We start from the raw sequence: 58659 nt of genomic DNA on the forward strand, positions 1-58659 counted from the left end.
TCATCCCTAAAACTACGTCATAAGATAATGGGATTAATGATAATGAAGGGGATTGAGTCTAAAAAGTGTGACAATATGTGACAAGGGTGTGGAAGGAGTCCTAAATGTCGTGACATCGCATCTCAATATCCTAAACATCTGATTGTGTACTAAAAATTAAAAATTGACCGAAACCGAAATAGTTCTTTATGGAATAAATGAAAAATGGGACGGAGTCGAAAAATTTGATAGATGAAACAAGAGGGCGTTGTCGCTTATTATGACTCTTTATGTATGTATGCCATATGCTCAAAGACTCAAATTATAAATAACCATAGTTATTTTGCCACTTATAAGTAAAGTATTTACAGATTAAAAAAGAGGTACATATAAAAGTGGCATTTATGTTAAGAACTGCAGCCGTAAATTAGTTATCATTCATTCTTCTTTCATTTAGTAATATTCCTTTTATTTTTATGTTTTACAGGTGACTGGGATGCGGTTACTTCATTACATTAAGTATACAATTATAAACTCATGTAGATAATTTACTTTTTCTCTGCGAATAAATTATTTAAAAAATATGATTCATTGCATTTTATTACAAATTCACTTATAAAGTCGCGTTCGAAGATATTCCATGGAAAGCTACCATTTAAATTAATTTTACGAACGCATTGGTAGTTTTCGAACCAAGAAATTAAAAAAAATATCAGTCGAGGATTTCTAAGAAATCATATATTGATAATTTCTGATTTGTAATTTATCAATTTTCAAAATGATCGCCCCATTAGCTCGGATTTCCAATAAATTAGGCAGGAATGCAATGACAAATTTCGTGAGATGTCATTCTCATGGCGGAGTACCCGGAGAGGTGAGTTCCATTTTCAAATTATAAGTACGCATTATGTAATCTCATTTGTTTGAGAATATAATAATTATCTAATTAATAATGAATACACCGTCTATTTTAAAGTCGTTGGTACCCATGTATAATGTTTACTTTCATGTCTTTTATATTCTCATTAATTAAATATTTTCTTAAAAAGATAGGAGTATTTTTTATGCACGTGCATAAAAATTGTATTTACTTTTTTTTATACATATATAATTGCAAGGGAGTAGGTAACATTATTATACTGTCGTAATAAATTTACTGCCATAATTTACAGAATCTCCCATTCGACATCGCCAATAGATACAAGCTGACTGCACTCTTTACTGTATACATTGGATCTGGACTTGCTGCGCCCTACCTGATTTGCCGCCATCAACTTCTTAAAAAGTAAAATTTAAATCTGTAAGTCTATATTTTATTTTTATTAGTTTATAATCAAAGAACATTTACATCCATCTACAGACAAAATATTTTGTACTTTATTATTCACAGACAAACAAAATCTTACATATTATGTTCCATGAAAATACAATTCACATTTTTCTAAAATATTTTTCAAGTTGTTTCCCTGTTTTAAAAGAAAAATAGATAATGTTTAATTTGTTATAATTTTGACTCCTTTTCATACAAATGGAAAAGATTAAATAAAAACCTACTTTAATTATAATTTTTTTTTATGTGCTATAATCTTCATTTGAAATAAAAAGACAAAAACTAATTTATATGTTTTTGGAGGTTTTATGAATAAGGTGTGACTTTATACTTACATTTTCCTGTTCGGAGAGTAGTATGTTTATAATTGTATTGTAATTTACAATGTTAAAAACACACAATATGAATATGCTCAGTATAACCGTGGCAGATTGCCGTCTTCAGTGCCGTGATCACACAGACAATATTGTTGTATTAGTTTGTAAATATTATATTATATGTATGTTAGTCTATAAGATATTTATAATATGGGCCTAGTTGCCTGAAATAAATGAATAAATAAAAATAAATAACTCTGCACTATCTCACTATAACATTTTGCCCTCTATGTAGAAGGCAATGTTAGTAATGGAAATCAATACAATAGGGCACTTTGCTAATAATACAGTGTCTATTAATGGTAAAATACCCTATCAGATTAACCATCACATGATCCTCCTCAAAACTATCTACCTGGGCTCTCCTGGGAACCATCATAGTTAATTACTAAGGAATTTTCCACAATGTGCTAACTGTCTATTCTTTATACATGTCTTATAATCCCTTACTGGTTACACAGGTACCATATCCATCATTATTATATTTAAAAGATAGTGATTAGATGAGGGTGATCTTAAAATTTATGTTATGTTATACCATTATCAATAGTTTTTTAAGTATATGTGTTATAAAAAAATATAAATATAGATGATATACATAAACATTTTTGTGATATATTACTCACCCGCAACATGATACAAGATTGTAATGCAAAATTGGTATAAAATTATTAATTGTTATATTTTCTTGTTCACAGGTAGAATGTTTAATTTATCTTCATGGAGAAGTTATCAACTTTATTAAGTTAAGTTAGTGATGTGCATAAGTTGGAAATAAATGATGATATAAATAAATAAGAAATTATTAGTATTTTATTAAACTAACTTGTAAAACCTGTTGCATACTACCTTACACCTATCCTTTTACTCCCATTTTTGTAGGAACTTTTTAAATCCTTAATTAAGGGTTAGAATTGTCTATGCTATAATAGATGGATAGTTGTGTATAATTTATAAATAAAATAGAACTAAGATTCCTTAGCAATTAGTGTAGAACATCATAAATAAATTCAACCAATTTTAATGTTTTGTTCCTAATGTAGAGTCATATCAGTTATCAATATAAAATAAACAAAAAATACTGCAACAGCTTAGACTACGAATTTTACAAAAATATTACTATATAAAAAAACAATATGTAATGCCTAAGACAAACAAAATAGTATAGATTTGTTTGTTGAATGCCACTCCGTATTTTAAACTGTTAATATTTACTCGGCCTTTCAGTTTTCTAAATTTGTTTTTGGCGAATACACTTTAAGATTTAAATTTTCACATGTTAGCCCCGTTCATATCATAAAAATATTCAAACATCTAAATTTAAAAAATACAGAAGACCTTTGGGGCATGTCTGTAAAAGTAGTTAGTTCTTTCATAGATATTGTTGCTCCATATCTAGCTACTATTTTTAATAAATGTATTGATAATGGGACTTTTCCACAATTAATGAAATTTAGCAAATTAATCCCACTATTTAAATCAGGAGATAAATTTGAGCCAGGGAACTATAGACCTATATCTATTTTGCCAGTTCTAAGTAAGGTGTTTGAAAAGATAATGTTAAATCAAATGTTACAACACTTCAGGGATAACCGACTGCTTCACAGTCAACAATATGGTTTCACCGCCGGCAAGTCTACCACTGACGCAGGTGTAGCGCTGATAACACATATTTTCCAATCATGGGAGAAGTCACAGGATGCACTCGGAGTTTTTTGTGACCTATCAAAGGCATTTGATTGCGTGGATCATAAAACACTTTTGTACAAGCTCGAACATTATGGTATAAAAGATAATGATCTAAAATTAATGAGAACTTATTTAGAGGATAGGGTCCAAACTGTAGATATTGACGGTATAAAATCTAAGGGAGCTAATATTGGGATGGGCGTTCCACAAGGGTCAATCTTAGGCCCCTTTCTCTTTTTAATTTACATAAATGACCTTCCCTTTATGGTAGAGAAAATTGCAGATATAGTGCTGTTTGCGGATGATACTTCGTTAGTGTTTAAAATTGGACGTCAAACTAATCAATTAGACGATGTAAATTGTGCTATGTCTGCTATATTAAATTGGTTTACATGTAATAACCTATTATTAAATTCCAGCAAAACAAAGTGTATAAAATTTACACTTCCTAATGTAAGACCAATAAATACACAGTTATTGCTTAATGACGAAATAGTAAATTTTGTTAATGATACAGTTTTTTTAGGTATAACAGTGGACTCGAAATTACAATGGGGGCCCCATATTTCAAAATTGGCCAATAGACTCAGTTCAGCTGCATATGCAATTAGAAGAATTAGGCAATCGGCAACAACAGACGTGGCGACGGCTAAACTTGTATACTTTAGTTATTTCCATAGCATTATGTCATATGGTATACTACTGTGGGGTAAAGCAGCCGATATAAATACTATATTTATTTTACAAAAGAGAGCCATACGTTCTATTTATGGTATGGGTTCAAGAGAGTCATTACGTCAGTGTTTTAAAGACTCAAATATCCTCACTGTTACTTCACAATACATTTATGAGAATATCATGTATACGCGGAAGAATTTAGACAGTTTTAGAAAACTTAAAGACTGTACAAATAGAAACTTACGCAATAAAAATAAGCTAATTTTACCTAAATGCCGCCTGCACAAAGTCAGTAATTCATTCTATGGTAATTGCGTAAGATTTTATAATAAACTGCCAGAATCTGCACTAAATCTGACAGAGAGGCAATTCAAATCTTATATTAAACAATTTTTATGTAAGAAAGCCTATTACAGGATAGACGAATTCATAGAAGACAACATATCAAGTAAATAATTAGTTTATTAGCATACAACGTTATAATTTGTTTATCTCATTGCTTTCTTGATTCAATTATTTTAGAAATATGAAAGCGTAGCGGGTTTTGTATTAATTGCCGCATGCATTCTTATGTGAAATGTGAATACTATAAACATCAGATGGCAATTGTGAGTAGCTATGACGTGGTCTGGTGTTTTGAGTAGTCATGCTCACTAAAATGTCCAGACTTGTGGCGGCGTGGTGGGCCGGGTCATTGGGCTCCCTAAAATATGGTCGAGCGCAGTGATGGCTGGCTCATCCGTCATACTCGTGAACGGGTGCTGCTTGTAGGGACTGGTCTGCTCTAATCACTATGACTGATTTCCTCTTATTAATTGTTTAACCAGTTGGTTATGTATTCAATATTTTTTTCTTTTTGAGTATTTAATTGAATTAGTGCTAATCGGTGGTTTGTATTCACACACTTAAACTTAAATTGTAAGTAAGAATAAATTATTTAAAAGAGCAACACACAAGTTTCTTGCTTGTTCTTCTTGTGATGAGACAGCATTCCGAATGAGCGGTAGATTAAAAAAAAAAAAAATGTTATGACTATTCAAAAGTGCTTCAATGTAAGTTTATTTGAATAAATGATTTTCTATTCTATTCTATTCTATTCTATTCTATGCCAAGCCACAATAATAAAAATATAGATTGACACATGACTGACTGAGACTCGACTGAACTGAAAAGTAGACTAGGCTGTACGGTCTAAGGATCTTTGCCTGTTCCATCACTGAAAAGGAGATGGACGAATATGGGAAAAAAAAAAATCGACTGAACTGAAAAGTTCAACAAAATATTTTTGTCTACTTTCTAAAATTCTCCCATATTTTTTGAATATTCAATATATTTAAATGGGTTTTATTGAGTACGTGTTTTCTTATACACGTTCACCATTGTGACACAACATTCGCAAAGTCATTTGAAATATCGAGCATATTATCGAGTTATAACTTTCGTAATATATATGAAGCCGGTAACCTCAAACATTAAAGATGAGTGAATCTTCCTGCTACATCCTCGACAATGGAGCTTATACCGCCAAAGTGGGTCTTTCTACATCAGACCCGAAAATAGTACCGAACTGCATTATGAAAGCTAAATCAGAAAGACGCCGGCCGTTCGTTGGCTCCCAAATAGACGAATGCCGTGATGCATCCGGTCTTTTCTACATACTACCTTTTCAGAAAGGTTTCCTAATTAATTGGGACACGCAAAAAACCGTCTGGGACTATATATTCAGTAAGGAATGTTGTCCAGTCAATTTTAATGAGACCCCTTTGATAATTACTGAACCTTTATACAATTTTGCGTCTATTCAAGAGGCAATGACGGAAATATTCTTCGAAGAGTACGAATGTCAGACTTTATTGCGAATTAATGCTACAGATTTAGCCGAGTATCATTATAGGAAGAAGCAGAAGAATCAGTGTACAGTTGTAGTAGATTCAGGTTACAGCTACACATATATTGTTCCATACATTAAGGGTAAGAAGTATAGAGAAGGAATAAGAAGAATAGATGTTGGCGGGAAAGTGATGACAAATCATTTAAAGGAGATACTGTCTTACAGACAGTTGAATGTTATGGATGAAACATATGTAATTAACCAAGTTAAGGAGGACTCATGTTTTGTTTCACAGAATTTTATGGGTGATATGGAAGTTGCTAAGAAGAAGGGTAATAATGAAGCCATTTTATTGTTATTTCTATGTTGAAAAATTCTTTGTTTAAAATTCTTGCCAACAATATAAATTTATACACAAATGCTAATGAAATGCACAGATAGAGTCTTTTGGTATAGTTAACCTATGATTTTACTTGATTTTATATCGGTTCTGTTCTTTATTCAGACATTCAGGCATCATTCTGAATTTTGGCGATAATCTCAAAAAGTACTGAATGGATTTTCATGCGGTTTTCATTGATGAAGAGTGATTTTGACAAAAGTTTAGGTGTATAATATATATATATATATAATTCCTCATAAGGTTTTGTGTAAATGAATTCTGAATCTGGGCCTGATCTAATATAATCACATAAAATATTAAACCTAATTGTTCCAGGATCAGTAAATACAATTGTCAAAGATTACGTCTTACCTGACTACACAACAATCCGTCGTGGTTACCTCCGTGATATTGTTAAACCTGATGAAGACTTAGAACAGCAGACTTTACGTTTAAGCAATGAAAGATTCTCAATACCCGAACTGCTGTTCCATCCATCAGACGTTGGTATCCCACAGATGGGCATTCCTGAAGCTATTATACATTGTATAGACGCATGTCCGGAAGAAAATAAGGAGAACCTTCTAGAAAACATTCTTCTCTATGGCGGGAATGCATTGTTTCCTGGTTTCCGAGAAAGGGTCTACAATGAGGTGCGTTCTTTGGCATTAGACCATTTTGATGTGAATGTTACACTTGCAGACAATCCTATAACCTACCCTTGGGAAGGTGGTAAATTAATATTCCGAGATCCTGAGTTCTATTCCTTCTGTATGACGAAAGAAGAATACGAAGAAGAAGGCAAGACATTAGCATTTGAACGATTTGATATATAACGACGAAAACGAGCGAGAAGGTCTTCAGAGTAAATACTTTTGGAGACCCTCGCTCGTTAAATGCAGATGGTGTGATTTTTGGACGTTGGAACTGAGTTCGGAGTGGTAATTTTGAAATTGGGAATTTATTAGGCCTCTCATATACAGTTGGTTAGTCCTCAGGTTGCATGGTTGCCTAACAATTTCGGTAAAGAGAGGAAGGGACAGCATCCTTCCTATCACTATGACTCATGAGCGTGGTTGTGCCATGCCCTTGTGTTTTGGATGAGTAATAACTCGACAGTACCCATCCATTTCTCTCTATATCTCACCTTTGGCTGGCGGTATTCTTGATGATGTGATGGCAGGTGCGGTGGTGAGAGTAAACACACAGTAGGGTGTAACTTGTATATTAACTGTTACATCTTGAATTACTCTAGCTTAGACTAATTACATAAACTACTGTGTGTATCGTTAGATAAAACGTACACTGGCACAATCTTGTATTTTTTTTTTTTTTTGGGTTGATAATGGAATGGTGCACCCGCCTGCGCTAACGGTTTACGCTGGCGGGGCACCAGTGGAGGATGATAAGATGAGCGTGGGGTCAGGTCAGTTAGCCCATCGTGCAAATTCATCAGGAATTTAACACGATGGTTTCCAGGGGGAACCGCGTGGAGGTCGACCTGACATGGTACATTGCTAGCAATGAGGTTATCAATCCACATTACTAACAATCCCCTTCCCCCCGACATAACAATCTTGTATTGAACGTGTTGATTTCCACGTACTATATCACAATGATGTTTCAACTCGATGCAATAAATGGACGCATTTCTTTGAGGACGGGGCAAGCAATCAATTTCGAAAATCGGATTTCATCGAAACCTTAGTAGCTTTCGTGCAACATGACAACTGACTATATGAGTAGCCTTTACAGATTGACTGAGCAGTGAGACATTTGGAGACAGAATTGTCGGAACATTATGGACTATATGTAATAATAGACTATAACTATATAATAAATAACCTTATAATTTGATATTAGGGGTTGTGATAATACAAGTCTGCCCATAGTTATTTATTGATAGTCTAAGTTCTAAAAGCAAGCACGATAGATCTTCGTAGGTCACAGTGCTACATGTTTAAAAATCTAGAAATAGCCCAAACTTCTTAAACAAATAGTATAAGAACCTATAGTACCTACAATGTAGATATTACTGTTCTGTATAAGTATTAAGCTTCCTTTATTTGTAGTTTAATTATTTTTTTAATAAACTCTACAAGAAATTGACTGGCATAAAATAAAAAAAAATGTATTCCATTTTCAATAAATCAATACGTCAAATATCAAATGAAATTGAGATATGTCGAAATCGTATAATTTTAACAGAAGTTAGCTATAAACAAAGATGTTACTATCTCGTACTACAGCGCTTTTTCTTTCCCGCGGTATAACAACAACGAAGGAGAGAAGTTTAGTGAAGTTTAAAAAAATCCAAGCAGATTTCCAATGTGAAGATGGTAGACCTGTTTGGTTGAAAGGCGGGTTTTGTGATAGAATTCTGTATAGCATTACAGTTATTGGTTGCTATATCGGGGTTTATATGGTATTCGCTAATATGTATGACTTGGCTAAACCACCGTCGTGGAAGACTCGTGTTTGCTAATGTTGTAGAAATTGCGCCTAATATATAATTTTATGCAACTCGATACTTTTAAATTGTTAAAGTGGAACTTGAGAGAGTAAAATATATCAACAATATTTTGGCATATTATTTTACGGTAAGATAACTGGTTTTTGTTGTGGTGAACGTTCAGTATATACTAGCTGTGCCCGCGGTTTCACGGGCGGAAATTTATACTCTCAATTTTAGACTCAATTTACCTAATATATTTTAAATCATAGCCTACGTGTTATTTGGATGTATAATAGTAAAGTTTAGATCAACAGCACCACCATCATGTGATGTTTATACCCCTCATGTGTTGCCATTCCTGGGGATATCATTGTGAGGGAAGTTACCTCCAAACTTCTCAATTTAACAGAGTAATTATGTGGTGTAAAAGTAAATAACGTAGAATAATAGATAAACAAAAATATATTTCTGATTTACATAATATAAAAACACGTTTAATACAATAATATATATATATATAGATTACACGGATACATTAATACGAAGCCAGACAAGGTGACAGTACTCCCTTTTCAAATATTAAAACATTCTGCATCTACTACACTAGTCATCGATTGCAAACCTCGTTCTAACAGTCATGTCTCCATACTTACATTTCATTGCCATATATTGACCTTTAAATCGGAAGACAGCTTAAAAATCAAGTTGAAGAAAGCAGTGTATGTTCTGTAGAAATACAGTCTACATCCGTAAAATCTTACCTGCTTTATTTTATATTTTTTTCAAACGGTTCTAATACTGTTGGGCGCAGCTGGTCTTTACAGCTTCACCGAAGTGGCATTCAAGATGAAATGAGTGAAAAAATCCGAGGAATAATAGAATAGAAATAATCTTTATTCAAATTCCAATAAACTTAATATAAGCTCTTTTGAATAGTCACATTTTTTTTATTCTACCGCTCAATCGTAATGCAGTCTCATCATAAAAAGAATGGGCAAGAAACTTGTGTTACTCTTTTAAATGTTGTTTTGATTGGATTTACATTAACAAGGATTAGGCATGCGACGATCAACATAGAAACCGCTACGCACTTAATCTCTGTTCAATCAGATATCATTGTCTAATTGTAAGATAAGAATGAATTATGACATAGATATTTTCTACAAAAACATTATCATTTATACTGGCTGAAGGGCAACTGAGAGGGCACCGCTGGGGGGTTCGAACCTCAGCTCAGGCCATCGAAGGTTCTAATTTCGATCGCCGTTCAAATTGGAGCCCGTCCAATCCATAGAACCTCTACTTCTTGTTACGTCACTGAGTTATAATTCATCACAACAAGTTAACATATTCACAAAAACGTTAGGATTCAATAAAACAACCCAATAAATTAGCTCATTAATTTATTAGTGCAATAAGGCATACATCACGTACACAACTGTACCACTTGCTCAAATGCAACATAATAATGCCCTGCCGATTTTTAACAATAAGTAAGAATCAAATTACAATTATAGTTTTAGAGAAACGTATGGTTAAGACAAAAATTAATACTTTCTGTGCAAATCTTCATTCATATTGGACAATTTCATAATAATAATAATATAATCCAGGCCAATTCACACAGCGGGACCAACACAGAGATTAGATGAATCCCATACTAAGCACGGCTTGTACTATGGGTGTTAAACAAGTAATAGAAATACTTAAAATTTCTACATACATATTCTAACTGTTAGTGTTTTTAGTATAGTAGTAGTGTTTTTATACAATAATATATATAAACGTACAATTTGTTTGAACAATGCTCATATAAAACCACTGTGTTCCATTCTGTATGAATTGGACAGAATTAAAAAATGCAGTGTTATATAATAATGATTAACGAAATTCTAAATATGAGGATCTGTTTATTCGACGCCATTTTGTTTTTGCTTATACCAACAAAATGGCTGATTATGAGAATATATCCAGATACAGACTAAATCTTATGGTAGTGACTTATAATAGACACATCCCAGTCTCTTAATTAAAACAAAATATTCGTAAAGTAAATTATATTCCTTTAATTCTAGAAAGATCAAATGATTCATTCATTCGAAAATTGTCTCTAAACTGTATGAATTTAGAGATTATAATTCAGTATCTACAGAATATGTATAGTGTAACTTTATTCAAGGAAATATAACTAATAAATCTGCTTTGAAAAACTGAATAAACATACCTAACTAGGTTTAGTAGTTGAATGTCTCATTAATAAATTACATTCACTTTGTTCTCAAAGTAGAAGTTTTCTTTAGAGAAACCATTTTCTTATATATGAAACAAGACTATATTTACTACACATTTACAGTGAAAAATAGAATTTAATATTATTTTAAAACTGCGTTTACTAATTATTAACACGTTATTAATATAGATTTATTATGTACCGTATGCTTACGATACATTTTACTAAACACAATCCTAGGTAAAACACTTTTGACGATTTTCTATTTCCCAATATAAATGTATAGTTAATACGTTTATAGCTATAATTATATATATAACTACCCATAGATTCAGTTCTAGTCGATGGAGTCGGCCGGCGAGCGTACATCATCGATTTTGAGTATCATCTTGACGAGTTGCGTCGCTAGCGCTATCTGTTGTTTCTTGGAGTGTAGCGACTCGATTACGTTTGTTGCTTTCATATCGTTTGAGCCTGCAAATGAAATTTAAGAATTAAAGAATTTACTCAAACCAAAAACAAATTTTTAACAGTTACATTTTAAACGTAAAGAATTACATTTGTTTATAAAAACTGTGTTGCAGTTATTTGAGGCCATCTCCAGAGCAATGTAAATAATTTAAATAAATACAAATGACAATAAATGACAATTACTACTTATGAATATTTCGAGAAAGACAATGTATATAAAATAAAAGAGCATGTCTATGTGTATGTGTAATTAAAATCTTTTGTATTGAGGTATACTTTCTATAAGTACATATGTGTATGGTACCTCAGTCTCAGCTATTTTAGCAAGCAAGTAGCTTGCTTTGTAAGCTGTTTAGAGGTCAGGGGTCGTCCATTAATCACGTGATTAATTAAGCTAAAAAGCTTTTATTTATCGAGAATATATAAAAAAATATTATTCACCAAATTTTACATTTCATACAAATGTAGCATTAAAATCACAAATAAGGGAAAATAGCAATCATGGAACGTACGGTGCGTACGGTCCTTACTAATATTATAAATGTGAAAGTTGGCATATTTGTTACACTTTCACGCAAAAACTACTGAACCGATAATCATAAAATTTTGTACACGTTCTTGGAGGTATGAAAATGAACGTAGGATAGTTTTCATTAAAAAAAAAAAACAAATATTTTTGATTCAATGCCGCGGGTTAAAGCTAGTATGTAATAAAAAGATTACCTTTGCCCATACAATCGATACCCAGGTAAGGATTGTTCTCAGCAACTTGTCGCGCCTTCACCTCCGACAGCGTGTCAATTGGCGACAGACCACTGCCGAATACATTTTATATTTTTCAAATTCAAATTCAAAATATCTTTATTCATGTAGGTCTATTACAGACTCTATATCTTAATAATATTATAAACGCGAAGTTTCTATGAGTATGGATGTTCCTCTTTGGCGCAAATACTACTAAACGGACTTTGATGACACTTTACAGTAACATAGCTTATGCATCAGAATAACACAGGCTATTTTTTACTGAAATATAACACAGATGAAACCGCAGGCACAGTTAGTATATAATAAACACATTACTGAATACAGTAATAACTAGGTTTTGTTACGGGCGTGTGTATACACCAGGTCACATGTTTTTTTAAAGTATGATATTGGAATGATGCGCCCGCCTACGCTAATGGTTTACGCTGGCGGGGCACCAGTGGAGGATGATAAGATGAGCATGAGGTCAGGTCAGTTAGTCCATCGTGACAAATTCACCAAGAGTTTATCAAAATTTTTTTGTTTTGCTAGTTTACATATATACGTTATGTACTTGTACACGACAAGAGGGTCGCTGTTAAATTATGACAAGTGAAGGTTCTATCACTTACCTGTTCTCGGCTAGAGCCAGTGGTACAGATTCGAGAGCGTCAGCAAATCCTCTGAACGAATACTGTTCGAGGGATGACAGTTTGTCGGCCGCTTGGGCCACGGACAACGAGCATGAGATCTCGGCGGCGCCTCCGCCGTACACCACACGGGAATCCTGCGTTTAAATAACCAATTAGTATTATTTAGAACAAATTAAATCGTGGTGCTCGCATTACATCAGCAGCCTCCGATGATACATATACATAGTATGTATGATAGAAATGTAAAGCGGAAGTATAAGGCGGAAGTTGCCTTCAGCCGCTCCATAAGTCCTTCCGTGTGTTTGGAGTGCCATCTGCATCACCTCCTATCATCTCTGCTGGCTGTAAAAGCCAGCTGCGGCCAACACTATTAGAGTAGTCCGAAATTATAATGGCGCATTATTATTTCGGACTACTGTAATAGTGTTAGTAAGTATGCAGATGTATTGCGCGACGGATATGCAATGCTACAACTATAAAGAAAAAATGGTTGAGAGTCGCTAGCTAACCTGCACGAGACTGCGTACGATGCAGAGCGCGTCGTGCACGGAGCGCTTGGCCTCGTCGACGATCATGCGGTTCCCGCCACGCATCAGCAGCGTCACCGCGCGGGAGTTGCAGCACTCCTCGATCACCAGCATCTCCTCCTTACTGGTACCGAACGCTGCACACACCATCGTTATCAACATTAAAATATCTCCAGTAGCTTTCCTACTATTGGGAAGTCTTAGAATGCAGTGGTACTTTATTTTTATTTCTCACTCCACATGAATTCCGTTACTGTATAGAAAGAAAGCATTCTTCATAGCATATATATACCCTATTTGTAATAATATGTGTTACAAATCAGTTAAATGATTACTCAAATTGACATATTGAAGCAAATTATGTATACAGATTAGACTACCCTAGTAGTAGGGTAGGAGTATCAATGGGAGTGATAATGTTAAATAGTGAGGATAAAGAAATCAATTTATGTGAATTTTTCGATATTGAGGCCGCTTTTGATCCACATCCTCCAGGGAGGAGGAGTCTCAACACTCCCATTGACTCCCAAAAGCCTTTTCTTTTCAACCTTATCAGTTCACTTTAATTCGGTTCGGACGCGCAAAACGGAATGAATTCTACTGTAATTCCTATTTTAAATATATATTTGAAGTTTAATTAATTTAGTTTCTTTACATACGGGTAAAAGCCTTGGCAATTTCTCCATGATCTTCCTTTGTAGCTACACTCTTAATTTTCCCCTGATATTTCTTTCATGTCATAGTTCTGTTACTGATTGCAAATAAAAATTGAACACAAAAAAACACTCACTCAGTTCCCTGACCAGTCCACAAGAGCCCAGCTTGTCTGTGGTGAGTTCCTCGAACCTGGGCACTATTCTTCCACCAGTGGCAATGGCGATCAGCTCCATCTCAGGACCTCCCACCCAGCGGACGGCGGGCAGGTCTTCTGCTAGCAGGAGATGGTTGGCCTCGTCGTCGAAGCCCCATTGGCAGATGGCCAGAGTAGCACCAGCATCCTAGTGCCGAAGAGTTTTAATGTAAGTATTTTAGTCATTTCCTACACTGGTGCCCCGCCAGCGTAAACCGTTAGCGCAGGCGGGTGCACCATTCCATTATCATCCATAAAAAAAATTATAGCTCTCGGGGAAGGGGAGTGTTACTAACAGAATACTAGTACGACGGCCTCGGTGATCTAGCGGTTTAATACACCGCTTTACTTCCGATGTTCGCGGGTACGATTTTAGAGCAAGGTGTAAACATTTGTATTCATCAATCTGAATGTTGTCGATCGATATTACCTATATATTTACAAAACAAATGTACTGAACTATTTCTATCAGTTGTCTAGTACCCATAATACAAGCTAAGCTAAGCTTGTGCTATGGGTATTAGACAACTTGATTACACAGTATCGAACCTGGGACCATCAGAACTAAAGCTATGTGCTACACCACAGTCTGTCAAAATTACTACAAGCAGTATAAAATATTACCTTAACCCTCCGGACCATCTCGAGGAACTTCTCGTGTTCGTACTGCCTCAGTTCGCGGTATTCATCCGCGGAGCCCACCTGCAACTTATGCTTGGTCTTCGGCTTGGGCGGCTCGAACGGACAAGTCAGGATGGCCAATTTTACATCCTGGGAAACCAAATAATTAATATTGGGATAGCTCACTGTACCGTGGGAAACTGATATACCTAAAGACGTATGTCGTATGTATGCAGTTCTATGGCTATTCTAGTTACAGTGACCATAGATACCATAGAATTTTTCCAGTTATTTAAAAAGCAAACGAGCATACGTGGCAATAGTTGTTCATGCCCAGTATTACAGCTGGCAACGGCAGTGAAATAGGGTAATATAAATTAAATTACTTACCAAAATTATAGATGTATTAGTGGTAGCGTATATGACACAATGTAGCAAAACAATATAATAAAAAATATATGTCAAAAATCGTATATAAAAAATATATGGTTTAAAAATAGAAATATCTATAAAAAGAGGTCTGTCGCCAACACCCAGGATTTTCATTATATACTTATGTATGTTAAAGATGTTTGCTAGTTATTTTCTTCTTAATTGAATTTCTATACTGAACTGGACGGTAGCGAAAAAAATATAATACAATAAACGGCTAAAATGCACTGCATGATCAAATTATTTTTTATTTTGATTTGTTTTTTGAAACTATTAAACAAATTATAATGAAATTTACTATGGTACTCATCTGCAAGCACATTCTTTGAAATAAAGCTTTTAAATTTGGTTATACTTTATTTGGGTATTGTGCCTGCACTTGTAATATTTCTGTCAATACTCAGGACCCTTCCATTTGTTTCGGTCCTCACATAACATAGATTTATGTTCACCTAACTTAGATGTAAAGTCAGTCCATATTATGACTCTACGTTAAATGTACGCGCTACTAATAAACAATGTACCACACTATCAAATAATCTTATTAATGTAGTACAATTATTACAACTGTGTACTCACTACCTACATACTATGATAAACAATAAATTATGTAGTCATAAGGAAATAAAGTAGCCACAACTCAGATGAGTTGATAACAATTCCATCACATTATCAAACTCTAAAAAAATCAGTTTAAGGAACTTCTCATATTTTAAAGTATGTTAATAGACAAAGTGTATGTACCTTGAGAACTTTGGGCATCTGCGGGTGGCTCATGGTCTTGTCTATGACGACCCCACGTACCAGCATGGAGTCCTCCATCCGGCCACCCACCTTACCCTCAACCTTGATCAGCTCGAAGTTCACGTCGCGCTTCTCCAGATCAGCTACGGACAGCACCGCCTGTGGATAAATTATGTGTTTTAATCATGACTAATTGTACCTGGAACTTGTTTACACAAGTGTGTGTGTGTGTGTATACTCTAGTGACCTGGCCTGGCTTCGTATGGGTACCATAAAAGTATAAAAATGGCTATCAGTGGTAGATAAAAAACAAATTGTTATGACTATTCAAAAGTGCTTAAATTAAGTTTATTTGAATAAATGATTTTCTATTCTATTCTATTCTATTCAGGAGGCTAAACTCTTCCATAGCCTAGATAAGTGTTATAATTCTAGAAATAGTAATAATCTTTCTTTAAATAAACTTAATATAAGCAATTTTGATAAGTCATATTTTTTTATTCTACCACTCATTCTGACTCATCACAAGAAGAATGAGCAAGAAACTTGTGTGTTGTTCCTTTAAATAAATAAATTGTGTAATAGCATATACTGGTAGACAGACAATTTCACTTACATCAACAGCAATCTCCGCCATCAGCCTATGGCATTTGACCACCACCTTGCTGCCCAGGGTGGTCATGGCCACTTTAATCAGGTTCTCCCTCGTGTTCTTGTTCACGGGGAACGCTTCGCTGATGCTGTCCAGATGCTGTAGAGCGGTCACAGCAGCCATTTCGAAACCGTCAGCAATGCGGATGGGATGGATACCTTTATCCAGAAGAATGGACGCTTGCTCCAGAAGTGCACCTGATTGAGTGTAATTTTTGAAATATATTATTAATTTCAAAATCTCAGGACAGTTCACACAGCGCCCTCTAGACCCAAGTTAAGCTAACAAGCTTGTGTTATGGGTACTAGATATTTTTTCGTAAGTACATATATTTTATGCTTAGAAAACACCCAGACTGATACAAACAACCATACTCATGGATACGAATATTTGTGCCGTACGCGGAATCGAAACCCGCAACCATCGGAAGTAAAGCCGCGTGCTAAACCACTAGTTAGTGCTAGACCACGACGCCGTTATATACCTACACATACTGTTCAAAGGGATCATCCAAAAACGGATAACATTTAAAATGGTACAATGAAATAAAACCAATAATATTTGCAGTAAACTGAACACCTCAGACACAGCCAAGGTAGATATCATTATATATCAAACCAACATGTGAGTATTTTTTAAGTCATCACTGATGTTCAGTTTCCTTTTAGATCAGAAATTTTATACTTAGATTAACTTTTACATATTTACTACAATATAATAATAATTATATCCCTGGTCAATTGACACAGCACCATCTAGTCATAAGCTAAGCAGAGCTTGTGATATGGGCACTACACAACTAATATAAATACTTATATAAATTATTTATGTACCAAATAAACTATTTTCTTTCTTTCTTTCATTTATAGGAATCAAACCATTGAAACCATTGAAAATAAGAAGCAGACTAAATTGAATGGTGGTGGTTGGTGAAAGAAATTACAATTTATTTATATTTTAATGTGTTTATCTTTTAAACACTAATGTCAATTAGTAGTATTTATTATTTTTTCAATATAAAATTCCATTATTTATACATATAATTAGTAAAAATAACGGGACCTTACAATTTAAATTGTATCATACATCCATTAAAAAACCTTCAAGAAACTAAAATATGGATAACAAATAACTTATTATAATCAGCCAATACTCACCAGCTAAGACAACTACACCAGTGGTCCCATCTCCGATCTCATCATCCTGGCTCTGAGCCAACTGCACCATCAGTTTCCCAATCTGATGCTCCACATCCATCAACTTGAGGATTGTTGCTCCATCGTTGGTGACGGTCACTTCACCGTCAGACGAGACCATCATCTTGTCAAGGCCCCTCGGGCCAAGGGATGTACGTAGGATGCCAGCTATCTGACGAGCAGCTTGGATGTGAGACTGTAAAGTTGTTAGATTGTTATAAGTAGTGTAAGTATCAATGGTAAACAAAAGAAATATTAATACTGGAAGTTTGTCCAAAAATTCTTCTATAATTTGGGTTTTGAAGAGTAGCACTAAAAAAGTCTGCATTAGCAGTCTTCATATATACATATAATTATTTATTTTAGTATATTCTATACTTTTCGAAACATTAAAAGAAGTTTTTTTTAATCAAGCAGTATAATGTATGCAATTTTTAATTTGCAGAACTTCTTTCGGGTTTTATCTATAGGCACATAATAATATAAACATTATTTACTAAGTAGGTATGTTATTTGGAAAGTATTTTAATGCATAAAAAATACGATCTTTTGTTTTTCAAATATCTATATACTACTCGCAACAAAATATTGGCATTCTAGACCAGTTATAACCTAACATAATATAAGTTTGGGGACAGTAGGTACTTGACAAGAGCAATATCATAATTATATGATGTCATGTGACTCAGACAAACACCTGTAAACATTATTGCTAATTTTTGCATATATACGACATGAAACTTTCCAAATTTGGTGTTATACGAGTTTTTAAACAATTAAATAAGCCGTAGAAACAAACTTTAATTGATAAAATTGTATTTTAATATAATTTTAATTGAATTTTCTCGAACGATTTTATCTACAGGTTATAATTATATCAACTTAAATTTTTATAAATGTATATATTTTATTATCGCACATTAACTATTATGTATGAAAATAAGATTTATGATATTGTAAAGTAATAAATAAGTAATAGTTCTTACCTTCAGTGCATCAATACCGGTAAGCCTTTTCTGTCTATCCTGGTCTCTTAAAATTATAAATGGACGCCCATATTCATCGAAGGCTACTGTTCCTGGGAACATAGCCATTTTTAAGACAAATATCACCGGTTATACTCAGGATGGAAAGAGATTTATAAAATATATAAATTCAGTAAAGAACAAAACAATGAAATGATAGAGAATTAGGAATTTGATGGATGGATTGAATTTGATTGACATATAATAGGTATATTCTGTCATTCATTTATTTTGACATATGTATGTCACTTATTTTTAACATTAGGGCTGTATGAGCAGAGTTCCTTTGCCTTTCCTTTAAATAATTTAAAGCATAACAAAAAAATACTCTTTCCTCTTTATTGCCATGTTTCTTTTTTTCTGCTTTAATGGATGATAAATTCTTTATGAATTTGCTAAGATAGGCTAACTGACCCGTATACTCATTTTGTAATCCTCTATTGGTGCAAGGGAGAGAAGTGCCGTCAGCACAAGAGAATGCATCATTCCTTTATGATCATTTTCTTATAGTGGCCCATAAAGTAAATGCATGCAATATCTACATAGTATTATTATAAATTTACTGGAAAACATTGTATAAATTATAGTGTAAGCATATTTTATTTGATGAAGTAATAAAACAAAATTGACTATTTTACTTCAACATATTATTCAGACGGTGTTGAGCACGAAATTATGTCAATTCCGTTATGTAAATTAGTAGTTTACGATGGAATTTTAATACGACCTTTTGACTTCGGCAACGGAGTTTCGGTGGTGCGCTTTCTTAATGAGTAAAAACGCTCCACATCTCACTCGTCGTTTCTCTAGCGTGTTTTCTTTTTACCAGTGGTGGCAATAAAACACAGTCCATTTAATGGTCAACGGTTACCAAAGCCTAAAACCCCAGGGTGTCACTTGTTCAGTGCACTGTTTATAGGACTAGCTGTGCCTGTGGTTTCACCTGCGTGAAATTTATAGCAATTCTATATTCTCACATATAATCTATGTTATTGTAAATGCTTTCATTAGCTTTTTGGTGAAAGAGTAACAAAGGTCCATCCATCCAACCGTCCACATAAACTACCGCGTTTATAATATTAGTAATTATGTACATAGGGAGTTTCTGTAGTATATTGCGCTCGTAAAAAAGTTCAAAAGGATAGTGAATAAGGTGTATAATATAGTAAAATAAGACACAGAGAGACAATTAAATGTTATTGTAATGAAGTAAATAATGCTATATACACTCCGTATGTTGCCAATCAATCACACATCCTGAGGCCAACTTTGGATCGGTAGGCGCGCAGGCATAGCCGCGGCATGAAACACGTACTTAAAGCTAGTAATGTGAATATTGTGACTACTGTTTACATTGTCAGCTCCTGTAACAGATAACACGTTCAACAATTAATACATAGACAGATATGTAAAATATTAAAAAAAATAACTGACTACTCAAAAGTGCTTTTGAAGTTTATTTGAATAAATGATTTGTATTGTAATATTATTATATGATTATGTAATAAAATATTTGTAACATATATTTTTTAGTAATAAATCTTTTTATTTGTAACTGATGTTTCATATGTAACAAGTAGTCAGATTAATCCTTAATAAAGCTAATGAAGTAATGAATGAAGTAGTTTTTTGGTGACCTGTATAAGTATATAATATAACCATATAAGTATATTAAAAAAATTAACTCTCTACAATAATTCCACAGATACCAAAAATTACTTTGTGGGTTGTAAAAATTGTTATTACTCACCATAATGGCGTTGACAATGTCTGACTGGTTGTTCCTGAGGGCACGCACGGCCTTGGCTCGTGAGACGTTCGCTTGAGACATCACTATCTCCACATCCTTTTCATCCACGCCAGATTCGTCTACACCTTCTTCATCTTCTTCCTCTGCTATCGGCGCTACCGTCTATAAGAAGAATAATAAATTCAATTCAATACCACTTTCTCAAGTAGCTGGAATAGCAAACAAGTTAATAATAATAAGACTGGATAATTCACAGTGCCATTTAGTTCCAAGCTAAGCAAAGCTTGAGCTATGGGTACTAGACAATTGATAGAAATACTTAAATTTATATAAATCACTCTGACCAATGTATGACTTCATTATTGAAGTAGTATATTGTTTAACATGCTTTTTTACATAATTTCTATAATGAAATTGTATCAACAACTTATTTATTATATTTAATTCTGAACTTCAACTAATTATTGCAATGTAATTGTATATAGTTACAACAATGCAATCACGGTACCCCTAAGGGGTATCACATGTCTTATGTTCTTATTATTAACTAGCTGCCCGCGGCTTCGTCCGCGTGGAGTTTATTAACTTTATTTTTCTAAAATAAAAGTAGCCTAAGTTACTCCTTATTACATCAGCTACCTGCCAATAAAAGTCCCGTCAAAATAGGTCCAGCCATTTCAGAGATTAGCCGGAACAAACAAACCGACAGAACAGACAGACAGACAAAAATTGTACAAAGTGGTATTTTGGTGTATGTAGGGTACATACACCAAAATACCACACAATTTATATTCATATTTATGTAGTAAAAACCGTTATTTCAATACTACAGACACTCCAATTTTATATGTATAGATATCATATATCATGTACCATGTGAAAAACAAATAAATAAAGTTTTTGCATTGGGCAAGCAATCCAAGCTACTACCATCGGAAGTAAAGTGTGTTTCAAACACCTATACCATCAAGGTTGATAAAAATGTTTAAATTTACTTTAATTTCGGATGGCCCCCAATTGCTATAGATAATCTGTGGAAAAATATACTATACACTCACCGTGCCCGTAGCTGTGGAGTCGTTTCCGGCCGCAGCACTCTCTGGTGCCTTGAACCTCTCAGCTGCCGCCATGGTGGCCTGTTGCGACAGGTCCTCAATCTTGGCCTCGCCAAACACAATGTATGTGTCAGAATGTGGATTTTTATACACATCTGGTGAGTTGATCACAAACAGTATGTTCTTTGACTTCCTGATGGTGACCCTGTTGACGCCTTGTACCTGTAATGCAATTAAAAGTGATTTTTTGTTTATCAGAACTCCAATTTCTTCAGCAATGTGTCATTGTTTGTCATGTTGACTTTGGTCAGGTGTTTCAGAAGAATCGTTATGAGTCATTCAATGAATTTTGTATTTTTAAGATTAAATTTAGTTTATTGTGCAAATAAATGTATATATTGAAATATTAAATTGTGAAATAATAGGCTTTGTGACATCGAATCTGCTTGCAGAATTAGAATGCCTCAATGGTTATGTCTTTGTCACATACCTTATTTTTATTTATTTATTTATTCTTTATTGCACCACAAGAATATTCCAAACATAAACAGATATTAAGTTATAAGGCAAGAAAGGTTAATTAAACTTGGACATGGATGCGTAGATAACCATCTCTACGGGGTGATTATGTTGTTTTTTACATCTATAGTAAAATATGTGTCATAGGAGGGTATAGAGATCTAACATATGGACTGTTATCCTTATTTTTATTATGTATGATAGTTTCCAAGTTTTCTATGCTAGTAATGGTGTCATTATTTGAATTGAGAATCATTTTATGGTGTAAACCAGATTCGAACTGACAACCTATTCCTTCTAAGTCGATGCTGTAAAACATTATGTCACAAGATTACTAACGGGTTTTAATCCAAGTTTGCTCATGATCTTGCGGGCTTTCTTCTCGCCTCGCGATTGTTTCGCCTTTGATACGATATCAATGCCAGCGATTGGGTTGGAGATGCCCCCGGTGCCTGGTGCACCTGGAATAATTAACCATAATTACACATATAATAATAACATCTCAATTCACTCAGCGCCATCTAGTCCCATGCTAAGCAGAGCTTGTGTTATGGGTACTAGACAACTGATAGAAATACATGGATTTTTTTTTTTGTAAATAAATACCAATTATACATAGAAAACACCCAGACCGATATAAACAATCATACCCATTAATCCAAATGTTTGTACCGAGCAAGGAATCGAACCCACGACCATCGGATAGTAAAGCAGTGTGCTAAACCACTAGACCACCGAGGCTCGATATACATTTTATCTATGAAGTATTACTATTTTTCTTATCACCAAATATACTTTTATATAATAAAAATGAGATTTATTTTTGACTAGCTGTGCCGGCGACTTCGTGCGCGCGTTAAATAGTAATAGTGACTTTGTAGAAATAAAGAAAAAATATTTAATGATTTATCACAAAAAAGCCAAAGATAAAAGTTTCTACATACTTCTAGTTTTCTTCTTCAACATGACGAAACCACAGAAAGAAATGCTACTTTTTTGCATTAAAAAGTAGCCTATGTCCTTTCTGAGGGTCTACATTATCAGTGTACCTAATTTCATTTAAAATGGTTCAGTACTTTTGAGATAAACCGACAAGTTTCTTTTCCATTTATAATATTAGTAAGAATTGCAAGCATTTTTCACATCACCACTCATGCAATTGCTGATATATACTTTATTACAAGGAGAATAAGATTTATTTTAGATAGTTTTTGTACATTGACATGCATCCCTTTTATTGTATATAAGGAGTACTTATATTTGGCCCTCTTCAGGTGGAATACATCATCACTTGTATCTAGAAGCTTTATCATAAAAGAACTATATTCCAAAAAAATATCAATAAATCTGATTACAGGGCTGATGGAAGACGGAAAGAGAAAAAATTTTTTGTAAGCAACTCCATACCAGCATCCTCCAATTCTGGAATGGTGTCATCTGAGTCGCTGTCAGATGATGCAGTTTCTTCCTTGCGCTTCTCTGTCATGGAGGCAGTAGCCTTGTCCAGCTCTGTCAGTTCTGGCATCTTTGTGTCTGCTGTGTCAGTTATCTTGAGATTGGAAGATTATATAATCTGTAAAAAAAAAAACCTATTAGGAAATAGTTATTTTTTGTAAATATTCTAGTGTTGCAAGTTTTTTTTATGAGATGATAATGGAATGATGCACCCGCCTGCACTAATGGTTTAAGTTAAAATGATGAATGAGTGTGAAGTCAGGTCAATTTACCACAATGGTTTCTAAGGAGAGGATAGGAGGATAAGGGGGTTCTGCCTGACACACTTGGTACATTTCTATCAATGGGGACAATTCCCTTCCCCCCTGTTAACCATACTTTTTTTTAATAGTATAATAATGATATGGTTGTTGCTGTTGATGTTGCTTAAGAGGGCAGCAGTGGAGGATGAAAATATAAGTATGAGGTCAGGTCAGTTAGCCGATCATAGCGAATTTACCAAGAATTTAACATTGAATAAAGATTATTTATTTCTATGATGTTCATAAAACACTAAAATGTTCTACGAATTATTTCTATCTCTTTTTATATGGGTGGTTCCTAATATGTAAAATAATTAGTGAATATACCGAGCTAAAAGGTAATTATTATGAAACTGAGAAACATTCCACAAGACACACTGTGCAGAAATATGACAATATATTTTGACAAAAGTAAAAAAGAAAATTAATGTGTGTTTATTTACTTTTATCAATTTTACTATTTAGCAGTTTGCAGAAAATTCACAGAAAATCTTAAAAATATAATGCTGTACAACATTTGTTTAAAAGAGCAACACACTTTTCTTGCTCATTCTTCTTGTGATGAAATATCACAATTCAAAAGTTTAAATAAAGATTATTTATATTTCTCAATATATATATTATATAGATACATAGTATCTACATAATCAATTTGCTTCTTTGGTACTTGTTCAGTTTCATGAATACTAACACTAGCTTATAGGTTGGGTACATTTTAGGGTTAACTTAATGTATATGCACAAATATATACATATAGACAAATTTTACAGCACATAATTCTATAAACTTAAATTTTAAACCAACAAAGATCCTAATTTTCATTAAAGGCACTTTTTTATACTGTAGTGTTTTAAAAATTTGGTTTGTTACTTCACTGACATGGAATTTGAGATGAACAATTCATGCACTTATCGCTATCGTGATATTTAATTAATGGATCATTTTATATTCTAAAAGTACTTATAAAAAGTACGGATTTTGTAGTTTATGTACATGTGAGGAATAGTCTCATCCACTACTATAATAGGGCTCGGCTCAAATTCTACAAAGTCGGAAAGGGTCGATATTAGTTAAAAAAAAATCTCGCTATTCACAAATCAAAATTGAACACATAAAATTCAATGATTATCGCTGTATGTACAGAACATATCTCCCCATCTATTTATATATTAATAGTACACATGAATAATGGCAAAGGTAGAATAAAAATCGCACTTTGTTAAAAAAATATATGCCGCTAAAACAGGCGCGGTTTTAGTTTCACCGAATACTAATTATGTAAATAATGGAATAACAAATCTTGAAATCACTTTAACACACTACACAATTAATATCTTTCACTTATATATTAAGATTTGGGGAATTATGTTGGATTTATTACCTTCTTTTAATTCGAAAGAAATTATATCGAATTCTATTTGACAATGACAATCAGGAGTTGCCAGTATGTAAATATAAATTGCTAAATAACCGAAATCTCGCAAATATGCTAAATAAAATTGAGAATGAGAAAGAAAGGATGATATTTTATTTTATTTATTATTTTATTAACTCTGTATTGCGCCAGAAGTAAAAACAAAAATTAGAATAATAAGGTACAAGAGACCGTCATATCGCATAAGGATTCTCTTACATTTTCGGAAAAACAAACATTTTCCAACCACGTTATAATTATTATACGAGTAGACTGTTACACATATTTTTATTTTAATGTTATTTGTTACATTATGTTGCTATAACCGTAAAACTACAGTCGATGTCAGAATTCGGATGACAGTGTCAGTGTTAGAATTGTCAAAACTAGTATCGAATAATCAGAAAATGTCAGGAATTCTCATTCGCCCCGCTCATTGGTACAAGTCAGTCAGTATCAATCAGTATTGTTTTTCTTGCATATTAATTTGTTTGTCGCTCTTCTCATATCTCTTAAATGTATTTAGTCGTCTCGTCGTAGTTAACTTTGGTGTTTGTCTCTTCATTATATTTGTCGTGTATTTATAATTTTATTACTAGATATCGTCGCTAAACTGCGTACATTTCTAAAATATTTACGACTGTTCAATAAAGGTGTCATTAATTCTTATGGGAATCTAATGTGTGTGATGTGAATTTATAGTTACCAGGTTCAAAGTGCATGTTTTATTATTAAAAAATAGTGTCCGTGTTTTATTGAAGTTTATTATTGTGCCAAAATGTCTTTAGAAGAGAAATTTAACGCAGCAGTTAATGTTATAAGGAGTTTGCCGAAAAGCGGTGAGTCTATTTCTATCATTATTCTGTCCAACAAACTGTTACTATCCCCTTCTAAACATTATGCGGGTTCAAGTGATTGTAAACTTGTCTATTACGTAAATTATATCGTTTTAATGACCCTAGATGTGTTCATAGAATCGATTAATATGTGTGGTAAACAGAATTGCTAATAAAATTTATCATAGATCCAGCCTTGCGTCACTAGGAACGAAATGTGTATGTGAAATTGGTTTTAGCTATGTATTTTGGCAAGCAACTGCTCGTATATATTAATTTTGAAGGTGTTATCTGGAGTCTTTTGGAGGAGGCCTATGTCTTAGGACAAGCTGATGATTGTCAGCATGAAGGCTATAAATAAATAAATAAATAATTCTTTTTTTAAAATACATACAAAGGAGAGGCCTTTGATGTATTAGACTGTATTTTTTCGTATACAGCCTCTCTTCTCTTGTCTCTCTTTCTTCTCTTTAATTACTATAATAATAATAAAAGTCTTTATTTACTGTTCAAAACATTACGCTACAAATTTACAGCAGTAACTGCGGTCTAGATTTTTTTTTTTCCACATCTGTATGTTAACAGTCTGTCATGTGACATAGGCCTATGTATTCCTCCAATTACCTTTTTACCTCCAATTGCCTCCAAGTATTTCCATAGGGTTCGGTCGCTTGCACTCTGAGTCCAAACTTTCCCTGCTACCTTCCTGATGTCATCTTCCAATCTTTTGGTCTGTTTGCCTCTGCTTCTTTTGTGTCCTCTTTAATTACTACTGTTACCCATATCTTAATTTCTTTCTAGATAATATCTTAATATATTTCTTCTGTATCCATTGTATCCTCTTTGTAAATAGGTGGAGATTACAAATCTGTTTTCGAATAATTCAATTCACCTTCTACCAATGGTTTTTCAAAACCGATGCAGTATAGGAAGAGTTTATTCCTTCATAAAGGGCAGGCAACACAGTTGTCAGAGAAATGGATGGCAGTAAGCAATGAATATCAGGAGAGCCGAAGCTTGTTTGTTTACAATAAGTATGTCAAATTACATTACAAGCCATCCAGTAAAAAAAGCTTATTTCTTCAAAGACTGGCAACACACTACCCAGTCTTGCTGGTGCTCATAAGCGGCAGCATAACAATCACTTATCATCAGGTCATGCATTAGCTTGCATTAGCTTAAAAAAATGTGTACAATTGAATAACAAAGCTATTGGCTTGTATTATATGTATAATTATAAGTCCAGTTTTGTTGGAGTAGATACAAATTTCCATTATTGTCTATAATTACAGTGTAATAATACTGTTATAAATGTGGTGTCACATGTCCTAGAACAATTAAACTCAATATTGATTGATAATTGTTACATCTATAATTAAATGTAAATGAAGAAGGATAAAATCAATTCTACTATTTGGCTGTTTGTATACACAAAATCCTAAATATGTAATGCTGAACAACATTTATTGAATATATTTATTGCTTTAAGTTTGTGGATATGCATGGATGGATGTTTGATACTCTTTCATACAAATATTGCTTAATGGATTTGAATGAAATTTGACAGTACACATCAACTTTATACATCAGAATAACATATAGGCTATAAATTTCATATGGGTTTCATACACGAAACCTACTTACACATGTATCTTTTCAAGCATAGCAATGTAAATAAGAGAGGTAATAAAAACTATTCTGAGGAGGTAAAATCCATCACTCTTAAGAATATCTTTCAATTCGTATCCTTAACAAAACTATGTAGTGAACTTTAAAAAAGGACAATAGATATGTGTAGGTCAACATGAAGTTGGCAATGCTTCATGTCTTAGCACCTGATGTTAATCCAAAGCCCTCAATAGTAAAAAAAATATTTTCACTTCATTACGTAATATATAACAAACTTGCAGTCACTGTCTGTCCCTATGTATGTTTAAATCTTTAAAAATATGCAACAGATTTTGAAACGGTTTTTTTAATAGATAAGAGTAATTCTATATGAATGTTCATATATATATATAGGTGAAGCTGGGGCGAGTAGCTAGTAATGAATTATTATATTATATTATTAGTTGATTTAATTCACTGTTCCCCTTCAACTTGTCTACAATTGATAATAAAATAATTTTGTTTATCTAATTTCTAAATAGAGATAATTAATGATAAATTGTGTATGGTATAATTATTATAATTTGCTACTATTATAATTTGATACATTTTCCTGTTTAAAATAATATCAATACCGTTATCATAGTATTAATGCAATGATAACTGATAATTACTATTTATCAAATAATGTATTAATATTAAACTTTTTGCGGGGGCAACGAAAGGCCGAGGGAAGACACATATAAGGTCGAAAAAAATCTTCAATCACAGAGCTATTGTAGTGTGCATAAGTACTTGAATTGGAGGGGAATAAGGATTGTTAGCAATGTGGACTGATGATGTTATTGCTAGCAATGTACCATGTCAAGTTGACCTCCAACAGTAATCCCTGGAAACCATAGTGACGAATTCTTGGCGAGTTTGCCACGATGGGTTAACTGACTTAGCATCATGCTCATCTTGTTATCCTCTACTGGTGCCCCGCCAGCGTAAACAGTTAGCTTAGGCGTGCACCATTCCAGTATTATCCATAAAAAAACTTCAATATCTACTAAATTACTTACTGCAGAATAAGATTTGCTTATAACTTTAAATATATGACGGTCTCGGTGGTTGGTCGGAGATGTTCTGCACACCGCTTTACTTTCGACAATTGCGGGTTCGATTCCTTGGACGGTACAAACATTTTATATTCATAAGTATGATTGTTTGTGTCGGTCTCTTGGTGTTTTCTATGTATTTAATACTTAGACATGTTTTGTATAAATACTTAAATACAATATTTACAAAAAAATATGTCTAAGTATATATACTTACATACATATATCAGTAGTCTAGTACCCCTAACACAGGCTCTGATGTCCTTTGGATTTGATTTGACTTTGTGTGAATTGTCCAGTGGATTTAATTATTGTAATTTAAGTTCGATACTATAATAATAATAAGTTATTATTATTATTTTAGTAATAATGTTGGTACATTACTAAAATAATGAATATCCAAATAAATACATACTCTTATCGGTTTATGTGTATTGGTAGGTATTATACAAGGTCAAACTCACGACTTTATCATGATGTTAGTTACGAATTTATAATTAGTAAAACTCAGAACTAATTTTCATATGTTTTCGTTAGCACGCAAATACATATTAATAATATAAATGCGAAAGCTATATTAAATAAATTATATATATCCTTACTATAAATACAATTATAGTAAGGATATATTAAATAAATTGTATTTTGGCTACCTTTTATATCATGTGAAAAATATAAGGGGGTCAAAATAAAAAAAATAGTTGTACTAACGGGGATAGTGACTAACCCATATTGGGGATGGATGAAGAATAATTAATTACGGTAATAAAGATTTATTACCGTAATTAATTATTCTTCATCCATCATTCATCTTACCACGTTTTATATATTTTTTTTATTGAGTTCCTGTATTTCTGCTGCATTTTAACCATGGCGGTTAAAATCACGGGTTCGATTCCTCGCACAGCACAAACATTTGTATTCATGAGTATGATTGTTTATATCTGTCTGGGTGTTTTATTATTTTATACATATTAATAATGAGCGAGACAAATTTAAAACGGGTAAGTATATATAAAAAATATTTTTTATTATATAATAAAACAAAAATCTTTAAATTAACATACTGCCGTAGAGCCCTTAAAGATGACAAATGATTCCTAGAAAATGGTTGTCTTTATAATTTAAAATGTTTAAAAAAACCACTCAGAAAGCGACAGTATCCCACACTCCCCGAAGGGAGCGAACGATCATCGATGGCTGACGGTGAACCACCATCGCCAGTACTCACGCTCAGGACACCGCGCCACGTCTCCTCATCGTGGTTTGGTGTGACCTCACATATTGGGAGATCTGGTTGGAGAACTTACTATAGAAATGATCCTATGAAGTAAGGTCTTACCGTTCGCTCACAGCCGCAGCCGGGTCATTCTACGAGAAAAAATCTTAACAGCGCGTTCTAGAAAAATTTATAATAGACGACAGTGACATCTAGCGGTAAACTCGCAAAACTTTTAACATACGTACTAAATGCCGATAATGCATGGGATTTCATAGTAATTCACTTGTATAGTGTCTATGTGTGTAATCTACGGCAAAGATGACTAGACATTTTTAATTATTAATGTACAAGTTTGCCAGAAGATCATATTTAAATAAATTAATTAGCATACAGTATAGTAAACACCTAGGCCAATACAAAAAATCATACACGAATATAAATGTATGTGTGCGACTAGACAGCTGTAGACATTGTACGGATCTATTTATTTTTTTATAAAATATACATTTATGATTCGCTCTGATAATGTAGGTGAAAGAATTTTTACAATTCGTTCAGCATTTTTGAGGTTATCCTCTACAAAAAAAAATCTTAGTTCTCATGTTTCGCCGAGAAAATGTAGGCTTGGAGGTGAAAGAATTTTCACAGTTCGTTAAGTGTTTTTGAGGTTATCTATTACAAAAAAAAAAATAAACAAATCTTATTTCGTTATAATATTGTCTGTTTTTTTTTAATAATACATCTCACCTAAACCCAGATAGTGTAGGCATGGATGTCAAAGATATTTTGCAGTTTGTTAAGTGTTTTTGAGGTTATGTATTATAAAAAAGAAACAAATCTTATTTCGTTATAATAGTGTCCGGGTGAAATATGAGATGTTTTATTTAAAAAAAAATAAAACATCTCATATTTTACCCGGATGGAATCGAAAGAATTTTTAAATTCTTTCAGTATTTTTGAGGTTATATATTAGAAAAAAAAAATTAACAAATCTTGGTTTGTTATATTGTTTGTATTTTTCTTTAATAAAACAACTCAGTTTTCAACCCGATAATGTAGGCATGGACGTGAAAGAATTATTATTTACAATAAAAAGATACTAATTTTAGCTTAATACAACATTGTTCAGACGACTTCACTGTAAAAAATATATAGATTGGTACTTCACAGTGAAAAGGTATAGATTATTGTGAGAAATGGCATTTGTGAAGGAGGTCGTATACATTCTTGTTATAATTTTGTACAAGGTCATTGTAATTACCGCATATGTGTCACGTGGTGACGCTGTGACTTTGGCGCCATTTTTATTTTATAAGTAAGATTTCTTTCTCGATTGTTGGTCAAATATATGGAGGAATATAGTAGTTCCTCATGTATTGCCACAGAATGGCTACGGAACTAAACTATTTTTTATTTATAGATGTTTTTTTATAATTCAATGCGTAGATTTGTGTTACATTCTCGGTATTATGTATATGTTTTCATAATAATTTTACATAGATATGGAATGGTGCATCCGCCAGCTCTATCGGTTTACGCTGGTAGAGCACCAGTGGAGGATGATAAGATGCGCATGAGGTTAGGTCAGTTTGCTCATCGTGACATATTCACCGGTAAGCAGAGCTTGTGTTATGGGTATTACATATATATTTTTTGTAAATACATACATAATATACATAGAAAAGACCCAGACCGATACAAACATTCATATCCATGAATACAAATGTTTGCACCGTACGAGGAATCGAGCCCGCGACCATTGGACGTAAAGCAGTGTTTTAAACCGCCAGACCACCGAGGCCTTCAACAATGTAGTTATACGATATTCATTATCTGTTGACGTGAGTAAGGCTATTATTATTTTAAATGACTACGAAATGAAAGTGAATCGTTCAATTCAAGTTAATCACCCACTATCCGTTACTGATTCGTAATGAATGTACGGACGTATCGATTTCAAATAATCCATTTTAATATTGTAAATGATATAAGTAGAAATATTGAATGGCGATCAGTACAATATACAAAATATGTACTAGCTAACACTTGAATGATAAATATTAAGGAAATTATAAGATCACTTGTCAGAATAAAATTAAATGATTTTTTTAAATTTTTTAATAAAAATATACTGATATAAATAATTTTTGAAATTCATACTCAATAAACATCCAGACCGATACAAACAATCATACCCATAAATACAAATGATAGCACCGTGCGAGGAATCGAACCCGTCATCATAGGGCGTAAAGCGGTGTGTTAAACAGCTAGATCACCGAGGTCGTCAATATTATAAAGCTACTATTAATATTGTACTTTATTCGTTTACAAAGACAGGTTTAAAGTATAATAACTCGAAAATTATATATATAGAGACATTTTTAGTACCGGTTGTCCTTACTGAGCGCCAGCTGGCAATCAGGTAACAGGTTCCCTTTTGCAATTTTAACATACAGATACACAAAGTTTTTAAGCAGTTTTTTTATGGATGATAATGGAGTAGTAAATTTACTAGGAATTTGTCACGATTGTTCCCAGGGGGTACCGCGTAGCAATGGGGTCAACAGTCAGGTCTGTCTTTGGGGGGGGGAAGGGAGTTAGTAATGTGGGCTATTACTAACTCCCTTCCCCCCAAAGACTATATTATTATATTATTTATTATTATTATTATTATATCATCATTACATAGTATAAAACAAAGTTGGTGTCGCTGTCTGTCGGGCCCTATGTATGCTTAAATCTTTCAAAACTACGCAACGGATTTTGAAGCGGTTTTTTTAATAGATAGCGTGATTCTAGAGGAAGGTTTATATATTAATACAAGTACACCCGTGCGAAGCCGGGGCGAGTAGCTAGTAAAAAATAAAATAAGAAAGGTCCGTAAGATCTATATGGGTCAATATTGTTACATAAATAATTTGAAATTGCCTGAATGAAATACATAAATAAAGTATACCATCTGGTGGGCCGTAAGCTTGTTTCCTACTCACGTAAACTAAAAACAAATGTTTAGATTTATTTTGACCAAGACAAGGTTAATAAACAGTATTTCGTATACCATATTGCAGGCCGCTAACTCAAACCTCATTACCAAATAGTCTAAAACAGCCTTACCTCTCTCCCACCAGTAGGGTTGACACCTATCTAAAAACAAAACAATATTATACTGTTTTCTTGAGTTGTCAGAATATAGTATTTTTTAAAGATTTTGTAGTCCATGCATATTCATCTTAGATTAGACCATAAATTAGGCTTGCCAACACCAAATTTAAAAACTAGGATTTGAAGTTGGAAAACCCAGGGCAATTTAGTTTAAAACCAGGACTCAGTAATATACTTGTTATAATTATATTATGTCAATAGGCTAAATTAATAAAATTCAAGTAATAATAATAATAATAATAATAATCTCAGGACAATTCACACAGCACCATCTAGACCCAAGATAAACTAGCTAAAGCTTGTGTTATGGGTACTAGATAACTGATACATATACATAGATTTTTTTTTGTAAATAAATACATATTGTACATAGAAAACACCCAGACCGATACAAACAATCATACTCATGAATACAAATGTTTGTGCCGTGCGAGGAATTGAACCCGCGACCATCGGTCGTAAAGCGGTGTGCTAGACCGCTAGACCACCGAGGTCGTCAAGTAATGGTAATAATCAGTCTTTAATATTTAACTCTACAATTCGAGCAGCCATTGTAAAAATGGCGCGCGAATTTTGATAATACATGATCTTATCAGGGCGTTTTAAAAAGCCAGGACGCTACTTAAAAACTATCCAGGACAACCCAGGACATTAGAAAAACTAGGACATGTCCTTGGAAAAACAGGACGGTTGGCAACTCTACCATAAATCATCGGTGGTCTACCGGTTTATAATACCTTAATTTCCGCTAGTCGTTGATTCGATTCCTCGCATGGTGTAAATATTATTGTTCATAAATATGATTCATTATATTGGTCTAGGTGTTTACTATGTATTTACTTAATGGATCTAAATTATTTCCTTTAATTCCGCTATATTATATATTTTCTATGTACCATATACATTATGAATGTGTCTTCAAAAAGGACATTGTCGATTATATACGAACCCTTCTTCATCGAGGTGGGAAACATGTTGATGGTGACCTGGGCCACAAACGCATTGAAGCAGAGACCTCTCTGACATTGAGGGTGAGATAGGAGTCGAGTCACAACGCTAGTTTCAAGGCGTTTTTGGCCCGGGTCACCACCAACATGTTTCTCACCTTCATGAAGAAGGACTACTGGCCGAAGGGTGTGGTGTATCGGCGCTACCATGGCAGATTGCCATCGTCACTGCTGAGGCCACACAGACAATATCAGCTTATTAGTTTCATAATATTAATTCACATATATGTATAGCTCTGCTTAGCTTGGGACTAGATGGCGCTGTGTAGTTTGTCTAATAAATTTCTTCCCAGTTATTTTCAATTGAATTTGTATACTGAACTGGACGATAGAGAAGCATTATAATACAAAAAAAAATTGACGTTATACGATGTACTACGACGAAAGGTCCTACATATATATCATAATTTTCGATTTGTTTTATACTACTACGGTGGCAAACAAAGCAAGCATACGGCCCATCTGATGGTAAATGATACCGTACCCTATGGGCGCCTTAGACACCAGGGGTGTCACGTACTCTTTGTCGACCCTTAAGAAACTTTAATATATCCTTCTTGATATCGGGTATATTAAAGTTTCTTGAAAAACCTCATGCTATAGTCTCTTGAGAAAACCGGTTGATTTGATTTAAGTATATAAAAACAATATACGTTATTATATTCCAAGTGGCAACCCTATTCACAAGTGTTGCATGTTTTAGAAATTGCCAAACTGTGAGACTGTATTGTGCAAATGATCGGCCGTCTAAGCAACGTCTCGACTCGGACGCTAGTAATTTTTTTTAACATTCACAATTATTTTTTAATTTTTAACTGTCTATTAAAAACGTTCATACTAATGTTACAGATGCGAAAGTTTGTCTGTCTGACTGTATGTCACCTTTGCACGAGTAAATGGCTGAACAGATGTTAATGAAATTTGACGTGTGTTGGGAGTGTGAAATATAGTGACGATCTCCGTGGTCTAGCGGTTTAACACACCGCCTTACTTCCAATGCTCGTGGGTTTGATTCCTAGCACGATACATTAATAAATATGATTGTTTGTATCGGTCTGGGTGTTTTCAATGTATATTATGTATGTATTTAGAATAAATGTATTTATTGATATTTCCATACTATTTTCATATTATGACTGAGTAACAAAAATTTGTTATTCAACGAAGCAAAACAACATACATACAAATGTGATAAAGAATAAATAAATAATGTGGTTACAACTAATCAAATATATAATGTATGTGTGAAATTGGGGATTTTATATGTCTGCCGTGATATGGTATATATATATAAAATAATACCAAAATATTTTGTTCTGCAAATACTAGGTGCAAATATGTTAAAATTATATTTATGTATTTTATAATAAGTTACGTCTAAATAAGGCAATCTCCACATTTCAATGTGAATTTAATATAATCCAATATGTCAGTAGCTAAACCTACTGCCTACAGCGAAGTCTTGTCATTCTCTCTGGTTTGTTACCGGGGTGTCCATCACCGGAGAGTCAAAAATAGAAATAGACATTTGAAGTTTTATGTATGTATTTCAGATTTGAACTCACGATTACCCGGTCAGTCAGGGTAGAAGTTGAGGTTGAAAACATGAAGGTCTTTTGTGCTAATGGCTAGATTTGACTAGCGTAACTTTTTTTTAATGGATGATAATGGAATGATGCCCAAGCCTGTACTAACGGTGTACGCTAGCGGGGCACCAGTACAGGATGATAGGATAAGTATGAGGCCAGGTCAGTTAGCCCATCGCATCGTGAGAAATTCATCAGGAATTTATCCCAATAGTTTCCAGGTGGAACCGTAGTAAGTGCGTAGCGGTTTCTATGTTGATTGTCGCATGCCTAATCCTTGTTGTTAATTAAATATAAGTAAATCAATATTTAATTAAAAGCGAGCAAGTTTTTTGCTCATTCTTCTTGTGACGAGTCTGCATTCCGAATGACCGGTAGAATAAAAAAAACTTGACTATTCAAAAGTGCTTATATTAAGTTTATTTGAGTAAAGATTATTTCTATTTCTATTACCGCGTGGAGGTCAACCTAACATAGTACATTGCTAGCAATAGGCTCAACAGTCGTTACTAACAATACCCTTTCCCCTCTGACTTTCGTAATTGTGTTCTAAATTAGGATGGGGAACCACGAAGCAATGACGCCCAACAATTATCAGTTTAAAATCGTTTCAAGTAGATGGGTAACCACAAATGTCGAGATAATCCATCATTACAACTAACCACAGTTGGTATTGTGGTTAAGTTGCTATAAAAGGTACAGGTTACATAATAATGGTACTAGGTTTAATCCCAAGCTAAGCAGAGTTTATGTTATTGGTACTAGACAATTGATATAAATAAATAAATACTTATTTTTTGTAAATTCTTACTTAATTAATATAAATAACTCAGACCGATACAAACAATCATACTCATGAGTATAAATATTTGTGCGTGCATTTTAAGAAGGTAGTGTAATGAAACTTTTTTTTGACATTTTTGGGTTAGATTATTAAATACTCGTAAATATTTGTACCGTGCGAGGAAACGAACCTGAGCCCATCGGAAGTATCGGTGTGCTAAATGGCTCTACCGGTGAGGGCGTCAGTTATAACTTCATAGCACTCTTGAGAGACTAGTTCTCTTGTAAACAAGTTGGCAAACATAACAAGGTCAGTGACCGGTAGATATATTCACTTAACCTCGTAACTACGTAAGTGATATTGCAACTGCGTTAAGAAAATATAAATTACAGGGGGATTAGTAATGTAAACCTCATTTCGTATCCCAATTTGGGGGTAAAATATTAGTAATGGGGAGTAGGAATGCTAGCAATGTACCGTGACAGTCGATCTCCACGCAGTTACTCTGGACAACAAGAGATTTCATCACAATGGGCTAACTGACTTGAGCTCATCCTCCACTGGTAGCCCGCCAGCGCCAATGGTATGTTACTCTCGCTTGCACTAATAGTATATAGTGCAGACGGGTGTAACACTCCATTACCTTCACGCCGTCCCCCCTGGAAACATTCTTTATGAATTTGTCACTATGGGCTAACTGACCTGACCTCATGCTCATCTTATCATCTCCCACTAGTGCCCCGCCAACGTAAACCTTTAGCGCAGGCGGGTGCACCATACCATTATCCATGAAAAAAAGTACATTCCATTACTCTCCACTCTATTGTAACGCGTTATAAAAAATAAATGTATAGGTTAATTATTACTAGCTACTCGCCCCGGCTTCGCACGGGTGTACATGTATTATATAAACCTTCCTCTAGAATCATTCTATCTATTTAATTAAACCGCTTTAAAATCCGTTGCGTAGTTTTAAAGATTTAAGCATACATAGGGACGGACAGACAGCGACAGCGACTTTGTTTTTTACTATGTAATGAAGAAGAAACAACGTTTTCATGATATAATTAATCGACAAAGTTATAAATATTGTCTGACGTATTAATAAAGTCAAAGGGTAAATAAATAGGTTGATATGACGCCAATGTTGTACATCGCGGCAATACAGAGATACACTTTGTATAAAGTCGTAAGCGTGGGTGCCTCTGTATCAACTATTTGAACCCAATCGATAAGGTATATTACTGAAAACTTTCATCAAGACCAGCTTCGTGGCACCCCGTCACGACATATGCTGAGCGGAGACCTATTTGGTACTATCTAATTGGTATAATCCAATATGTAATTTTAAAAAATATATATTTTTGACTTTTGAATAGTAATACTTCTTTAATCTACCGTTCATTCTGAAAGCTGTCCCATCACAAGAAGAACGAGCAAGTAACATGGGTGTTGTCGTCCGGCAGAGGGTTCTGACCATACTAAGTGTCTGGCAATGAGCAGCGCAAGTAATAATACTCTTACGAACAATATGTAAAAAAAGTTTCATTATTTAAATTCAAATTCAAATTCAAATTCAAAAATCATTTATTCATGTAGGACATTTTAGCCGCTTATGAACGTCAAATTTTTACATTATAATTTTATTTTTTTCCCTACCGTCCAGTTCGGTATATAGATCCAATTGAGAAGAACTGGCAAGAAACTCAATTGAATTACTTTTTTTTTTAAAGCCAGTTTATTTACAATGTATATTTATATAGGTGTCTATGTCTAACATTAAATGAAAATTCAGTGCATGAACAACTATTGCCATGCACACTCGTCATTCAAGTAATCGTTTAGTGAGTAATAGGCTTTGCTCAGTAAATATGATTTAACAGATGTTTTGAATTTATTTAAGGGTAATTCCAACATATCCTTTGGTATCTTATTGTAAATTTTTATACCTATTCCCATAAAAGACCTATTAACTTTTTCTAAACGATACTTGGGGACAGCAAGTTTGTCTTTAAATCTTGTATTAATATTATGAATATTGCTGTTTTTTGGAAATAAGTCAAGATTTTTATGAACATATAGGATATTTGAATATATAAATTGAGAAGCAACGGTGAGAATATTTGCCTCTTTGAATTTGTCTCTTAATGAGTCACGACTCTTCATACAGTAGATCGCTCGAACGGCACGTTTTTGTAATATGAATATATTTTTAATATCTGCCGCTTTTCCCCATAGTAATATTCCATAAGAGAGTAAACTATGAAAATAACTAAAATAGACTAATCTAGCAGTATCAGTATCAGTGTACTGTCTAACCTTACGCACGGCAAAAGCTGCTGAACTTAGTTTCGCTGCAAGGCTTTGAATTTGTGCACCCCATTGTGTTTTATTATCTAGTGTGATTCCTAGAAAGACAGTAGATTCTATAAATTCGAGAGATTCGTCATTTAATTTTATGTTGCAATTAGTATTAAAACTTTTAGACAGAGAGAAATTAACACATTTTGTTTTTTTAGCGTTTAACATAAGATTGTTAGTTGTAAACCAGTGCAGGAGACGCCGCAAAGCACTATTTACATCGTCATAATTATTAGTCATTCTATTAACTTTAAAAATCAATGAAGTATCGTCTGCAAATAATACTATGCCGCATCTATCCTGCATGGCATATGGGAGATCATTAATGTAAACTAGGAATAAAAAAGGACCGAGAATAGATCCTTGATGTACACCCATTTGCACAAGTGACCCGTCAGACGTAGCGTTGCTAACCTTCACTTTCTGTATTCTATCAGATAGATAAGATTTTATTAAATTTAAAGCATGGTCTTTGACGCCATAAAAAGCAAGTTTTTTTAGCAATGTATTATGATCAACGCAATCAAAAGCCTTAGAAAGGTCACAAAAAACACCTATCGCATCCATTTTAGTTTCCCATGCAGCAAATACGTGTCTAAGCAACTCTGCACCTGCGTCTGTAGTTGAACGACCTTTGGAAAAACCGAATTGACTATTGTGGATTAAATTATTTAAATTGAAATAACTGACAAGCTGCATAAGGATTATTTTTTCAAAAATTTTACTGAGTGCTGGGAGTATAGATATAGGTCTATAATTTATTGGGTCACTCCTATCTCCAGATTTAAAAAGCGGTATGATTTTACTAATTTTCATTATGTTAGGAAATTTACCTTCATCTATACATTTATTGAAAATAAAAGCAAGAGAGGGCGCAATAATTTCCATTATACTATCTAGTATTTTAACAGATATACCCCATAGATCCTCTGTTTTTTTATTATTAAGCTGTTTGAATATTTTCATTATTTCTACTGATGATGTATGTCTAAAGTTAAATACAGCTGATGACTTGCTAACATTGTCTGTTAGTAAAGTTTCAGCAGCAGACGGGGAAGATTTTAGAGCCTGTGTCGTAATTAATGGAATATTAGTGAAATAAGATTCGAATGTATCCGCGACCTCTGTGTCGGAATTTACCAATTTGTTATTAATATTTAAAGCTATTTTACTATTTTGAAAATTAACTTTTCCAGTTTCGCTATTTATTACTTTCCAAGTGGCTTTTATTTTATCTTTAGATTTAGTTATTATTTTACCTAAATAGAGAGACTTAGCTGTATGACAAACCTTTTTAAATATTTTCGAATAAGATTTTACATGTTCATGAAATAAGGGATCGGATATATAGCTTCGTTTTTCGTAAAGTTCGTAAAGATTAGCCCTAGACTTATAAATACCAAACGTGGCCCAGTCACAAAACTTTGATTTTACACTAGTTGAAAAGGTTTTTGTTTTAAATTCACTGCTAGCTTCATGTTCAATTAAATTAAAAATATGTTCACATACAATGTCCGGGTCATATTGAGGTACTATGACACTAGATATTTTATGTTCAATTTTATTTTTAAAACGTGCCAAATTCTTTTGTGTTATTTGTCTGCATGTAATTGTTTGAGTCCCTTTGGATCCCTTAGTTTCAATTATAACTTTTTGTCCATAATGATCAGATCCAAGACAGTCGAAATTCATTTTCACCTTTACTTCACAATTTTACATTAACGAATTTTATATGAAATTGTATACACCTTTGTTACCCAATATATGCTTTCAATGCGAAACCGATCGATCCCCCGTCCAATTCAAACGGGGATCGATATTACGACGGCCTGAGCCGAGGTTCGAACCCCTAGTGGTGCCCTCAGATTAAAGTCGTATAGGCAGAAGTTGGCTTTCAGCCGCTCCATAAGTCCTTCCGCGGGTTTGGAGTGCCCTCTGCACTCGCCCCCTATCGTCCGGTGAAGCTGTAAAGGCCATCTGCGGCCAACAGCATTAGAGTAGTCCGAAAAAAAAAGAAACTTAATTGATTAATGATTGAAATAAGTACGCGTGGCGTTCTTGATGACCAAATGCGATCTGATTTTGAATGATATATGATATTTAAAATAAAATGTTAGTGTTGCGAAATAATTTACAATGCTATCTCGTACAGTTCCTCTTTTTAATTATTATTGTAACTTTACATTTTTAAGTTGAAATGTGTGAATATAACTGCCAATTAGCACTAATTCATTAGTCAAAAGACAACTCCATAAGTCCTGTTAGTCATCGATCGCTGATGACCTTATATAGATAAGCATTGGAATTATTCGATAACACATGGCGGTTTCCAATAATTAATAACATTATGAAGACGAAAGATTTGATTTTTCGTATTTATATGATGGGTATTGAGGGCAATAATACAAGGCGTATGATAGTACGTTATTTAAGTAACAACTTTTATGTATTTATTTATTTATTTATTGTTTTGCACACAAAAATGTATACATGGCGGACTTAATGCCTGATGGCATTCTCTACCAGTCAACAGTCGCGTTGATCAGAGATAATAAGGCGGTGCACTTTAATAATTAATTGAAAGAAAAAAAAAGAAAAACAAAAATTATAACAAATAGATACAGAAAAATAATACATATATATGATTATAAAATAATACATATATATGATATGATTCCTACATTAAGATGGGCCTATCTTGCAGGGACTAGAATAAAAGTACTCATCATTACCTTGCTTTTTTCCTATTATTTGGGGTTGGCGCAGTATGTCATTTTCTTCCACTGGTCTCTATCGGCCGTCATATCTGAGCATACTCTCCTTTTATTCATATCATCTTTCACACAATCCATTCATATTTTTTTAGGGCGTCCTCTCCTTTTCCATCCATCCAAGTTCATATTATAGACTTTCTTTAAGACATGATCCTCGTTCCTCCGCATGACAAACCCATACCAGCTCAATCTGTTACCTCGCAACTTGTCTATAACTGGCGCAACTTTTAAACTTTCTCGTAAATACACCTTCCTAATTCTATCATTCCTGGTTACCCCACACATCCATCTCAATATTCGCATTTCTGCCACATGCATACGCCTTTCGTCCGTCCTCTTTTACAGCCCAACATTCTGATCCATACAAAGTGACGGGTCTTATGATAGCCTAGCTGTTCCTGCGACTTCGTCTGCGTGGAATTTCACTTTAAATTTCTAAATTAAAATATTTTTTCTAAAATAAAAGTAGCCTAAGTTACTTCTTATTACATCAGCTACCTGCCAAAAAAGTCCCGTCAAAATCGGTCCAGCCATTTCAGAGATTAGCCGGAAGAAACAGACAGACAGACAGACAAAAATTGTAAAAAAAATATATTGGTGTATGTACCGTTTTTATATTCATATGCATGTAGTAAAAAATGGTTATTTCAATATTACAAACTGACACTCCAATTTTATTTATTATTTACACCCAGACCGACACAAACAATCATACTAATGAATACAGAGCACAGTATATAGAGTAATATTAAACTATATTACTGTATCGTTTCATCAAAATTCGTTCAGTAGTATTTGCGTGAAAGAGTAAGAAACATCCATTTATATATACTGTTTTAAACTTGACGCGGTCATTATTTATATGTATAATTAGTAAAAATCACGGGATCTTACCACGTTTTATATTTATTTGCTGAGTTCCCGATATTTCGGTAGTGTTTCAACCACCATGATCACGGGAAAACTTGAAACACTGTCGAAATATCGGGAACTCAGCAAATAAATATAAAACGTGGTAAGATCCCGTGATTTTTACTAATTATACGTATATCCATTTATATATATATATAAACTTTGTGTTTATAATATTAATAAGATTCTAATAGGCCGTCAGCTTGTTGTCCATTACTATTATATGAAAAAAACACTACTTATATAAAAAAATATACCTATCACAAAATAACCTTAGTTAATATAAAGACGATATAATTGAACTTTAGTACTATCACATTGCTACTAGACCATACCGAGCACAAGACACAAAGTCCGTGACAATTTTTTTTATCGCCACATTCTTACCTATCGCAGACATTGATAATTATACGAGTGAAAATGTTAAAAACATATATCAGTCTTGTTATAATGTACTTACATATAAAAAAAACTATCTTAACCTAAGTTAATATAAATTTTATATATAACTAGCTTTTGCCCGTGGCTTCGCTCGCGTTAATTTATCCCCTTAGGGGTAGAATTAATCAAAATCCTTTCTCAGCGGATGCCTACGTCATAACATCTACCTGCATGCCAAATTTCAGCCCGATCCGTCCAGTGGTTTGGGCTGAGCGCTGATAGATCACTATGTCAGTCACCTTTGAGTTATATATATAGATATAATATTATTAAACACTTCATACAGCGCCATCTAGTACCAAGTTAAGCAGAGCTTGTGTTATGGGTACTAGACAACTGATATAAATACATAAGTACATACTTTTTTTTAGATACATAATATACATAGAAAACATCCAGACGTATACAAACAATCATACTCATGAATGCTGAATACAAATGTTTGTGCCGTGCGAGGAATCGATCGCGTGACCATCGGAAGTATGACGGTGTGCTAAACCACTAGGCCACCGTTGCCGTCTATATAAAATTCTCGTGTCGCAGTGTTAGTTTAGTAGAAATATGTGAAATACTTTACCGAAACGGAATAACCGGCATTTCTCCGAAACGGCACAGCCGATTTTAATTAAATTTTATGTAATGGGTACTTGGTAGTTTAGAAAATTGTTATGTATATTTTTACACCTAAGTGACAAGGGTGTCCAACCCTGAAATCTTTTTTTTATTATTTGGATATTTTTTTATGAATAATCATTCAAACATACAACCCTACATTTTCACACTTCTAACTTTAATAGCAATAGTGTCAACCCCTATTTTTTAATATGAAATTAGTACTTTGTTTCTATCAAAACAACATTTGCCGGGTCAGCTAGTATACATTTTTCAAAAATTGCTCGAAAGGAGTACGAAATTTCACACAGTGATAAATCCTTGATATGTCACGATGGGCTAACTGATCTGACCTCATCACATCTTATAATCTTCCACTTATACTTCCAAAAAAAAAATAGGATGTTGGGCCAGTGGGTGCAGTGCCACAGTGGTTTCGGTTGGTCCTGTTTATGCGCCTATTCTTCTGTACCATGACGAAGCCATTGTCGCCACAGTCATCAGTGTTAAGAGCACACGTAGGAGCCACGCTCGGTGCCACCTTCGGCGCACGTCGTTACAGTTAATAATGTTCAAAATTATAATTTAAATTAATTACTAGTTTCGACCACTAGTTGACCACTAGATATTATTAATATACATATTATAATTTTAGTCTAGAAGTGTATCGATGATTTACAAAAACAGTTTTTATTACTATAATTTATTGGCGTTATAAACTGCTATTTCACAAGAAAAACAAGTCATAGCGATAAGAAAAACAACAAGCGAAATAGCAAAACAACAATATTATCACAGATCATAGACTAGTTGTTTGCCCTGCTTTGTTCGGGTTTGAATTTTGAACCTTATCATTACATAGTATAAAACCATGTCGTTGTCGCAGTTTGTCCGTCGCTATGTATGCTTATATCTTTAAAACTACGCAACGGATTTTGAAGCGATATTTTTAATAGATAGAGTGATTCAAGAGGAAGGTTTATATGTATAAAACACGCTGCGAAGCCGGGGTGAGTAGCTAGTAAATATTTTAAACGCGAAAGTTTGTGAGTATGGATGTTTGTTACTTTTCACGCAATAACTACTGAACGGATTTTGATGAAACTTTACAGTAATATAGCTTATCCATCAGAATAACATATAGGCTATAAATTTTACGCGGGCGAAAATTTATATTTGCCCTCGGACTAAAGTCGTATCTGTCAGGCGGGAGTTGGCCTTAAGTTCTTCCGCCGGTTTGGAGTGCCATCTGTACATTATTGTAAACACATACATAACCTACATTGAACTGAAAACACCGATACATTAAAACACTCATACACATGAATATAAATGTTTGTGTGCGAGGAATCGAACCAGCGACCATTAGAAGTAAGGCAGTGAGCAAACAGCCACTGAGGCTGTCAGTAATAACAAAGTCATAAAAATTTCTCTTCAAATAGTAAGATTCTTATCATGTTATGGTTTACTTTCTCTTTCCTACTTCTATCTGTGAACGGCGACAAAAAACGTCGACCGCGATGGTCATTGCCGTTAAGTGTTATTATTTTACCATTTTAGGGTTCCACACGAACATTTAAAAGCCTACCTTTTACTTCTTGGTGGGCGTGGTATAACACTAGTCAATTTCTGCGACTCCGATCGCTCTCGCGACTTATTTTACCATTCTAGAGATCTACATGAAATTTAAAGGTTAACTTGTAGATAGATAAATGCTCAATCTATCTTTTCTGTATTATATAAAACTAGTCGTTAAAAGCGACTTCGATCACTTTTTTTTTGTGATTAATCATGACTTATTTTACCATTTCACCACCACCTTTTACTTAAGGATAGATAGATTCTTTGTCTATTTTTTCTTTGAGTTGTATAAAACTACGTCCTTACGTAAGAATGCGATCGCTTTTTAGATTAAAACGTAGCCTATTACCATTTATATTAGTAATCGAACCCGCGACTATAACAGCCACCAGCCAATCACTAGGCCACCGATACCGTCAAACGAATAGACAGATAGATTCTCTTCCACATTTATAATGTACTACCTACTACCATTTATAATGCTACCCACCCCAGCTTTGCACGGGTGTACATGCATTATAGGTATAAACCTTCCTCTTGAATCACTCTATCTATTAAATAAAAGCGCTTCAAAATGTGTTTCGTAGTTTTAAAGATTTAAGCATACATAGGGACGGACAGACAGCGACTTTGTTTTATAATATGTAGTGATGTAATGTACGAAACCCACGATATAATATTTGGATTCGCGCTTGCCTACTTTTTCACAATAATGTTCTATTAATAGAAAGGTACATGTAGTCAGACTATTGACTATAAAACTCTTGTTTTTGTTGTGGTTTTATTTAAATTGTTTTTTTTAATTAATTATAATGGAATGATTGTGTTTGGATTTAATTTAAATGTAATATAAAAGTAATTACATATATATGTCAATAATTTAGAAGGTATGACGAAGTTAACATGCTCTATTCTGATCCTAAACTCCTAAATAAAGAGAGAAAAAAAGATAATGGAATGGTGCACCCGTTTGTGAGAACGGTATACGCTAGCGGGGTACCAGTGGAGGGAGATAGGCTGAGCATGATGTCAGGTCAGTTAGCCCATCGTGGCAAATTCACCAGAAATTTATCAGGATGGTTTCAATAGAACCGTGTGGAGATCAACCAGACATGGTACATTGCTAGGTCTGAGGTCATTAATCCAAATTACTAACAATCTTTCTCACATTACAGTGGCATTGAAAACTTTTACGCATTTAAAAATAGTTTTATTAATACGTAAAATTAGGAAAAATCACGGGATCTTACAACGTTTTATTTATTTTTAATGAGTTCCCGGTATTTCGGCAATGTTTCAACCGTGATTGTCACGGATAATCTAAATTTTCCTAATACATAAATGTAATATAGATAAATAATGAATGCGTCTAATTAAAAAAAAGTGTATGCGCGGACGCAGTATGAAATATCGCACACTTATATTATAGCTTATATAGAGAAGGAATGAGAATGCATAACAATACATAAAATCAATGAAAAACAACATTACAAACATTACCATGTATTTAACACACGCAGATATTCGTTCTTGTTTGTTTATTGTTAAAGTCTGTGGTCAAATTGAGAATAGATTATTAATATCTTTAATGTTTATTTATTTACGTCATACTAAACGAGCGTTACAGTTTTCAAATATACCCACTTAGGAAGATTGTATACATATACACAAACTTATACACACTAGTTACTAATATATAAGTATATATACAGTAATTACACAAGGAAAAAAAAATAAAAACAATCTTAATTTTACATACTAATAATCTACTGCCATCCCACGAAACTCCAGTAACTAAAAATTACTAGTAAATGTGTCTAGGTCTGGAAAGCGACTAACTAACCGTTGAGTAGACTCAATGCCAGAGATATAGGAGGCTGTTTGGCCAGCTCTGTTCTTCTCCATGTTATTCTTACTGAATGTTAAATTAATTATGGTCGAATTTCGACCATTGTCCGACCACTGTATAGGTTTATTAAGTCATACAGTTATTGTTTAAACACATTAAAATGCATTGAATGCGGAGGTCAAGGCGATATGAGAATATCTATTCGATTGAAACAAAGGAAACGAACGCATGCGAATTTAATATCTATGTCTCGTCAATTAAGTTCCAATTTGAATTATGTTTGCGCTCAGGAAAGTTTCTAGAATTTAATGGCGTCGGTGGTCTAGCAGTTTAGTACATTGCGATGGCCGCAGATTCGATTCTCCGATGATATCTGTCTACTAATAAATATGTATTTACAAAATAAAAATGTATTTAAGCATTTCTGCAAATTCTAATTACCATAGTAAATGGTCTACATATTTTGAGACTAGATGGCGCGGTGTCAGTTGCCCTGGATATTTGTTTTGATAATAATCAAAAATTATCAAACTCTTTTATGGTTCTTAATACACGGTAAAATAAAACGGTTAAACAACGTCACAGACATCCTATGATATCCTTGGTACTACTCCTGTTTTGCTATTTATTTATTTATTCATTTAATTCGTATATGAATACATATTATGTTAGTAAACAATTATAAACTATGTTAGTAAATTAAAATTTAAATAATTTAATTCATATATTAATGTCTATTTCCACGTCCAGAAGCACTGGGTCAGCAGCAGTGCACCGATGCCCAGAGTATCTGGAGCGTACAATCCGACATATTTGATATCGTGTTATCTAACTATTGTAGAAGACCAAGCTATTATATCTTCGTGCTTTGTAATTTCACTGCCATATCTCACCCGAAACACAGCGAGGTCATCCAGTTGTTGAGCTATAAGGATAATATATTTCTTAACGCGTACGCCTGTTCTGTTCCAGGGTCATACCAGCCAAGCAATGAGCTGATGTTGCGGTTCTACAGCTACTTCAAGCAAGCGACAGATGGACCGTGCGACAAACCCAAGCCTGGCTTCTGGGATGTGGTCAACAGGTTCGTTCAAGCATTGTCTTATTTTTCAATTGTTTTGACGGCTTCGATGGTCTAGCGATTCAGCACGCTTTACGTTCGAAGATCGCGGGTTCGATTCCTCCCACGGTGCGAACATTCATGAGATTGAACATAAGATTGTCTGTATAGGTCTGGGTGTTTTTTATGTATATTGTGTGTTATTTACAAAAAAAAGACAATTGATATAAATATCTATATTTATATCAGTTGTCTAGTAACCATAACACAAGCTCTGCTCAACTTGGGACTAGATGGCGCTATGTGAATTGTCCAAGGTTATTTATTTATTTTTAATTTTCATGTTCAATACTAACAATCCCTCCCTTCTCCCTGATTTATGCAGTTGTAACATATGTTTATATAGATAGTCATATCTACGGTTCCACCTAATAAATTTGCTGTTAGAATGTTAGCAAGCCGTGTTCCGGTCTACATATTGAGCTACGGCAGTCAAGTTATTGAGGGCATTTTATTCTGATGGTAAACGGTAGTCTATGGACGTCTGAAACGCCAAGGGTGCGCATTGCCTACCCTTACGAAACCTTAAGGGGGTCTTCCTATGTGATGGGTTGAAAAAATCGATTTTTTTTTTCATAAATTGCTCCCTTAACATGTCTAGAATACGGTAGTAAAGCGATTTTAGAAAATTCGAAGTCGTTTTAAAGATACAGCAGGTAAAAGAAAGAGCGGTTCGGAGCGGTGAGTTGGCAGTTAGAGACCGGGCCTATTGTGTACCGTCGGCTTTATACCTGGCCTCCCTTTTATTAATATATTTGTTTATACAAGTTTAGACACGTTTCTACAGACTTAAACAGAAAAGGAGCAGGTAAACTTACTGATAAAGTTATCCAAGAAATTACAAAATTCTACGGATTAGCAATTCGACGCCATCCAGATTCGCTTGAAGATATGAGAAAGGAAGTTTGGGCAACGTACTATCACAAATGTTCTTCTGATGAAAACCCTCAGCATCAATTTTGTCCAGAAGGCGAAGACAGTTGGTGTAAATGGCGTAAGGCTGAAGCTAATAATGAACTGGACCAATTTCATCACGATAAACCACCTCTAATTCCGCAAGTCCAAGAAGCTATCAAACCGGTTTTCGAAGATTTATCGAAAGACGAATTATTAATTCGTTGTTTAGGAGCAGAGACACAAAACAATAACGAATCTTTGAATTCTTTGATTTGGACTTTCGCTCCTAAACATCTTCATTCTGGTCCCAAAGTTGTTGAAATTGCTAGCTACTTAGCAGTTATTATCTTTAATGAAGGTTTTCAAGGTATTTTAAAAGTTATGTCGATTATGGGATGCCCTGTTGGTCGTGAAGCCCAAGCGTATGTTGAGAAACGGGATGAAAAGCGAATCTTACGCTCTGAGCGGCGCGTAAGTGATGTCGTTAAACAAGCCAGGATTGACTCAAGAGCTGAACAATCTGCTTTAAAAGAGTTTCACGAGGAAGAGGAAGGAATACTCTATGGACCAGGCATCGCCGATTGAGAGTAAGTTGATATTTTAATAGTTTTTAACGGACTTGAAACTTTAAACGCGTTTTTCTCAAAACTGTGTTTTTCAAACTTTCCTCCATTGTATCTCAGAAACGGCTGGACCGAATTACTTGAAATTTACAGGGCACACTCAATATATGTAAACGCATGGAATGAATTATTATCAATCGAAAATTTTCAAAACTTCGATTTTTTTATAGCAAAAAACAAAAAAAAAAACGCCTAATTTGCAACTTTTATTTCAAATGTCTATCAAAAATCCAATTTTTTTTATATTCATTTGATTATAGGTCATTCCGTGCTTTTAAGCCTACAAATTAAAACGCCGTTTTTTTTTTTTTTCAGATAAGCCGATCAGCCGGAATCGTGGAGGAAGTGGGAGCTCTTTTTTTCGAGGCGGGGGTGTTCAGAGCGCTGTAACTCTAGTTTGACTGAATATTTTTAGCTGAAATTTTATATTTATACTGTCCAAATATGTGTTAATAAATGATAAAAAACTTGAAGCTCTAAATATTTACTGGTCGTAGAAAAAAAATCCTAAAATATCCCTAAAAAACAGGCCGTCACATAGGAAGACCCCCTTAATATACTATTCTCGAAAAACCCCATATTATAGTCTTTCGAGAAGACCTCGGCAGGTCTGTTTTTTAATCCCGAAGACTATATATAAACATTATTTGAAATTTGACATTTGCACCTGTCAATTTAGTCTTCGGGAGTACCTGTAGAGGGTAGTACCTGCGATACCGATTTGTTTAATCGGAAACTTTTATTTTAACATTAGTTTTAAGGCTTTAAACGAGGATTACGTATATGTACTAGTGTTTCCATTACTGACGTTGTATTATACAACATAAAAATACATTTTTGTCACATCCGTAAAAATAGTAATTTTTACAGTATTAAGGTATAAATCAACATTTTTTTCTTTCAAACAGCTAAATATTTCTGAAAGGTGTATATTTAATGATATATGACAATATAAGAAGGTTATTTATTATTAAAAAGGCAGTTAGTCTTACATTTTAGTGAAAAATAAAAAATGCATTATGATACAACAACCATGTGTTTATTAATATCTATACTTTATAAATTTTGTGATAATCCTTTTTAAATCAACACCCACACATTATTTCTGAGTAACCTATAAAAATGTGTAATTAATATTAATTTCCGATATTGCCACAAGCCTATTTAAATAATGCAAAAACTTGGTAACATCGGTAATGTCAAATTTGTGTCCGCGATTGAAAAACAGATTATAGTTCATTCCACAATCTAAGTGCACGCAATAGGAAGTAAAAAAAAGAACTAACGAAACTTACAATAATTCGACATTGCTTTTTTTATTTCAGAGCAAAATGGGAGTCGTGGAACAAACTTGGTAACATGACGAAAGATGAGGCGATGCAGGCGTACGTAGACGAATTACACAAGGTAAGACAATCTGCGTACAGATTAATATATATAATAATACGTGTAGCAAAAACTTTGTGTATAGAAAATTTTTCTTAATGACAACAGTATGTATGGGTGTACTTGTGTTATACTATACATATAAAGCTTCCTCTTGAATCACTCTATCTATTAAAAAAAGCCGTATCAAAATCCGTTGCGTAGTTTTAAAGATTTAAGCATACATAGGGACGGACAGACAGCGACAGCGACATTGTTTTATACTATGTAATGATGATGATACTAATATAATAGTATAAAGCTGAAGAGTTTGTTTCTTTTTGTGAGAACTCCCTTTACTTCAAATTATATCAAAATATATTTTTCATGTAGGTCTATTACAGACTTATGATATGTCAAATCTACCGTCAGTGCGGAATGATTTCAAGATGAGAAGAACTGACAACAAACTCAGCTCGTATTCTTTTCAAATAAATGTTGTACATGTTTACAATAATACAGATTCATTTATTTATTCTATTTTGGAGAATAGAGTGACCACTACACATACAATAAACATTTCTATATGCAATGGACTTATTGTACAGTAAACAGGCAGGTGCGGGTGACCATGCAAATATTGTACTTTATTTATTAGCGAGGTTCAAACCCTAGGGGTTTGAACGGTGCACTCAGACTAAAGTCGTATCCGTCAGGCAGGAGTTGGCCTTCAGCCGCTCCATAAGCCCTTCCGCGGGTTTGGAATGCCATCTGCACTCGCCCCCTATCGTCCGGTAAAGCTGTAAAGGCCAGCTGCGGCCGACAGCATAAGAGTGAAACGAAAAAAAAATATTTTCATATTTTTAAAAAAAGTTAAGTACATTAACTTTTTTTCTATTCGTTAAAAATTTCTGATTTTCAGATCGTAGAGACGATGTCGTACAGTTCAGACGTAGCCTCTTTCCTATCAGTGGATGATGATAGTCAGGGTTTCCCCAACAACGACCTGGAGCTGGTCGCCGGTGATATACTGGCGCGCGTCAGGTCCGAACACAACACACCAGTTGGTAAGTTGGTATTGTAACAAGATAACCTAAGGTTGTATAACGTGTAAATAAAGTAAATGGATGTAAATATCTATCTATCTTATTAATATTATAAACGTTGTTTGTGAGTGTGGAGAGTGTGGATAGATGAATGTTTGTTACTCTTTCACGCAAAAACCGGTTAACGGCAAAAAAAAAAACTTAGCGGTTTTTAATTAAACTTTACAATAATATAGCTTATGCATCAGAATAACACATAGGCTATAAATTACACGCAGGTGAAACTGCGGGTAGAGTTAGTCTATTATATAAAATAAATAATAAAAAATTAATAATCCTGTACAATTAACACAGTGTCATCTAGTCCCAAACTAAGCAAGCTTGTGTTATAGGAACTAGACATTTTTTTTTGTAAATACATATTAAACATAGAAAACACCCAGACCGATACAAACAACCATACTCATGAATACAAATGTTAGCACTGTGCGAGGAATCGAACACGCGACCATTGGAATAATGCAGTGAGTTTAACCGCTAGACCACCGAGGCTGTCGTATGTTTGTATATTAGTATGTATCATCATCGCAGCCCGGAAGACGTCCACTGCTGGACATAGGCCTCCCCCAAAGATCTCCACGACGATCGGTCCTGCGCTGCTCGCATCCAATGCCTTCCCGCGATCTTGACCAGATCGTCGGTCCACCTTGCTGGAGGCCTTCCCACGCTGCGTCTTCCGGTCCGTGGTCGCCACTCGAGGACTTTACTGCCCCAACGGCCATCTGTCCTACGAGCTATGTGCCCTGCCCATTGCCACTTCAAAGTATTAGTATGTATATATTTCTATTTTGTTAGATTCAAGGTCTGTGAGCGGCGAGTCGTCTCCGTTACGCAGCCCGTCGCCGACACGTCAACGACACGACGACGACGACGACGAGTTCATTGACACCGTCGACATGGACGCTGTATGTACTGCATTTGTAATTCTATATTTATTATTACTACTGACCCAGCAAACATTTGAGAAAATTGAGAAGACAAAAATAGAAATATAGTATATAGTATATATGTTCAAACTTATAATTTTAATTATTTATGGACGAATTTCGACCAATTTGCGGCCACTAGTTATTATTAACTTGCTACTCGCCCCGGCTTCGCGCGGGTGTACATGTATTATACATATAAACCTTTCTCTTGAATCACTATATCTATTAAAAAACTGCTTCAAAATCCGTTGCGTAGTTTTAAAGATTTAAGCATACATAGGGACGAACAGACAGCGACAGCGACTTTGTTTTATACTATGTAGTGATATACATGTTACTAGCTGGCCCCGCAAATATTGTTTTGCCATATAATTTAAAATCGATATTAAAAAGTAGGGGTTAGTCATAGAAGGGTGAAAATTTAGGGATGTATGTATTTTTTAATGGCAATTTTTTTGTCTCCGTGATTAAAATACAGACTATACCTTAATAATATTTTAAGTATATGGATGTTTGTTACTCTTTCACGCAAAAGCTACTGAACGGATTTTGTTGAAACTTTCCAGTAATATAGCTTATGCATCAGAATAACTATATTTTTTTATTGAAATTTAACGCGGGTGAAACCGCGGTCACAGCTAGTATCTACATATATAATTAGACTATTTTTTTAAAGAAACCACAACTCCTGATTTTACTCAAGTTGTACATTATTGCAGCACGAAGCGGAGGCTACCCAGCGAGCTGCGCTGCGGCTCAGTAACGGACACGCACATCAGATATCCTCACAACTCACACGTGAGTCTATCTTTATTAAGGGCCATACAGAAATATGTCACATAATAGTTTGGGGTCTTTTCCTCATGGATGATAATGCAATGGTGCACCCACCTGCTCTGACGGTTTATGCTGGCGGAGCACCAGTGGAGGATGAGGTCAGATCAGTTAGTCCATCGTGACAAATTCATCGAATAGTTATCATGTTAGTTTCCAAGGGGAACTCTATGGAGGTTAACTTGGCAGGTATATTGCTAGCATTAAGATCATCAATCCACATTACTAACAATTACCTTTCCCCCTATGGAAGTCAGTTGTCAGGGTCGACACTGTGTGACATGGTTTATTTTAATAGATGATAATGGTATGGTGCACACATCTGCGCTAACAGTTTATACTGGCAGGGTACCAATGTAGTATGATTCCATCTGTACAAAGGGGCATCCGAAAATTACGTCACATAAGGGGGATGTGGTCGACATAGTCTATTTTTACTGGATGATAATGGTATGGTGCTCTCCTACGCTAACGGTGTGCCCTGGTGCCCCACCAGCGTATACCGTTAGCGCAGGCGGGTGCACCATTCCATTATTATGCCTAAAAAAAATCTACATTTCTGGGGGCAAAAAGGATTGTTAGTAATGTGGACTAATGATCTTATTGCTAGCTATGTACCATGTTAGATTGATCTATACGCGCGGTTCCCACTGGAAATCATCGTGATACATTCTTGGTGAATTTGTCATAATGGCCTAAATGACCTGACGTCATACTCATCTTATCATCCTCCACAGAAGCCCACTCCATTATCATCCATAAAAAATCTACATTACTAATATTTGTACACCATTTGTTGCATTACAGATCTGAAGGTGTTGGAACAGTTGCCCGGCACGCTGGCGCGGCTCGAAGCAGATGTAGCGGCACTCAGGAAGGCCGTCGAAGGCGACCGCAGATTGCTTGATGTGAGATTTTAACATACATTCAATTTTCGACCTTATCCAATCAATACAAAATATCTTTATTCATGTAGCTCTATTACAGACTCTTATGATATGTCAAAAACTACCGTCAGTTCGGAGAGCATTTGAGCTAAGAACTGACGGGACACTCTTATTGTTTTCAAATGTTATTATACGTGCTTACAAACACAGATTCATTTGAAAATTATAATTAGGGATAATAGTGTACCTACCAGCGTGCTATTGCAATTTTGTCAAAAGGAAATAGTCTAATCAGTGGCCATAACCCGAATGGACCAGTTCCCACAAGCAGCATCCGATCACAATTTACATTTACATACCATATGAACTTCAAAAAATTTGGTTCTCAATTTTAGTAGGTTTTCATGGGATATGTTGATTTCGATGATTCTTTTTTATTTAAAATTTAATAGGTATTCGGTAGGTAGCTTATTTGAATGGTTTAAATTGCACAGAATTACTCTCTTATAAATATAGACATATTACTCTTATATTACAGTACAACTCGACATAATATTAAAAGTTTGTGTCATTACACATGATCTGCAGCAATACAAAATGCAATGATAATTATCAGCTTCAACCTATTTAAGGGCACGTGAAATTAATTAATAAAAAAACACCATTAAAAATCGGAATCCTAGAAATTAGATCCATATAGGGCAGCGTTAGTTTCCCTCGAGAATTTGAGCGTGTATTGCTATCTCTGTCCTTTGAACCGTATAGCATCACGCTTGTTTCTCTAGAGAAGTTGAGCGTGTATTGCTATCTCTGTCCTTTGAACCGTATAGCATCACGCTTGTTTTTCTAGAGAAGTTGAGCGTGTATTGCTATCTCTGTCCTTTGAACCGTATAGTATCACGCTTGTTTCTCTAGAGAAGTTGAGCGTGTATTGCTATCTCTGTCCTTTGAACCGTATAGCATCACGCTTGTTTCTCTAGAGAAGTTGAGCGTGTATTGCTATCTCTGTCCTTTGAACCGTATAGCATCACGCTTGTTTCTCTAGAGAAGTTGAGCGTGTATTGCTGTCTCTGTCGTGCATCGCGCTAGTTTCTGTAGAGAAGATTGATTTTTGCAGTCTCTATCATTAGACTAAAGTATATTTTTGAGTTCTATATAACGACAGTAATTGAAACACTAGTATAGGTACTAAAATTTTGAAAATATGTTGCTGAAACGTCGTATAAAGTTTTAAAATAAAAACTTACAATTAAAGAAATCGCTATCACAGATGCAGTACTACCCCGCTACAGTTGGTAACATTATTAAAACATCTACTAATTTAGTCTCCGAGATTAAACAACAGACTGTAGAGAAGGTTGAGCGGGTATTGCTATCTCTTTCATATGCTTTCGCGCTAGTTTATCTCGAGAAGGTGGACAATATATAGCTATCTCTGTGGTTTGGTCGCAGCAGCAGGCTCGCTGGCGCTGGCCGTGGCAGGACCTGTCGACGCCCACGCTGGTGTTCGTGCTGGCGTGGCCTCTGATCGCCTTCCGTCTGCTGCAGCGCCTCCAGAGGCCAGCCAAGAACACGTGAGTATGCATACATACTATTTTCTTTTATATTATAAACTAGCTATGCCTGCGGTTTTACCCGCGTTAAATTTCAATAAAAAATATAGCCCATGTGTTATTCTGATGCATAAGTAATATTACTGTAAAGTTTCATTAAATTCCGTCCAGTAGCTTTTGCGTGAAAGAGTAAGAAACATCCATACTCACAAACTTTCGCGTTTATAATGTTATTAAGAGTATCTGACCTGCACAACTTCAGCTGCATCATACTTACTTAGCTTAGATCATTCGATTTCGCGCAATTTACATGATATCTTTTTAAATTTGTAAGGGGCTGTTCAAGTATTACGTAAGCAGATTTATCACAATTATTTACCCCCCATCCCCCGTTGTCAGCAAAAGTAAGCAAAGCTCTTACCCCCTCCACCCATGCTTACGTAAACATCTCTCAATTAATGTATTGTTTTTTTTAGCAAAGACAATGTGAGGGTTGCCATTCGTGTAAAAAAGTAAATTACGACCGATGACGTAATCATCATACAGACTCCCCCACCCCCATGTCATCCAAAATAAGCAAAGAAAAGACCCCCCGCCCCCCTATAGTGCTTACGTAATACTTGAACGGCCCCTAACCTGTGTTATTCTATTTCTTATATATAAGCTATATTATTGTAAAGTTTCATCAAAATCCTTTTAGTAGTTTTTGGGTGGAAGAGTAACATCCATGCATTCGTCCATTATTAATAATTTCTTTATTTTTTTTCAGTTTTAGTAGTTATTGTTGTGTCGTGGTGTGAGTTGAAATAAATTTATTCTATGCTATTAGATTCTAAATATGTTGTAGATCTACATGTATAAAGATAGATATAGATTTGATTTGATTTGATTATTTGTTTTTACAGATCTTAACGGCTTGGTGCAACAATCATCTAGTTATAAAGAAATGGGGAACACAAAGTGTCTGATAGACTTAGTTGTCTGTGGTTTTACGGTACGGGTGTCGTCTATGGTATCCAACTTTGTGAATTATACGGGATTTTTATATGTCGGTGTGCTGTGCCACAAGTTTTGTGATAACGTGCATTTTTTTATATAATTTTCTTTTATATATATTTGCAAAAACAACACTATTTCGTTATAGTATTTCCGTTCAAATCTGTGACAATAAAAAAACATTTTTGATCACTATGGTCCAAAATGAAAGTACCACATTTAAAATTATGGACGGCCACGGAGGTGCACGCCGCCTTGTTTCCGATAGTCGCTAGTTCGATTCTCACAACATTTGTATTACTGAGCATGATTATTTATCTCATAATAATTTCATAATTTTTTTCTTTTCTTTTTTCCTAAAAAAAAAAACAAATATATTTTAGCTTGTAATACAAGCGATATCTCTGTTAGATACATTACAGATCCAGAAAAAGCTGGGCTGAATTGCTAGTATCTATAATAAAAACTAGCTTCTCGCCCCGGCTTCGCATGGGTGTACATGTATTATCCTTCCTCCTGAATCACTCTATATATTGCTAAAACTGCATTAAAATCCGTTGCGTAGTTTAAAAGATCTAAGCAAATAGATAGCGGAAGCGATTTCATTTTATATAATACTATATACAGATGATTAAGAACAACAAATTCAAGTAATATATTTAACAAATCAAATTTAATGCACGTTCTCATAAAATTTCAATAATATTATGGTGAGGTGTTTTTTTTATATAGATAATAATTGTGACGTACGTCTAGCGTGACCATTAATTCTGTGAGAGTGGGACGTCTATAAAATAATAATAGAATAGATTAAAAAATAATTTATTCAAATAAAGTTACATTGAAGCACTTTTGAATAGATATCATCATCGTAATATAATTAAATTACAGGATTGTCTCCAAAGCCAGTAACAGTTATTACGGTCTGAGTGGTCTAACGGTTTAGCACATCGCTTTACGTCCGATAGTCACGGGTTCGATTCCTCGCACGGTACACACATTTGTATTCATGAGTAAGATTGTTTGTATCGGTCTGGGTGTTTTCCATGTATACATAATATGTATATATATCAACTATCTAGTACCCATAATATTTTTAGTATGAAAAGATGAACATTGCTTTTCTAATTTCCACTTTATTTCTAGG

At 34.2% G+C, this 58659-nt stretch overlaps 5 protein-coding genes and 1 non-coding gene across 9 annotated transcripts; 3 read left to right on the forward strand and 3 right to left on the reverse strand.

The window, feature by feature from the left end:
• Positions 1-657: 657 nt before the first annotated feature.
• Positions 658-2488, forward strand: LOC131855348 (cytochrome c oxidase subunit 7C, mitochondrial-like). Its single transcript, XM_059206601.1, has 3 exons — positions 658-853; positions 1152-1279; positions 2385-2488. The coding sequence occupies exons 1-2, from the start codon at positions 758-760 to the stop codon at positions 1266-1268; spliced, it is 213 nt and encodes a 70-aa protein (XP_059062584.1). The 5' UTR covers positions 658-757; the 3' UTR covers positions 1269-1279; positions 2385-2488.
• A 2829-nt stretch (positions 2489-5317) lies between these two features.
• Positions 5318-7343, forward strand: LOC131855323 (actin-related protein 6). Its single transcript, XM_059206578.1, has 2 exons — positions 5318-6216; positions 6603-7343. Exons 1-2 carry the CDS (start codon positions 5532-5534, stop codon positions 7100-7102), a joined length of 1185 nt encoding a protein of 394 aa, XP_059062561.1. The 5' UTR covers positions 5318-5531; the 3' UTR covers positions 7103-7343.
• Positions 7344-10519: 3176 nt separating this feature from the next.
• Positions 10520-19039, reverse strand: LOC131855270 (T-complex protein 1 subunit epsilon). The gene is made up of 10 exons (XM_059206516.1): positions 18831-19039; positions 17806-18040; positions 16613-16845; positions 15997-16155; positions 14824-14970; positions 14140-14347; positions 13332-13486; positions 12802-12956; positions 12146-12237; positions 10520-11425 (listed from the first exon to the last, which is right to left on the reverse strand). Exons 1-10 carry the CDS (start codon positions 18936-18938, stop codon positions 11289-11291), a joined length of 1629 nt encoding a protein of 542 aa, XP_059062499.1. The 5' UTR covers positions 18939-19039; the 3' UTR covers positions 10520-11288.
• Positions 19040-20053: 1014 nt separating this feature from the next.
• On the reverse strand, positions 20054-25395 carry LOC131855277 (nascent polypeptide-associated complex subunit alpha). Of its 2 annotated transcripts, none has more exons than XM_059206524.1 (6): positions 25332-25395; positions 23601-23766; positions 22533-22654; positions 21678-21896; positions 20620-20781; positions 20054-20233 (listed from the first exon to the last, which is right to left on the reverse strand). In XM_059206524.1, exons 2-6 carry the CDS (start codon positions 23716-23718, stop codon positions 20219-20221), a joined length of 636 nt encoding a protein of 211 aa, XP_059062507.1. In that variant the 5' UTR covers positions 23719-23766; positions 25332-25395; the 3' UTR covers positions 20054-20218. The 2 variants fall into 2 exon arrangements, with proteins under 2 accessions (XP_059062507.1, XP_059062508.1); XM_059206525.1 differs by lacking the exon at positions 25332-25395 and adding an exon at positions 25166-25304.
• Positions 25396-25796: 401 nt separating this feature from the next.
• LOC131855283 (acyl-CoA-binding domain-containing protein 5) lies at positions 25797-57626 on the forward strand. Of its 3 annotated transcripts, none has more exons than XM_059206533.1 (9): positions 25797-26203; positions 48175-48286; positions 51168-51249; positions 52130-52274; positions 53109-53218; positions 53962-54040; positions 54884-54984; positions 56416-56537; positions 57422-57626. In XM_059206533.1, the coding sequence occupies exons 1-9, from the start codon at positions 26143-26145 to the stop codon at positions 57426-57428; spliced, it is 819 nt and encodes a 272-aa protein (XP_059062516.1). In that variant the 5' UTR covers positions 25797-26142; the 3' UTR covers positions 57429-57626. The 3 variants fall into 3 exon arrangements, with proteins under 3 accessions (XP_059062516.1, XP_059062517.1, XP_059062518.1); XM_059206534.1 differs by having other exon boundaries at positions 56419-56537; XM_059206535.1 differs by having other exon boundaries at positions 56422-56537.
• On the reverse strand, positions 30050-30248 carry LOC131855407 (small nucleolar RNA U3). The gene has a single exon (XR_009358112.1). It is a non-coding gene; the product is annotated as a small nucleolar RNA U3 (small nucleolar RNA).
• Positions 57627-58659: the final 1033 nt, after the last annotated feature.

Source organism: Achroia grisella, unplaced genomic scaffold (assembly GCF_030625045.1).
Source record: "Achroia grisella isolate CSIRO2021 unplaced genomic scaffold, CSIRO_AGI_Agris_v1 utg1360, whole genome shotgun sequence".
NCBI classification, from domain to species: domain Eukaryota; kingdom Metazoa; phylum Arthropoda; class Insecta; order Lepidoptera; family Pyralidae; genus Achroia; species Achroia grisella.

Excerpts from the sequence above, each read along its gene's own strand:
- LOC131855348 (XM_059206601.1), top strand. The coding sequence starts at position 758 with ATGATCGCCCCATTAGCTCGGATTTCCAATAAATTAGGCAGGAATGCA. Across the intron at positions 854-1,151 it reads ATGGCGGAGTACCCGGAGAG|AATCTCCCATTCGACATCGC; the intron begins GTGAGTTCCATT and ends CATAATTTACAG.
- LOC131855323 (XM_059206578.1), top strand. The coding sequence starts at position 5,532 with ATGAGTGAATCTTCCTGCTACATCCTCGACAATGGAGCTTATACCGCC. Across the intron at positions 6,217-6,602 it reads GGAAGTTGCTAAGAAGAAGG|GATCAGTAAATACAATTGTC; the intron begins GTAATAATGAAG and ends TAATTGTTCCAG.
- LOC131855270 (XM_059206516.1), bottom strand. The coding sequence starts at position 18,938 with ATGGCTATGTTCCCAGGAACAGTAGCCTTCGATGAATATGGGCGTCCA. Across the intron at positions 16,846-17,805 it reads TGGTGTAGTTGTCTTAGCTG|GTGCACTTCTGGAGCAAGCG; the intron begins GTGAGTATTGGC and ends ACACTCAATCAG. Across the intron at positions 11,426-12,145 it reads TATCGATTGTATGGGCAAAG|GCTCAAACGATATGAAAGCA; the intron begins GTAATCTTTTTA and ends TTTCATTTGCAG.
- LOC131855277 (XM_059206524.1), bottom strand. The coding sequence starts at position 23,718 with ATGCCAGAACTGACAGAGCTGGACAAGGCTACTGCCTCCATGACAGAG. Across the intron at positions 22,655-23,600 it reads TCCAGAATTGGAGGATGCTG|GTGCACCAGGCACCGGGGGC; the intron begins GTATGGAGTTGC and ends TAATTATTCCAG. Across the intron at positions 21,897-22,532 it reads GCAAACTTGGATTAAAACCC|GTACAAGGCGTCAACAGGGT; the intron begins GTTAGTAATCTT and ends ATTGCATTACAG.
- LOC131855283 (XM_059206533.1), top strand. The coding sequence starts at position 26,143 with ATGTCTTTAGAAGAGAAATTTAACGCAGCAGTTAATGTTATAAGGAGT. Across the intron at positions 26,204-48,174 it reads AAGGAGTTTGCCGAAAAGCG|GGTCATACCAGCCAAGCAAT; the intron begins GTGAGTCTATTT and ends GTTCTGTTCCAG. Across the intron at positions 54,041-54,883 it reads GATATCCTCACAACTCACAC|ATCTGAAGGTGTTGGAACAG; the intron begins GTGAGTCTATCT and ends GTTGCATTACAG.